This window comes from Elgaria multicarinata, chromosome 8 (genome assembly GCF_023053635.1).
Source record: "Elgaria multicarinata webbii isolate HBS135686 ecotype San Diego chromosome 8, rElgMul1.1.pri, whole genome shotgun sequence".
In the NCBI taxonomy this organism is placed as follows: domain Eukaryota; kingdom Metazoa; phylum Chordata; class Lepidosauria; order Squamata; family Anguidae; genus Elgaria; species Elgaria multicarinata.
In genome coordinates, this window is record NC_086178.1 from 51677341 (window position 1) to 51728126 (window position 50786).

At 43.4% G+C, this 50786-nt stretch overlaps 1 protein-coding gene across 1 annotated transcript; it reads left to right on the forward strand.

Annotated features, from left to right (window-relative positions):
- Window positions 1-9573: 9573 nt before the first annotated feature.
- On the forward strand, window positions 9574-46859 carry C8H3orf70 (chromosome 8 C3orf70 homolog). The gene is made up of 2 exons (XM_063132345.1): window positions 9574-9813; window positions 43370-46859. The coding sequence occupies exons 1-2, from the start codon at window positions 9606-9608 to the stop codon at window positions 43924-43926; spliced, it is 765 nt and encodes a 254-aa protein (XP_062988415.1). The 5' UTR covers window positions 9574-9605; the 3' UTR covers window positions 43927-46859.
- The last annotated feature ends 3927 nt before the right edge of the window (window positions 46860-50786 follow it).

A 50786-nucleotide genomic window follows, 5' to 3' on the forward strand; every position in this document is an offset into this window, starting at 1 on the left:
TGCAGGCTGTTGTGGAAATTTTAGACAGAGTTAAACCAATGCACTCTTCTTCCATTAATGGACTAGCCCACAGGCATCTTTCTAAGCAGCAAAAGAAAAGGAGGAGGGAACCCCACGCATCAGTATGCCAGGGGAGAGAAAAGCCTTGACTTTTATTGCTGTCCCCAGCAGTACCAAACCTCCAGAGGGAACCTAAGTCCTACATTCATAATGGCACACAGAGCAGTTTATACTCTCACGCTACTTGAGAGAACTGGACAAGGCCATTCAAGTTCTGTCAAAAAGAGTTTTTAATAAATTCCTATTATGCCATGTTTATCTCCTGCTTTTTTCTTTTTCAACTGGCAGCCCCACAGCAGTGCTTGCAAAGGAGCAAACAGAGAGCAGCAGTTTCAATGAATCTCTTTCCTCTGCACCCAGCAGGATTATGCTGCACATCTACCTCTGATGATATTGCAAACTGCATGCTATTTTCTTTGGCCTTGAAAAGGAAGGTTAAAATCATGCCAGTATTGCAAAATATTTAATGATGGAACATAAAATGAATTGCTTGTATTTTGACATCTTTGCCCCAGCTGTGACTGTCTGTAACTAATTAATTACATTTATTTCCCCCCATGAAACCTGTCCTTGAAAGCAACTGTCTTAGAATGCCACATGCTTGGAAATGACTGAAGGTTGTTTCTGTTCATGCTGTGATTTACGATTAGCTTGATCTGGCAAAAACCTGAGCTCACATATTGAATCCGTTAACACACATATGCCTCTTTCTAGCTACTCCCAGGGAAGGATGTCCAGCGTACTATCTGCACCATAATCCACAGTCTGGCAGTAGATAATGAGCTCACTTTGAAATGAGGAACCCTTCTTAGCACTCTGCTCTTGAAGAATCTATGGCATATAATCACAGTTGGAATCCTGCTATCTTTTCTAGTTTATTTTCAAAGTATACAGCCTATTCATCTTCTTTCCGAAGGTAGGTAGTATATATTCTCAGAGCAACATAATCTTCACTGTTGCCTCTGGCACATGCTTGCTGTTTCCTTTACTAATACCTATTACCTACATGACTGGTGTGGCTTTAGTAGCAAATACATTTCTGGTGATACTTACTCATTAGTCTTCTTTATCAGTGGTGCTGTCAAGATCACATTCTCCTGCTTCCAAGTTTATCTTGAACTAACAAAACAAATACACATGCAAAACCCAACACCAATGAGGTGAATACTTTTATTATGACCTGAAAGAAGCAGCATCTGCTTTTCTCAAAAGTATGATTATTGACGGAGATCCTCTTCAAAAGCTTACTTTATTGTAGACATTATGCTATTTCACTTATTTAATAAGCAACCCTTACACTTATTATCATAAACAAGAAGGGAGATGTGATCTAAATAAAAATCTGCTTGAAATCTATATTAATGTTGTGATAATTTTTTAAATTACTAAGATTTGTACTATTAACAATGAAAACAAATAGCATCCAAAATGGCCCAAAAAAGGAAAAGGAAAAAAGAGGAGAGGGATTAAAATGATAATAGGCTTCCAAAACGAGCAGCCAAATAAAATAAGAAAAGAAGAACTGCATATAGAAGAAATAAAAAAGGCAAAATGGGGTACAAAAGAGAGGTAAAGGAAAAATATAGTTGTAGAGGAACTCAGGTGACACATGAAGCTATTGCTCAATAAGACAGAGCTAATTTAGCTATATACAAGTGAAGGTGCCAAGAGTGTCCTTAGCACAAAGATCCAACATATCACTAATCCAGCAGCGATGAAGGAAGAGAGCCCTCCCAATATTGCAAGACTATACATTTTGCCAACAAAATGTGATGTTTTGGGAATGCCCAGAGAAAAGGTATATATTCCCAGCAGGCTGATTTGAGGGAGATGAGAGAGAGAGAGCAGGGCAGGATCTACACTACTGCTTTAAAACGGTTTAGAATAGTTTTGACAACTGTTGGGGGCCAGGACACACTCCATATACAGTTTTCAAAACGTTTTCAAAGTGTTTTATCCTGCTTGATGTAGATCTGGCCCTGGTCCACTCCATCAGCCCTACTAAAAGAATTACTCCCCCCACCTTTCCTTCCCCATACCTTTTCCTTGTATGCCCTGGCTTTTTAGATTGTAAGTTTGCAGGCAGGGACTATCTTGTTTAATTGATGATATGTAAACTACTCTGGGAATCTTTTTAGCTGAGGAGTGGCATAAAAATACTTCAAATAAATTCATAAATATCCCAGGATTAAAGTATTAAAATAAGATTCAGTGAAGTAGACAAAAAAAACCAATATTAATCAAAATATTAACCCTAGCTCCCACATCCTGCTCAAATTGTACAACTTTAGGGTACTCCCAAATCATATGAACCAACCTGACATGAGTTCAAAGGAAAAGCCAAAACACCTTGCCACAAACCTCATCTATTAAAATTTGGCAGGGCATCAGTGCACACACTCTTAACAGGGTTTTTTTTTTGGTGAATAAACCAGAGGTGTAAATCTAAGTTAGCTGATTTAAAAGACTCAAGAAACTTTGCCTCTGTGTCTTCTGAATTGGGGTACTGAAATCCAAGTTCCACAGTCTGTGGATAGCATATAAATCAGGCTTAGTTTGATTTCTAGGAAAATTTTACATTAATATTGTGGCCTTGGGAAGTTTTTGAAAAGACAGCAGGGCAGAAAAGCAAAGGTGTGAGCATCTGAATCCCCACAAGTTTTAGGGCCAAATTCAGGACCAAGACATTGCTTCAGCAGTGCAAGGATAACACAAATCTCTTAAGAATCTAATACTGGCTAAATAAATGGAAGGCAATTTTGTTACACAATTAATGACATAAACAAAACTACAGTGTAAATGCAATCCAATCTATTCAAATTATTCAATGGTATTTGGTAGTTGTGCCACACAGTGGTCAAGGTCTCATGTTCAGAGATGGGGAGGTACCACTTTTTAAATTCCAAATGCTGTGGCTGAATATTATGTGCATGCTACAGCAACCAATCATTTTCAGGCTGATGGATGTTGAGTTAAGCTTGCCTACCTCCGCTTCAGATCAGGCAGTCAATTGCAGTGTTCTCTCTACAGCATATTAAAGACACCCAGGTGTGCAGAGCAGTCCTTATAAAGCAAGGGGGGCAACTTGTGTTCCCTACATATGTTTTGGCCTAGAACTCCCATCAGTCCTAGCTGGCATAGCCAATGGTAAAGGACAGTGGGAACTGCAGCCCTCAAGATGTTTTGGCCTACAGGTTGCCCTCCCTTATTTAAAACTAAAGTCATGTAAAACACACAATAAACCTCTCTCTCTCCCTCCTATTGTTAGAAGAGCAATCAAAAGCCTTCTGACATTTAAGAGATTGGGGAAATATTCTACTCATGTCTTTATAATTACACTTCACCACTTGTAGAACATTTCCCAAGCAAGGCCTTTGTGGCTGGTCGCTGCTCAATGACGAATAGACCATCTTCATGAACTTTGAAAGAGACATGTGAACAATATCTGTGCACTCTCTGTGCCACTCATATGCCATGTAAGAAGTTATTTGCATAATGCTGTCAGAACCAACTCCCCATTTTCTTTTCCTCCATCTGTATTATTTCTGAAGTGGGGTGAACAGAACCGAACACAATATTCTAAATGTACATGGAACTTGATGCTTTAGCATCTCTCACTTTCCTACTAATTCCTAACACTGCATTTGCCTTTCTTCTTGCTGCAGCGCAGTGACATGCAGCCGGATCCTATGAAACAAAGGAAGCTGATCCATCTAGCTCTGTACTCTCTACAACAGCCTTCTCCAACCTGGTGCCCTCCGGATGTGTTCTACTACAGCTCCCATAATCCCCAGCCACTAGGGCTATTAGAGCCCAACATAAGCCCCAGATGCTTATAGCCCAACACACCTGGATGGCACCAGATTGGGGAAGGCTGTTCTTCACTAACTGGCAGAGGTGCTCCAGGGTTGTAGGTAGGATTTGAACTGGACAAGAGTCAGATGAAATGCAATGACATGGAAATGTCCTGGCATGAAAAAAATGCAGGTGTCATCAAGAATGCACACAGGTACAGGTAGTAATTTGTCTTATGTTAGTCCTAAAGAGCTGTGCTGTTTGTTTTGCTTTTCGTATTCTGCGCTGTGCCCATCTTAGAATCATAGAATAGCAGAGTTGGAAGGGGCCTACAAGGCCATCGAGTCCAACCCCATGCTCAATGCAGGAATCCACCCTAAAGCATCCCTGACAGATGCTTGTCCAGCTGCCTCTTGAAGGCCTCTAGTGTGGGAGAGCCCACAATCTCCCTAGGTAACTCATTCCATTGTCGCACTGCTCTAACAGTCAGGACGTTTTTCCTGATGTCCAGCTGGAATCTGGCTTCCTTTAACTTGAGCCCGTTATTCCATGTCCTGCACTCTGGGACGATCGAGAAGAGATCCTGGCCCTCCTCTGTGTGACAACCTTTTAAGTATTTGAAGAGTGCTATCATGCCTCCCCTCAATCTTCTCTTCTCCAGGCTAAACATGCCCAGTTTTTTCAGTCTCTCTTCATCGGGCTTTGTTTCCAGACCCCTGATCATCCTGGTTGCCCTCCTCTGAACACGCTCCAGCTTGTCTGCGTCCTTCTTGAATTGTGGAGCCCAGAACTGGACGCAGTACTCTAGATGAGGCCTAACCAGGGCCGAATAGAGAGGAACCAGTACCTCACGTGATTTGGAAGCTATACTTCTATTAATGCAGCCCAAAATAGCATTTGCCTTTCTTGCAGCCATATCGCACTGTTGGCTCATATTCAGCTTGCGATCTACAACAATTCCAAGATCCTTCTCGTTTGTAGTATTGCTGACCCAAGTATCCCCCATCTTGTAACTGTGCCTTTGGTTTCTATTTCCTAAATGTAGAACTTGGCATTTATCCCTATTAAATTTCATTCTGTTGTTTTCAGCCCAGCACTCCAGCCTATCAAGATCACTTTGAAGTTTGTTTCTGTCTTCCAGGGTATTAGCTATCCCATCCAATTTTGTGTCATCTGCAAATTTGATCAGCGTTCCCTGCACCTCCTCATCCAAATCATTAATAAAAATGTTGAAGAGCACTGGGCCCAGGACTGAACCCTGCGGTACCCCACTCGTTGCCTCTCCCCAGTTTGAGAAGGTTCCATTGATAAGTACTTTTTGAGTCCGATTCTGTAGCCAACTGTGAATCCACCTAATAGTTGTTCCATCTAGTCCACTTTTAGCTAGTTTGTTAATCAGAATGTCATGTGGTACTTTGTCAAAAGCTTTGCTGAAGTCAAGATATATGATGTCCACAGCATTCCCACGGTCCACAAGGGAGGTTACCTTATCAAAAAATGAGATCAAATTTGTCTGACAGGACTTGTTCTTGACAAATCCCGCAGATTGACTTCTTTATAATCTGCTCCAGAATTTTCCCAGGGATGGATGTCAGACTGACTGATCTGTAGTTCCCAGGTTCCTCCTTTTTGAAGACAGGGACAACGTTAGCCCTTCTCCAGTCGTCCGGCACCTCACCCGTCTTCCATGATTTTGCAAAGATAATAGACAAAGGTTCTGAGAGTTCTTCCGCTAGCTCCTTCATTACTCTAAGATGCAGTTCATCGGGCCCTGGAGATTTGAACTCATTCAAGGAAATTAGGTGTTCTTTGACCATTTGTTTATCAATCTCAAACTGCAATCCTGCCCCCTCAACTTCTGCTTCACTTTTTCCAGGGGGGTCATAGACCCGCTTTTGGGAGAAGACTGAGGCAAAGTAGGAATTGAGCACTTCAGCCTTTTCTTTGTCATCTGTTATCAGTTTGCCATCCTCATTAAGCAGTTGAACCACCATTTCTTTCCTCTGTCTTTTACTACTCACATATCTGAAGAAAGCCTTCTTATTGCTTTTAGCATCCCTCGCTAATCTCAGCTCATTCACAGCTTTAGCCTTCCTGACGCCATTTCGGCACTTCTGTACCACTTGTCTGTGCTCTTCTTTTGTAGCCTGGCCTTCCTTTCACTTCCTATATGTATCCCTTTTTGTTTTCAGGTCATCTCTAAGCTTTTTGTGGAGCCACATTGGTTTCCTCTGTTGTCTTCTATCTTTTCTCCTTGTTGGAATTGTTTGTAACTGTGCCTTTAAAATTTCCTTTTTTAAATACTCCCACCCATCCTGCACTCCTTTTCTCATTAGGCTCATTTGCCATGGGACCTTACTTATCATAGTTCTGAGTTTATTAAAATCAGCTTTGCTAAAATCCAGAGTACGTGTATGGCTACACTCAGCTTTTGTCTCCTTCATAATCAAGAATTCAAGTATGATGTGGTCACTTTCCCCCAGAGTTCTCATAACTGCCACTTTATCCACTAAGTCATCCCTATTGGTCAATATCAAGTCAAGGATTGCCGATCCTCTAGTTCCTTCCTCCACTTTCTGTAGGAGAAAGTTATCACCCACACATGTCAGGAATTTCTTGGAAGGGCCACTTTTGGCAGTATTGGTCTCCCAACAGATATCAGGGTAACTGAAGTCCCCCATCACTACTACATCACACTTGTCAGAAGTCAAGATCAAAATAGCCCACCATGGCTTATTTTGCGGCACTACAACAGGCCATGGGTTAGGGTTGTTTAACCCTTGCACAATCCCCACATCCTGGGTTCACACAACACTACAAATTGTGGCAGGTGGTGAATATTCAAAATGGCCACACACACACACACATATTGGCACGCATTGAAGTCCACAGTTTTTTGATCATGTAAACCAGCCCAATGTATAGGTTATGCATGCCATTTTTAAGAATGGAAATTAGAAAACAGAAATGCACTTTCTACTCTCTCTGTTCAGTTGCTGTTCCACTTTATTTCAATAGGACCTTAATAGGTCTCTTCTACATGAGGCATTTATTGTGTGCTTGTCATTCCCTACTCGAAGTTTATGGGCCCTTTAGACAAGGTTGTTATCCTCCAGTTTCACTTCTGTGTCTAACCAACACTTTTTGGTGAGTTTTTTTTAGAGCAGGGAAAATGCAGCATTTAATTGTACATTAAATGGCACATAAACAGCCAAGTCAAAGTGCATAATATTCTGGTTATTTTGGCACCTGTGATGAATCCAACCTTCCTTCCCTCCTCCTCTTCTGGAAGGCTCTTTTAACAAGTAACATATCCAGGCAGCTGTGGACACCAATCTGCATTTGTATAACCCTCCAAGGCTAACTCAAGTTATATAAAAGAGATACTGTAGAAATCACCTGGACTACACAAAGCCTGTTCCTCCCAGGCTATTGACTAGTCAGTTTGAATTTCCTTCCTGGGAGCTGCCCACCACCCCCAGAGGAATACCTGCTGTTTGTGATAGAAACTTCATTTGTCTTTACATGGAAAGGCAACATCAGCCTAGCTATGCCCAGAAGTCCCAGGTGTGGGCCTCATCCTCTCCCACCCCTTGTAAGCTGTTCTGGTGAGTTACTCTTAGGGTCCTGGTAAATATGGTTTAGTGAGCTAGATTGATATGTCACCTTATTTTAAAAGCAGCATTATTTCTCAACTTCTCCCTCTCCTTGGTTCCTTAATAATATGTTGAATTGGAAACTTGCCTAGCCTGGAGTGGGCCTTACTCAAGCGCTGGCCTTGGGGAACACACTAACCTGGGGGATAAAGAAAGTTCTCAAAAAAAGGCCCATCCTTCTCCATATATAAAAGCCAGGATATGAATGATTAAATATTAATATTCCATAAGCAATATTAATACATATTATGTGGGTGGGGACAGGCGGCTCCTGAAGGAATATAGACAAAGCGTGTCTTACAGCCTGTCTTACCTCTCAAGGTTGGAGGTGCAACATACCAATTTATCGCAGCACTTAAGGCATAAAACCTTACAAGCATTTCTTTCTCTTCCTGGCAATAAAAATTCAATAATAAATTATATAATTAATAATATACTGCCATTTCATGACACCCAAAATCAACTACCTGAGGAGACTGCTACCCCTGTGGAGATAAGGGAAGATGAGTGTTGTCAAGAGAGAAATGGTTGCCTCCCTTAGGAGACTGCCCGATCATTAAAATCTGCTGGAGAGACACCCACATTGCACCTACCTCAGAATTGTGATTGGCTGGGATGCAGGAGAGGGACTCCTTGGTGGCTGCTCCCAGGTTTTTGAATTCCCTATCTCCGGGGCATAGTTTTCTTCTATCTTCATAAAGACCTTTTTATTCCTACAGGCATTTGACCTGATTTTTGTTTCAATTTGATTTTATATTCTTGGGAATGTGAACACTGTTAATCCTTTATCTGTGTTGTCTGTTCTTCATTACTTTTTTTAAAAAACTGTTCATTTTTATTGTCTTTGCTTGTAAACTGTCTTGAGCATTTTTAAATAAAAGAGCAGGGCAAAATAAATAAAAATGGAATTAACTATTAAAATAAACCTAAAGAATGTCTGAGTGAAGAGATGCTTAGATTAGAGATGTTTTGGGTGTGGCTATTTTTGCACTAGTGAGGTTTGGCAGCAAACTACTTGTGAATTAGTCAGTGAAGAATAATGTACTAAAGGAGCAGAAGGTTTTAGGTTTTTTTAAAATGCATTATGTTCCCCAAAACACCTGGTTTTCCTTCTCTTGGCTCTCCTATCTACTGATCTAAAGAGGAATTTATTTCAACCACAGTCAAATAAAGAACGGCTTCACTCATAACGGGTTATAACGTATTTATGAAAGGAGTGTGCCTTAAGCCACGCGCGTATAGTATTTTATCTTTATTTCTTGCAGAGCTGACATACTCCTGCCACACTGGGCATTTCACTTGCATCTAAATATAACCGATGTCCGGTACGGCCACGTTGCGGATTTGTTGTAGCCTGCGGGGTCCAGATAGAGGGGTGGGGCGATCGGGGCGGGATGAGAACGTTACAGAGGGAAGCCGGACGGCTGCGACTCTTTGCCAGATGGAGGCTGCGCGTCGTCAAGAGAGACATGGTTGCCTCTAACTAGAAATAACCCGCCCACCAAAAGGATTCAGTCTCCGGTTTTGCAAACGGCTGCGTCCGACATGGCTCCCAGCAAGGTGGGGGTGGGGTCTGCTGGAACCGGGGTGGGTGGGTGGGTTGTCTTTAGCCTCCCTCCCTTTTATTAGGTGAGACGCCTTGGCAACCGGTCCTTCTCTAGAGAAGAGTCCCCCGGCCTTCCTTACCGGCTGCGCGGGGTGGGCCTCGCCTGAAGGGGCTGCCGGCGAATCGGCGAGGGCTGGCCGGTCTCTCCCCCGTGGTGGGGTGACTTCCGCAGCTCTGATACGTCCCCTCCCCCTCCCGAGGTGTCTGGCGGAGTCCCCACGGCAGACTTCCCCTCAATCGCCGCCGCCCACTCACTCGCGCGCTGGAAGGGGCGGGCTGTGGCTGAGGCGGAGCCGGGCAGCGGGCCAGTGTGGCTCCAGGCGGGGCCGGGCTAGCCCGTGGCGTTGTCCCCTCCTGGCAAGAAGCGCCGCTTTCCGCCCCGCTGCGCCTTGTGTGCGCGCAAGCGGGAGTGACTCGGCGGAGGTGCGGGCTCAGAGCGGGCTGCAGGTGGCGGGGAGAGCGGCCGCAGCAGCAGCAGCAGCAGCAGCATGAGCGGGGTTGGGGCGGCGGCCACCGTCGCTGTCGCTTCTCTTCTGGCCGGGAAGAGCGAGAAACTGGACGAAGCTCAAGCGCTGGCCCGCAGCTGCGCCGGGAGACCCGACTTCCAGCCTTGCGACGGGCTGTCGCTGTGCACCACGCACAGCCACGGGCGCTGCTTCCGCCTGCACTGGTGTTGCCACCTGGGCTGGTGCCACTGTGAGTATTGGGGCACTCGGGGGCTGGGGCTGGGGCGGGACGGGCCAGCAGGGCCACAGGGGCAGCTTGGCGGGCCGCTGCAAGCTGCTGGCTGCCGTAGGGTTCCGCGCCGACTGCAAGCGCCGGGAGCCCCCTGGCTGAGCGCTGCAGATTTCTAGCGAGCAGGCGGAGACTGGTTGTTTGCGCCGGATTTTTTGGGGTTGGGTTGCTGGCGACGAGGACGGCGGAGCAAGCGAGCATCCCAGAAGGGGAACACCCTGTTCGCATCCCTGGGATTCGGCTCCTGGCTCTTCCTCTTTCGGTAGAGGGCAGCCTCTTACCCGCCTTCCTTTCCCCTCGCCTCGGTAGCTCTGGTATCCAGAGCAAGGATTTGACGGCGGGATCGATAGTGACCGATCGCACGGCACCCGGAACGCTAGATGGATTTATCCATTCTCTCGGGGAAGAGGGATCGCCTGCGCGTTTCTGACGAGGACAAGCCAAGAACTGGGCTGGGCTGGCTGTTAGATCCAGTGGGAGCAGCGGGTAAAATTTGGAAAGAAAGCAGAGGCGCAAACCTCCTCCTCTGTGAAAACGCTGGCAGAACAACCCTCCCTCGATTTCCCTAGAACTTGCGGGGCGGCGGGTGAAAGGCAGCAAACCTCCCATATAATTCCACCCTCCTTCGTTGCTACAAAAAGGAGCTCCCTCTCCTGTTTTAGTCTACTATAAACACTGGAGTTGTAGATTCCTTGTACAGATGTTCCTTCAGGAAACGGACCCAGCATTCATTGGCATGGGGTGTGTGTGTAAAACCTCTAGGTTTTTCTCATTGGATTCTTTATACCAAGACTATATGTCGGGATTTGTATTATTATTATTTACATTTATATACCACCCCATAGCCAAAGCTATGTAAATAATAGTAATTAATTCAATCTGTCGGGTTATAATCAGAAATGGCCCTACAAAATACCATCTGTGGTTTATGTATCAGCTGATTCATTGTTGTTTTAAAAACCAGAGGTCTTTTATTCTCATAGAATGGAACCATGATTAATAAAGCTAGTAATTTCTCTATGTTGCTATGTTTCCAAGCTGTTCAAGGATCTTCCCTGGCAACCTGAAATGTAATCTGTGCCAAAAGAAAGCTCTCAAAATGTGTGGAAGAATAGCTTTGTTTAAATGTATTCTCTTTCTATAAAGGTTTACATTCGTTCATTTTTTTCTTCCCTTTCATGTTAAAAACTCCCAACTGATTGATACTCCCTTAATAAATTAAGGTGACCCAGAGTAGAGTATAGGCCATGCAAAAGAAAATACAGCTTATAACATTTAAATGACAGTCTTTTTCTTCCCACTTCTACTGTTTTAGTTGCAATGAAACTCAATAACACCATCTACAAAACAAATGTCAACTGCTTGCTATGGCGATTTCATTATCTAGATCAGAGATGCAAAACTGCATGAGGCTTGTTACAGCAGAAAAATTGCATTTCATTTTAATGTTTCAGCCACTGTAGTTCTCATCCAAGTCTCCATGGGTTTTTCCCCACTCACAGGGTATCATGTGCTAAGCTCATGTCCCAGTTCTTGTGACTTGAGGAAATTAATGTATTAGGGAAAGAATTTGTTATAATTTTCTTTTACTGTTTTTAAACTACATCTCATTTGTAAATTCAAAGGTCCTTGTATTTCCTTTTGAAAATTGCTTGCCTCAAAAGAAATGGCTAAGTTATTACTTTATTGTTTCTATTTCTTGCTCAAATCTATATTTTTACTACTTGGGTGATCTCACATTTTCATGTCTTGTCAGTTTTTCCCCCTTTTTGTCTTTATATTTAGCAGTGCATCAACATGCTAGCAAATGGCACTAAAATTCAAATTCTCCAGGGACTATGGACATGATTAAGATGAACTACAACACACACACACCCCTGCATACACTATTGGCTGGCATTCTTAAATTGTACTTCCTTTTTTTCTGTTTCCATCTACAAAATTAGGCTGTTGCTGAGTGGAACAATGTTCCATTAAAGCCCTAATGATGTCATACATATCAGTGTTCACTAAGTGCTCTCTGATAATGTTCTTGGTTTCCTGTTCATAAAACACAGTTAAGCCTATTTGAAGCCGCTGCCTTAGTGCTCCTAATCAAATGGCTGAGTTTATTCTCCCACCTCTACAGCATCATGTTCACAGCATGATCAGTTGCTTCCTCAGAAATGACCACTGTGGTCCTGTAAAACCAAGATTTTGGGAAGACATTCAGTATAAATTCTATGTATGACTGTGCTTAGAGCTCCTATCCAGTTAACAACTTCTGAGGGTTCTTTTTTTAAAAATAAATAAATAAATCATGGGTAGCCTTTTTGATGTACAATATTTCTCATGAATTGCGATGAGGGAAATGCACCAGAAGTTGTATCAGAATTGGATTGGAGTTTTGCTTTTGGAAATACAGCACTCTAATGAGGGCCAAATTGAACATTATGTTAAAAGCATCTATGCATGTATGAGTGTGTGCATGTGTATGCACACAAATGTGTGCAAAAATCAACAGTGGAGGCACTAAGTAGGGATATCGGAGAAATCTGCAATGGATCAAAATGACATTGGATTTCTATGAATCTGACCCACGGAATCTGCAGCAAACCACCTTTTCCAAGTCATGCAGATTCTGCACACTTGTGAACAATTTTTTTTAACTTTCGACAATTGTGTGCAAATTTGGTCATGCAAAATTATGAGTTGGTGTAAAATATACTAATGCATGCAGCATTTTTAAAAATAAAATCCACAACATTTTATACATCTCCAATCTATTTTCAGCTTCTACTGGGTAGCAATAGTTTTTTGTACGTTCCACTCATTGATTTTATGATAAGCTAAGAAAAATATGCAAAATGTTACGTACCAGTGAAAGTTCTTTGGTGGGTTTTTCTGAAGGGGGGGAGGGAGATCCAAATCCATCAATGGGCAGATGACAGAATGGACAACACCTGATAATCCAAAAACACAGACAGACCATATTAAAAACAATGCATACATTGCTAAACCTGATCCAGATTGGGACCATGGCATTAGTGGAATAGGGGACTATTTCCCCCTGCACCCATGTTCTCAATGAACCCCTCCCTGAAGCTGCTGTTTGCCCCAGGCTGAAGCTGCTATTGGCAGCAAGACATGACAGCCTGTCTGTGGTTGGTGGTTTTGAGCTTGTGGCCACATGGAATCTGCACTGATCCCAGACATAGGGAATTATGGAGATGGTACAGGTTGCAGAGGACATACGGAGATGTTACTCATAACTCCACACAAAGGAAGGAGTTATGAGTAGAACACAGGCTTTGCATATGGACACTCCCAGGTTCAATCTCTGCATTCAAAAGGTAGGGCAAGGAAAAACACCTGTCTGAAACCATGGAGAGCCATCACATGTCAATGTAAACAAGACTGAGCTACATGGACAAATATCTGACTCAATTTAAGGCAACTTCTTATGTTCCAAATGAGACATCTCCCATTTATGGAACATGCCTCATTTATGAATGTTAAATCAGTGACTTCTGTGTTACCATACCCTGAGTCTAATAGATAATTTTTGGTAGTGGAGAAATAGAAGAGTGTGAGTGAAGTGGGAAACAAAGAAGAAAAGGAAAAGGTAGTATTGAGGATATAAATATCATGGATATTAATAGTGTCACAAAGTCTGGCTAGACAAATCAGGTGGTTGAGTGCCCTTTTCCAGGGGTAGAAACAATCCAGCTATTGATTGTGTATTACATCAAATCCCATCTTCAGAGTTCCAGACTTAGGGCATGGCTAGACGAGGGGGTTGGAGGGGTATGATCTCGCAATTTTATGATCATGAGGTCGTCCCCCTCGTCTACACCTGGCACGCGACATCACTGGAGGAAGAGGACGTCACGGCCACCATTTTTTAAAAAAGCAACAGAAGCTGGAGTGCTCTGGCACAAAGGTTAGCTGTATTTTTTTTAAAAAAAAAGCCTCAACCCGCCCCACCCCCACCCCCGATGGGCATGGAGCGCTTGCAGAGCTCCGTGCCCAGCTCTCGGCTCCTTGCGTTTACTCACAAGGGGCCAGGACAAAATCGCGACGGCAGGCCACTCATCCCGAGACCATGGGGAAAATGGGGTGGAAGGGTAGGGCCATATCCCCGGGAAAGGAAGGAATCATCCCTCCCTGCTCCCAGGATCCCCTGTGCATCATGTGGATGCACAGAGACAATCCCGGGCGATCCCTGGGATACCGCCCCATCTAGACATGCCCATAGATGGCATGTTTTACATCAGTCCATGGTGAAGGAACCAGGGTTGTGGCATAGTAGTAAGCATAAGGCAAAATGAAAGCAATGAGAAGGGATGTGAGTGTGGTGGCCTGCAGACTTTTGTGCACTCAACTCTTCTGGGACCTGCTTGCCCAGTTAATTGGTTCTTCAGTTAAAATTGGCAGTTCACGATTACAGTATTTAGAGAAGGTTCCACTCATAGTAGCTGGCCTTTTTTTAAAAAATCCACTTTTATGTGAATATTTTTTGAGTTTAAGTTTGCCCCTGATTTCTGTATCTTTTTCATCTCCATGAAAAACAAATACAAACAACTATAAAGTGCTTCTTATTAATTTAGCATGTAAACACAGTCCCCAGAGTTGCTCCCCCTCAGGAATATTACATAATTAAATATATTTTTAGCTAAGAAGTGACTTGCAACTTCAAGGTGTGAGAAGTAGATTTCAGTATATATGTGCACTATTTCTGGATTACAAAATTAACTGGCAATCTCACGTCTCTGATTCATGTGATTGATGCATGACCGTGTTTTGGAGAATAAGAGCAATTTTCAGTATACAGCTATTATTATTATTATTATTATTGCAGTTTTTGCAGCTTAATGGACTCCAATTTTTAGGATGCAATAAATTGTTTCCCTGTATTTTTCATAGCAAGCAGCATGCCTGTTCCAGCTTAACCTATGGCCTCTATGTGTATGCAACCTAGGCAATATTATTCATGTCATCCAACCATAATTATGCCTGAGCAAGGTAATGCATATATAGCCAACTACATTTGTCCTCTTTGACTTCCAAGTGACTGTTGCCTTGAGCAATTTCATACATATTACTGCAACATATTACTGCCTCTCAATTTTATTTTATTTTTGTATTTAAGATCATTGTGACCAATCTGGAACTATTTCCATAGTTAGAATTATTAAAACTGTATGTCATTGAGTACTGGGAAAGGGCTTGGTGGGTGATCCAGAATAACAGGGCCATTCTATACATGTCTATTCAGAAGCAGGCCCATTAAAATCAAGGGGATTTACACTAGTGTTTTGTCACTACTGTGTGTACTAGGAATCATAAAGAGAACTGTGCCATGACAAAAGAAATGTGAATACTTGAGCTGTGCTTCTTAAAGTCATGATGCAGCTATACATGTTTAGGCAGAAACATGCTGACTGAGTCATGCTGAGAGTTGTATGGCTTATTTCTGTCTAAACATGCTTAGGATTGGACCCTAAAATACCCTTAATTTCAGGGCTTGCTCTGACACAGAACTTAAGAATTTCAGTTAGCTTCTTACAGTCTTTTGGTCATAAGTTCAATGTAGGAGTTATGACTTAGCCATGTAGGCTGGGCATGTTGAGATGAGAGTTGTAGCCTAACACCTCTGAAGTGCACCTGGTTCAGGAAGGCTGTCTTGCACAGAATCCTCTGCTATGCTCCATTCTGTCCCTCAGATCCTTCCTGCTCTCTGTTATGGCATCCTAGCTAATATTTTTAGAAGCATCTGCATATGATGATCTTTTTCTTTCGTTCAGACTTGAGGTCGAATCTGGATTTCCAATTATGCAGCTTACTCTGGAATGTTGCTTTTCCTGTTTATGATCTCTTTTCTTCCCTCATTACTAAAAGATAGCAAATCTTTCTCCAGGAGTACCTTCTGAGCAATAGTTTCTGTGTAACAGTTTTGAAGAAGGCACTTAGAGAGGTATTCTCAAATGTTGTTATCCCAGCTCTAGACACCTCTGCCTCTTGAGGGTCTCCAACACCCAAGTCAAAGACACAGTTCACATATAGTGACCATGCATGGGTTGATTAATCCATTTGTTGTCAGGAGCAAGCAACTGAATGCCCTGCCCAGTCGCTGCTTCCACTTCATTTAAGATTCTTTAAACAGCCCAGGAACGCTTGTTCCTCGGTTGTTCATCTTGTTGTGTGAACCTGGAATTCTGGGTTTTTCAGAGAGAAACAACTCAGAGCTTTAACCCATGGTTTGGGTCAAAGCATCTTCCATAGGTAATGTAAGCTGTCTCTAGCTAAGCAAATACTTAGTTTCTGGAGATTTAAAAAGGCTTATTTAGAAGTATGTTTTTGTTAAGAAGCTGAAAATTCAATTAATTGCATCCAGCCATAAACATGCCAGTTTTGTAATGCTAAATGTTCTTGGTAATATTCTTGATTTGCTTCTCCTAATCACTTGAGTGCCAATTCACACAGATTTCTCATATAATAATGGAAACATTTATTGTAATAATTTCAAACCACTAAACTATGTCAACCAACTTATCGACAGAGTCCTGACATATGAACATAGTTCTTAATGGGAGACAAGCTGGATGTGATAACTATCATGTGTTTCAATTGGTCCTGAGAATATGAGAATATCTGTTTCACAGCTGACACCTGCTTCTTTTGTGTTTGTGATGAGGAAAAAGGAGGTCTGGGTTGATCAAGTGGCAAGCATATGAACAGACGGGAAACAATATCAAGGATTAAAATCAAACCTTCACTTCATGTCTCCAACAGAAGGATTAATTTTGCTCAGTGCATTGATTTTTGCTTCCGAGCTCAGTAATAGGGTGGGTTGTTTTTTTTCAATTAAGGGACTTTTTTTGTTAATGCAAAGCAGCGGGATGCAACATCATACACATGATACATCTCTTGAAATAGCTTTTTGAAATATTATCTGATAATGACCTGGTACTGGATGACCTTGGGAAAGTCAACTAAAGAGCATACTTCTAATTATTCAAATGTGACTGGATTTATACAACTCAAATTGGGAGTTTTCTTTCAGAAATGAACATATATTCATCCAGCCATTCATTGCCCAGCTCGTGCCCTCTGCTCGAATAACACCATGTCTCTTACTTGCCCAAGAGTTTCCACATCTCTCGCTCGTCTTCGCCCATTCTCGCTCGCTGCCCCCAATGCCTGGAATTCTCTTACAGTGCATTTGCGGACCACGACGTCAATTTCTGTTTTTAAATCTCGCTTGAAAACATTTCTTTTCTCGAAAGCTTTTTAACTGTAGCGTGGTCATACTAGTCTATATTTAGTTTTAATGTTCCTACCCCTATTAGTTTTTCCTCTCTTCCCCTGTCTATTATGGTGATTTTAGATTGTAAACCATATGGCAGATTGTCTTGTTTTGTTTTATTCTGTACAGCACCATGAAAATTGATGGTGCTATATAAATAACTATTAATAATAACATTATGTTTTTGGATTTTGTGGTTTTACGTGTTTTGTGAACCCCCCATAGAGCTTCAGCTATTGGGCAGTATAGAAATTAAATTTATAATAAAAAATGTAAGGAAAATAAAATAAGGTAGAATCTAGTCATTTCAGACATCTGCCACTTTTCTCAAATCTTCAATGATATACACGTAAGTTTCAAGGACTTCAGAAAACTTGATTTTCTAACAGTGATATGAAGATATCACCTTGGTAGGGTTGTATTGAGGAATGAATAGTTTGTGATTCCAAGCAAGTGTTCTGCATTCATGACGTTGCTTGAATTGATGATGTCCTTGAGTTTCCTGGACCATTCCAGAGTGAATTAATTTTAAGGTCAGCAGGGACCACTCTGACTACACAGTCCAGTTCAGTGGGCATCAGCTGGTAATTTATTCACTTGAGGAAATTTATTTAGCCAGTCTGAATTACTTGTAGATGAATTACAGTGATGCTTCATTCAGCCTGTAGTATAATGTGCCACCTGCATTTATTCTTAATGCTTTCCACTGATTAATTAACCTCACTGTTAAAAAATGTTATTTTATTTGTATCTTGGTTTTCCCCTCCCCTAATTTCACACCCCACTCCTTGAATGTGTTTTCAGATTTTCTCTTTGTAGAGGGCCCTTTTAACTTATCAGTCAGATAGTATCTCCTGGGATAGGTGCTCAGAGTTTTTTAATCACGTTGCCTCTTGTGATTAATCTAAACAGACTGAGGTCATACTCAACCCTGTTAAAATTGTTAACAGAATCAGTCATGGAATGAGAGTTGACAGCTTGATTCTAGAATATGAAACTGGGAAAAATATGGATTAATAGAAAATTATGGATTATTCTCAGACAGTTTCACACCTCATCTTTTCTAAAATCTAAACTTGGATGAGTTTTTATGCTTTCTTGAGTGAATAAGGATGACTGCAAGGATTATGTGGTCTCTCCACATATAATGTCTTTCTCAAAAGCAGACAAATGTACAAGTTCTATGACTGAGAAGTGCTATCTGGATAGATGCCCTTTCTCTTACCCTCCTCTAAACGCTTGGAATTGCTCTTGAAGTCTTGGCTTTCAGAAAGCTTTCCTTGCTGTTGACAAATATGCAGAAATGAGAATATCACTGACTGTGTTGCATGATCACCACAGCTCACTGTGGCTTATTAGCCATGGTGGGTTGTGGTGCCTGTGGGTGCTAGGTTGTCAATCCAGTCCCCTGCCACCATAGCTTCTCATGTTTTCCGAAAATGGAAACAGTGGCTTGATGAGGTGGTTAATAAACCACCCTACAATAGGCCATCAGTTCTGGGTGAATTGTTAAACACTCCAACAAGCCACCATTGCTGGGTTCAGACTACACAAGAAGCTGAGCCTGGTGTGGGTAATTATGCAAATCAGCCAGCATGCAACTGGAACATGCAGGTTGGTTAACCAGCCACCATGGCTTTTTAACCACCCAGTGATCATGCAAACTGGGCCACTGACTATAAAATGTTGTTGGTTTAATGGTTTTCATTAAACTGCAATAAGCTATCATGATATTAAATATTATAAACCACTTCCAGATAAGAGAGGCTGAATGATGGAGTACATAACTGAGGTTTCCAAAGAAAGGTTAATCAGGACTATATTATTGTCTTAGACCATCAGCTGCCTAGCTGCTTCAAGATTCTCCTTAGCTACCCCAACCTGGTTGCTCTGCAACTGAGCTTTTGGGTCAGCCCAGACCCCTTGCAATAACTGATCAAGCAATACTCAAGCAAGGCTCTCATAGTGTTAAGACTCCACAGTCTGTATCAGCTGCATGTGGGAGGTTTCCATTTTTGTTTTGAGACTATCTTGAAACTGCTGGAACATCAACTTTATTTGTTCTAGGACTGTTACTGTTCTAGCTCAGTCAGACAGGCTCACATTTCCTCTCCAAGGAAATACAATGCCAGCTTTGCTCCACCCAGTTTGAATGGTGAAAGGTTCCACGGACAAAGGGCTTATGCATGTTTGGTTTCTTTCAGAAGGAGGTCAATGGAAGCTTATTGTAATATATGCATTTACAAATATATTAGTTGAGCATATCTTAATTGATAACTTGATTGATAGCTTGATTGATAACTGGCAAATAGAGGGAGAAAACGTGGAGGCAGTGACAGACTTTGTATTTCTGGGCGCAAAGATTACTGCAGACGCTGACTGCAGCCAGGAAATCAGAAGACATTTACTTCTTGGGAGGAGAGCAATGACAAATCTTGATAAAATAGTTAAGAGCAGAGACCACACTGACCACAAAGGTCCGCATAGTTAAAGCAATGGTATTCCCCATAGTAACCTATGGCTGCGAGAGCTGGACCATAAGGAAAGCTGAGTGAAGGATGATAGATGCATTTGAACTGTGGTGTTGGAGGAAAATTCTGAGAGTGCCTTGGACTGCAAGAAGATCAAACCAGTCCATACTCCAGGAAATAAAGCCAGACTGCTCACTTGAGGGAATGGTATTAAGGCAAAACTGAAGTACTTTGGCCACATAATGAGAAGATAGGATACCCTGGAGAAGAGGCTGATGCTAGGGAAAGTGGAAGGCAAAAGGAAGAGGGGCCGACCAAGGGCAAGATGGATGGATGATATTCTGGAGGTAACAGACTTGACCTTGGGGGAGCTAGGGGTGGCGACAGCCGACAGAAAGCTCTGGCGTGGACTGGTCCATGAAGTCACGAAGAGTCGGAAGCGACTGAACGAATAAACAACAACATATCTTAAACATCCCCAACAGACAGTGGAAGCCCACTGTTCCTACCATCAGATCGCCAGAAAGATAGCCAGCAAAAGGGCATTGCTAGGCACTTAAAAAATGTCAGGGTCCACACCCATCAGATAAAATAAATATTTTATATCTATATATGCAGATTTTGAGATAATTACTAGGATATGTTTAAATTTGATGGGAGACAAAACCAGCTAATTCACTTCTCATTCAAATCATTTCAAATAAAATAAATTTTTCAAATTAATTTGCAGATCATCCCAAACCAATGGAAAACAGGAGTTTCCCCCTAAGCTTAATTGCTATGCAGGAAAACTTTGGGAGTTGATGGTTGTAGAATGTGGGAAGGTATTGCCTAGCTGCCAGTCAGTAGGCCAGCTATTAAGAGCACTCAGCTAATCTCTGTAACTAAAGGAAGATGCTTGGCAATTTTGCCAGGAATCTTAATGCAGACTCCAGCAGTGCTCCTGGATCTATTAACCTCCTGTCATTATAACCCTCAATCCTGCTGGGAATATTGCAACCTCATCTGCAAGTTACAGGAAGGGGCACTTTGGCAGTTAGCTAGTTAATGCTTAAGAATTTAGCAATACCTAGCTTTAGGATGTCTGTAGCCTTGGTGTGGCTTCCCATGCTCCTCCCCTTCCTTTTCTCTTTCTCTCTCTGCCTTCCACCATTGCTAGAAGCACACAGCTTGCTCTCGCTCGCTCTTGCCCATGTAACAGAACATAAAATGGACAGAACAAACTGTTCTTGAAACCCTACACTGTACCTGCATCTTACGTGCAAGAAAACTTGTTAGTAGAGCTGTTTTTCTTTTTCACTAAAGAAAAGTGTGGTCTCTCTTCTTCTTTTTTACCTTTTGTGTCCATGTGAGACTGATAAAAACTCATCTGTTTTTCCTTTTCCTCCCCCCCCCCCCCCGCCCAAACTGTCTTTCTAACAAGAGGCAGCAATACCAAGTCATTCCCATTAAAACTTACAACACTATTCTGACTACAGGTATGGGGTTCTGACTAGATGATGTTCCAAACTCTTAATAGGTCATTATTGTTTCATGACTTCCTTTCCATGCTGCAACTAATTGATGTAAAATATAATGAATCATGAATGTTTGTGTGAGTAGACTCTGATAACATGAACTGAAGAGCTGTTAACACAGCTCAATGAGGCTCAATGACTTTTATTGTTGGCAAGACATTAATATTTTTTGTGGGGTGGGGCGGACTCAGCATGATCAGAAAAGCGATACTGTATGGGAAAATGTGTTCTGTGTATGAGAGGAGACCCAGGGGCTTCCTGATCTTTCAGTGAGGCACATGTGTTATAAGAATTCCCTTGCTGGATCAGACCAAAGTCCACTTAATGCAACGTTCTTTTATTATGGCCTGTCAGATGCTCTGAAAGCACATATGTGCATGAAGGTGATAGTCATCTTCTGATATTTGTCTCCAGCATCGTTGTAATCTGAAGTACACTGCCGTTAAACATGGAGGTTTTATTACCTAAGAGTTACAGATAAACCTATGATGCCAGTATTCTATAGTAACAAATTCCATATTTTAATTATGCATCATGTGCGCAAATGCGTCCTTTTGCCTGTATCACTATTTTCATTATTTCCCCCTTCTGGACCCAAAGAGGCATCCATGCCCAATCATATAAATGCTAAATCAAAATCATTAAATATTGCCATAACTTTTATTGCAAGGAAGGGAGGGGGAAAATATCAAGGGAGAAGCGGGGAGAAAGACCAAGGCTAGAAGTGGAGGAGAAAGAGTGAGGTATTATTTATTACATTATTTATTTATTACATTTTGATACCACCCAATAGCCGAAGCTCTCTGGGCGGTTCACAAAGGTAAAGAGACAAAGGGGCGTGGAAGAGTAAGGCTGGGGGCTGGGAAAGAGGAAGAGAGCAAAGGGGAAAGATCTCTGTGAACAGAAGATTGGACAGGACTAGTAAGCAACTTTTCTCTTCCTGGCAGGTTCAGGAACAGGAAGGAAGACCTGGTGCCATAATGTTTTTCAAGTTTTATTTTAATTTTTTAAAAAAACTTTTTTGTAAGGGGCAGGGATTGGAGAGCTTTGTGAGTGCTGTTGGAGGACCCCGCAGGTGCCCTGGTACCATATTGGGGACAGCTGCTACACAGTATTGGCTAGAAGCCATACCTAGTATGGGAGAAGAAGCCACGTACCCTGCCATTTGACCCTTGTGCATCTGAAGGTTCTACTTCATGGGGTAATCCTGTCTTCGAGCTTCAATGTACATAATGTGGAGGGGAAAAGGATGGCAAAAATACCTGCATTTTACAGCTTGCACTCATTCAAAACTTCACTTAGTGCCTATAAGAGGCAAATGGAACACAATCAAACAATACATAGACAAAAACAGTCCAGTACATCGTTAGACTTTAGCTTGACTTGCTCTGCAAATGATTACATTTGTATCTAATGTTGTCTAACCCTCAAACAACTCCAGCCACCTAGGTTCATACAACATGACAATCCATGGCAGCCCAGGTGTCCACAGCTGCCATGCAAAAATGGTGGCTGTGGACACCTGACACAACATGACAGCCCCCATAGGTAAATTAACCCAGGGTGGACTTCGTGTGGTGAGAACCAGCTCACAGTGGCTCACATTACCAAACATCCTCCGATTGGGTCAGTTGGACGCTGATTATGCAAAGCAGCAGCTGCACTCACTGGGCACCGTTGAGAAACATGTTGTCTGAACTGAGCCTGTGCCATTTTGTTAGCTCTTTGTTGGAGTCTTCCCTGTAAGCATTTTTCTAAATTGGAACATAACTTGTATTGCTTTGTAGTTGTTTTCTTTATTAAATATCCCTTTTGGAAAGCAAGAACCTCAAAGGTAATAAGTTGTTAATTTAGAAAAACCCATAAGTCAGAAGAGAGAGCTTTTCATATGTGAACAGCACTGAGCAGGTTCAAAGGTAAATGAATGCTGGGACCAATGCAAGCAGAAAAAAAGAATGTTTAAGCAAATCCTTTACTTATTTCATGGTTAGATACCTCCAAATTAGAATGGAATTTGATGCTGTGAGGAAGGGATGCATACAGACTGCTCAATTAGCAAATAACTCTCTATGAGCGACCCCCTTGGGCGGGTTCACACGTCACTTTAAGCCATGGTGGCTTATAAGCTATGCACAGGAGCTTATTTTAAAAATAGACCATTGTGTCACATTGCACGATTGGGCAAATAAGCTAGTGTGCATAGCTTATTCCCCACCACCACCTGCCTCTCTCTCCTCCTGCCAACGTCCTAGGGGACCTGGCGGCAGACCTGTCAAAAGCGATGCTGGAGCAGGGGGTAGTGGACCATGTGGGAGTCCCCCAAGAGTCCCACCCCACCCTGCATGCATGGGAAACACATGGGGAAGTGGGTAACTGTAACCCCTTCCCCCCACCCCCTTTAAAATCACCCACTTTCCTAGGGTTTCCCATTCATGCAGGGGTGGCCCTGGGGGTGGTTCCTGCACATGTCTACAACTCTGCACCCTGGCACCTCCTCACCACCATAAAAAAGAGCTTTGTGCTTTCAGGGACAGGATGCTTTGAATCCCCATGTGTGCCAATGGAAATCACCTCCATACACTTGCATTGTGGATTTAAAGTGGGGCTCTTTATCCCCCCCCCCCCCCGCCTAGAGCTCAGCACAGGTAAACTGAAGGATACCGGCTTGCCCCTGTATGTTGCCCAAACATGCAGGGGTACAGGCGGGAAGAGCCAGGATCCATGCCCTGCTACAATCACTGTCTCCCCACCCCGGCAGGAAGGGGGATCCCGCTGTGAAGCAGGTGTTTCAGAGAAGCATGGTGGAAAGCAGAGGTCTTCACCACCCCACTCAAAAATAAACCTCACTGCAGACGGTGGATTAACAGGGTGTCTTATTTTGGCAAAATATTTTGGCATTTCAGCATTGGTGGAGAGGGAATCGCTCTGGCAAGGGAGGCTGGAGTCACGTTGGCAAGATTGGGAAGAGTGGCATGAGCTTTTATGCTGCTCTTTCCAGGCAGCTTTGCAACCACTTGGGACAAGCCACACTGCCAGATTCAGACATACGCCAAGTTACCCTCAACAACCCTAATACAATCATGGCTTCTCAGGGTGGCTTGTTAATAATAACAATAATAATGCTGAATCATCCACACTGGGTTCGCACAACACAATAAGCGATGCTGACACTAACAAGGCTCACAACCCACCATGGCTTATGTTGGGTGAACCTAGTCAGCCCTAAAACAGCCCATGCGTTCTGGGTGATTTGCTAACAACAACAACCCAACCTCGCTGGATTCGCACGACCCAACAAGCTATGAGTGAAGTTTTGGAACAGGCACCCATTGGCACCCCTTATTTAAGCCACCATGGGTGATTTTGACCATGTGAATCTGGCCTCTGTGGGCAAGAGCTCTTAAGTGTGGGAAAGAAGTCCTCCATTCCAATTTCCCAGAATGATCTGTCGATAGGAAGCCACATTGAGATAGTCCTCTGCTTCCTGCTCAGCATGGCCCTTTAGCAAAAATTGATGCTGATTCCGGGTATATTTTCCACAATAAGCACATTGTTATTTTTAGAAGATAAATAATAAAAGTTTTCAAAATGTCTCCACACTGCTAGCCCATTTAGCCCTGCTGTTTAGAATCCACCACCCCATCTACTGTATATTTACTGCTAACTATGGTTCTCGCCCACAAAGTCTTACGCCAAAATACAATTGCTAGTTTGTAACGTTTGTAATTGCTAGTTTATATATATTTATATAAATAAATATATAAAATATATTTATATTTGTTACAACGAACTAGCACTGCTATCTCTCTGGAACCTAAAAGTTAAGCATATCTTCAGAGCCATAAAATAATTTATAGTGCATCTGGCCACTTGTGGTAGTGTTAGAAATTAGGAGAATAGTCTGCAATGTGATTCATTTTTATTCTCATTGCAAACAGTTACTCCCACTTTCCCTAGCACTTGAGTATGAGTTCTCACAAAATGTATGTAACTACTTAGGAGTGGTCTACGGTAGTGATATTGAATTGCCTGTTCCTAATAGGAAAAGAGCAAATCTATTTTCTTGAAAGAAAGCTGAGCTGAGCTCTGCTGATGGTGTTTGTGTTGGAAAGAAGCACTCTATTACTTTCCTTAGAAATAAATGTGTTCTTCTAGTGAAGCCATTAATGCTTACAGCTCCTTGTAAGTATCAGTCAATCTTTTAGGGTTTTCATCTGGTGAAAAACATCCAGGTACAATTTATTTTTTGATGTCAAATTACATTAGGCTTTGGAAGGTAAATGTGTTTCAAACAAAAGACGCAAAGTTTAGAAAATCTTCTGTATACTTTTTCACCTACAGAATTATCCATGGTCCCCTCCCCCCCCCCCCCGTTATAATCAAATACTAATAATTAACTTCTGATCATCTGTTTATTGTGGGGTTCATAAGCAAAATGAGTTTATAAAGGTGGTATTTCCATAGTGCCACAATCTGCTACCATATGACTACTGTTTCTAGAGTTACTTCTGTACCAGTATTCTGTACCAGTATTCTGTACCAGCTCTACGATTTCGCTCATTATCTTCCTCTTATGATCTTAAGCTTTGGTCTGATGCACCCACACATTCCCTTGGACACTGTCTGGATCTTGTTCTCACTCGGAATTGCTCTGTGTTGGACTTTTCTACTGCTCACTTTCCGCTGTCAGATCATCACCTAGTTTCTTTCAATATTACTCATAATCCTCCTCCTTCACGTCCCGCTTCTCGCTCTTGTCGTGACTTGCAATCTATCAATTACGAGGCTTTTTCCCAGTCCCTAGCCTCCTCCCTTCCTTCTGTCTGTTCGGCTGTCTCCTTGGACTCAGCTGTCTCCTTCTTTAATTCCTCCTTATCTTCAACTCTTGATAATCTTGCTCCATCTACAACTCGGATAGTTCGCCCTTCTCAACCCCAACCGTGGCTCACCTCTTCCCTCCGCTACCTTCGCTCTTGTTCCCGGGCAGCTGAACGCCTTTGGCGTAAGACCAGGGACCGGGCAGACTTTGTCCATTACAAATTTGTACTTTCCTCTTTCTCTTCTGCCATCTCACTGGCCAAACAGCAGTACTACTCAACGCTGATCCAGTCAAATGCTAGGCATCCTCAGCGGCTCTTTGCGTCCTTCAATTCTCTTCTGAAGCCTAATCCGCCATCTCTCCCCGCCTCTCTGTCTGCTAACAACTTTGCCTCTTTTTTCAATGCTAAAATCCAAACTATCCGCTCTGATCTGGCCAGCTCTGCTCCTCTTCCAGTTCCTGTTCCTCATCTGTCAGCTCCTCCTGCAAATTTCTCTGCGTTTCCTTCGGTCTCTGCGGATGAACTGTCTACAATACTGCGCTCTTCGAAGCCTTTCACTTGTTCTCGTGATCCGATTCCTTCTCGCGTCTTTATTAATCTTATTCCTGCTATCCTCCCTTCCTTGCTACATATTATTAATCTTTCTCTGTCCTCTGGTTCATTTCCTTCTGCTTTTAAACATGCTACAGTCTCTCCCATTCTCAAGAAACCTACTCTTGATAGGCTATCTCTGTCTAACTACCGACCTGTCTCTTTGTTGCCGTTTGTTTCAAAGATCCTGGAGCGTGCGGTCTACTCTCGCTGTCTTGACTTTCTTTCTAGTAAGTCTGCTTTGGATCCATTTCAATCTGGATTCCGTCCTCTGCATTCCACCGAAACAGCCCTTACTAAGATCACCAATGATCTCCTTACTGCCAAGTCTAAAGGCCATTATTCCGTTCTTATTCTCCTTGATCTAACTGCAGCCTTTGACACGGTTGATCATGATCTTCTCTTAGATTCCCTTCATGACCTTGGATTTTGTGGCTCTGTCTATAACTGGTTTGCCTCCTATCTAGCGGGTCGCTCTTTCAGCGTGTTGACTAATGGCAGCTCGTCTTCCTCCTTTCCCCTTTCAGTAGGGGTTCCGCAAGGCTCGGTGCTTGGCCCGTTGTTGTTTTCCTTATACATGTTGCCCTTGGGCAAGCTTATTCAATCTCATGGTCTCCAATATCATCTGTACGCCGATGATACACAACTATATCTGTCATCTCCGGAACTTTCTCCTGATGTTCACGATCGTATCTCGGCATGTCTTTCAGATATCTCAGCTTGGCTGCTTCATCGTCGCTTGAAGCTTAACATGGCAAAGACTGAATTGCTTGTTTTTCCTCCTAAACCTTCTCCTCATCTCTCATTCTCTCTTACTGTCAATGATGTTACGCTTACTCCGGTCAAGGAAGCTCGTAGCCTTGGCTTTATCTTCGACTCCTCGCTCTCCTTTATTCCTCATATTGAGGCAGTAGCTAAATCTTGTCGATTTTTCCTGTATAATATTGCCAGGATTCGATCATTTTTGTCTGTCTCTTCTGCCAAGACGCTTGTTCATGCACTGGTTATTTCACGGTTGGACTACTGCAACCTTCTTCTCTCTGGCCTTCCTTCTTCTCACATCAGCCCGTTGGTTTCTGTTCACCACTCTGCCGCAAAGATCATCTTCTTAGCACGCCGCTCCGACCATGTTACTCCGCTTCTGAAATCTCTTCATTGGCTTCCAATTCACTTCAGAATCCAATATAAACTTCTCCTGTTAACCTTCAAAGCTTTTCACGGTCTAGCTCCTTCCTATCTCTCCTCTCTCATCTCACACTATTGCCCCGCTCGTGCTCTTCGCTCCTCTGATGCCATGTTTCTCGCCTGCCCAAGGGCCTCTACTTCCCTTGCTCGGCTTCGTCCATTTTCGTCTGCTGCCCCTTACGCCTGGAACGCTCTTCCAGAACATTTGAGAACTACAAGTTCAACCACAGCTTTTAAAGCTCAACTAAAAACTTTTCTTTTTCCTAAAGCTTTTAAAACTTGATGTTGTGCAGACTTCTACTGTTACTTTCTACTGTTAGTTTTTCCCTACCCTGTGCCTGCTTACCCTTCCCTGTACCTGTTGGCATTCTCTTCCCCTCCTTATTGTTTTACTATGATTTTATTAGATTGTAAGCCTATGCGGCAGAGTCTTGCTATTTACTGTTTTACTCTGTACAGCACCATGTACATTGATGGTGCTATATAAATAAATAATAATAATAATAATAATAATAATAGTATTGTGATCTTTCATCACCTTACCACAAAGCTTGTGCTAGGAGACCCTGGCCTTCTTTATATATTTTTTCTGAAATACCTGAAGCAACACCTTCTTTCACAGCAACTAGCTCCTGTGTTTAGGTCATTGTCAAAGGTCTTCCTCCAAGCACACTTGCCATCAGAATTTTAGTTAGCAAACATGCTGCTGTGTTCTGAACTGAAACTTGCAGACCAAAGACAGTCCCAAGTACAATGCGTTACAATAGTGCAAATGGGAGATTGTCATGGCATGGATAACTGAAACCAGGCTATGCCTCTTCAGGTAGGATCATAGCTGCCATATCAGCTTAAGCTGGGAAAAGGTGCACCCCCCAAAACTACATATCTGGCCCTTTAGAGCAGCCTTTCCCAACCTGGTACCCTCCAGATATTTTGGACTACAATTCCCATCAGCCCCTGCCAATATGAGCAAGAGCAACAGCTTGAGGAAGGCTGCTTTAAGGAGAATGTAGCCCCATCCTGAACTGGCTACATTCCCCTTAAAACATCACTCACCTGTGCAGATGAGCCATCCACTAACATTGTATTTGCCGTCATTCAGTCCATTACTGTGCTCAGGCATTGATTTTCATCATTGATTTTCATCCCACCACCTCACCTAAGTATGATGACGAAAAGGAGAAATAGAGTTGGGTGCCATCCGTATATTGATGATGCCTCATCATAAACTCCTAGATAACCCCACTCAGCAGTTTGATGTTAAAGAGAATAGAGGCCAGAATAGAAATATGTGGGACCCCAAAGTGCAAGTGCAAAGGAGTTGAGCAATATTCTTCAGCAATCTCTTATGGAATTGCCTGTCCAAGTTGCGACACAGCCACTGAAGAGCAGTATTCCCAATCTCCAGTTCAGACAGCCTATCTAGAATGATACCATGTTCGTGGTCTGCTAAAATGTCCAAGAGAATTTCTTATCTTTGCTGGCAAAGGTCATCCCACAGGGTAGCCAAGCAGTTTCTGTGGCAAAACCAGGTTTGAAACTGATTGAAACAAATCTAAAAAAATCACTCACATCCAAGAATGCCTAAAGCTGACAAGCAACCACCCACTTGAGCGCCTTGCCCAGAAAGCAAGTGGTAGCCACCAGCCTTTAGTTGTTTAAATCTTCTCAGTTGAGGAAGACTTCCTTTAGGAGCTATTGTACCACAACTGTCTTTAAAGCAGCTGGGATCATAACGCCAAATACAAATCTGGCGATTTTTTCTGTTTAGGTTAGAGTGAGAGTATGCGGTATTGCTAATGTCACTTCTTTTTAGATTCCAGTTTTCCAAATTTTGAACAAATGCAAACAGTTTCTCAACTACTTTCCTGCAAATCTATATGATGAACCTTGGAAGTTTCCCCATCTTTTCCAGAACGTTACTGAGAGTTTCGAACAATTCAAGTAACTTTGCTAAAAAGCATTTGACTTCATTGTGTATCTTCTCTGTTGTGTATAACTATTACTTTTAAAGAATGGTTCTATATATTTCCCCTTTAATCAGTACACAGGATCTGTGGTATACACAGTCACCAATTTGCCTGTACTATGTTAGTGGATTCTAACCTAACAAGAGCTCAATAAGTGGTTTTGCTTTTAACTACTGTGTGAAAGCTATGACTCTAAACATCATTATAGTTATTTCTTAATGGGTGAGGATATTGGGCAAAGAACACATACAGTAAGACACAGTACGGTGCCAATTAATTTATCCATTTTATATGTGGTTGTATTAAAGCTCAGCGCAGTGTCATTTCGGTCACATTATCTGTAGTATAAAGACAGCAGGCTTTGCAGAGGGAGAGTTTCTATTTCAAGTTGTTTTGTTCTTCACAAAAGGTTAGGTATTATTGGGTTTCTGTAGTGAGTTTGGTGGTAAGTTTGGTTTCCTTCAGTAGTGAACATGAGCCAGCAATAGTGTCAAGAATGTAACTTGTGTCTCTTGTCTGCAGTCTCTGATCAAAACATCTTGATCCATAGTGCTATAAATTTTAAGATGGCAGGAGCCAGCCATTACTTTGGAGTATTTTGCTACATTTTCTAAACCTCAGGTCTAAATCCACTTACTTGAAAGTAAGCCCCATTGTTTTCGATGAAACTTCTAATAAAGTGTGCTTAAATGTTATTCGGAAAGGTCCACAAAATATGAAATGTAAGTTCATAGTATCATTCTATTGTGCTCTGTAGTATAGCACAGGTAGGCATGTTGTGTTTAACCCGTATTTCAGTTGCCTTGGTGTTACCAACACAGTCAAGTATTTTCCTTGTCCATTTGGTATCTTTGTCATGGTTTCAGTATTAAGTATTTTGAGTTGAAGGTTTCAAAATGTTTTCTGTTGCCCCTGTATCCTTAGCTGCAAGGCTTCATGCTTCTCCCACCTCCATCATACCAAATGTCACCTGGCTTCACCTCCTGACCCATCCCAGGGAGGGAGTCTACTTAACAGCCTAATATTTGTAAAATCACAGTTGTGACTTTTAGACAATGGGCTGGTTTGCATGGCCAAACAGCCCATTGTGGTGCATGCTGGAGACCATTTTGCATATTCAGCTCCTGACAGAAGCCTGTCACGTCATGAGAACCCAGGGATCCAGGGACAACCCAGAACCACTTTGTTAGATAAGCCATGGTAGGCTGTTTGATTGTGCAAACCAGGTCAGGCTGGATTCACACAATATGACAACCCATATTCAAGGCTTGAGTATAGGTAGTCGTTAAACCTTGGGTTATTGTTGAAACATGGGTTATTGCTAACAAACCATGGTTTGTTAACCATAAACAATTCATAGTTCATAACCCAATAGCAAACTATGAGTTTTCTTCATGGGTTGTTCGTGGTTAACAAACAATGGTTTGTTAGTGTGGCTGGGTTCACAACACAACAACCCATACTCCTTTCCTCTAATGAGTTCATGGTGGAAACTGTTTACATAAAAAAAAATAGTATAACCAAATGCTTATTATACCAAAAGATTTTTTTGATGTAAACAGTTTCCCATACACGTGCCTACAAATCTAAGTGGACAAAAGTTTCTGGAACTATTACTTCTCTAAAACGTTGCTGAGCTTCTCAAATTCAATTTAAGTAAGGTATATAGTAGGCATTTGGGTCAGTGGCATCCCTCTGCTTTGAAATTTGTTTATTTATTTAAAACATTTATATCCCGCCCTATATCATTAAGATCTCAGAGTGGCATACAGATAAAAACATACAGTATAAAACAATAAATATGCACAGTAAAAAACAAATTAAACCATGATCCAAGTTAAAACAATATATAATTTAAAAGCAGTAAAAGCAGTTAAAACAATGTGCCAGTGAGTTTAACCATCAAAGGCTTTGTTAAAAAGCCATGTTTTTATTCTCCCAGCATTTTAACAGTCTATAAATTAATTTTAACTTGGTGTTTTAAATTTGTAATTTTGCATTGCTGTTGTTTTTATCTGGTTGAGCTTTTATATTGTATTTTATAGTATGTTGTTTTATATTTTGAATGTTTTAAATTTTTGTGAACCGCCCAGAGAGCTCTGGCTATTGGGCGGTATAGAAATGTAATAAATAAATAAATAAATAAATACATGTTTTTACTTGGCATCGAAATGCAGTCAATGTTGGCGCCAATTGGGCCTCCGAGGGGAGGGCATTCCACAGTCAGGGTGCCACAACAGAGAAAGCCCTCTCTCTTGTCCCAACATAGTGTATATGTTGCATTGGTGGGATGCAGAGAAGGGCTCCTCCAACAGATCTAAGGTCTCGGGCAGGCATATATAAGGAGAGGCGCTCTCTCAAGTATCAAGGTCCCAAGCCATTTAGGGCTTTAAACGTCATTCCGACGTTGAATTTTGACCAGAAGCGTATAGGCAGCCAGTGCAGCTCCTTTAAGACCAGTGTTATGTGGTCTCTGTATGATGTACCCGCCAGCAGTCTAGCTGCTGCATTTCGCACTAGCTGCAACTTCTGCATTGTCTTCAAGGTCAGACCCACATAGAGTGTATTGCAGTAGTCTAAGCAGGAAGTTACCAGTGCATGCACTACTGTGGCTAGGTTGTCCCCATCCAGGAGAGGCCGTAGCTGGTTGATCAGCCGAAATGACAGCTTAACTGAAGGAAAACAACATTTAGAGTATGGCTGTGCTCCACTCCGATTCGGATCACGAATCTGGAGCGAACTGACTCAATCCGCCTCCGCCAAAGGCGGATCCGGATCGGGGAAGCTGCGGATCAAGGCAAAGCGGTTTGCCTCCATCTGGAGCTCCGAACACATGTAAGGGGGAAGGGGAGCTCACCTGACGCCGGCGCCGCAGTCCGTAAGGCAACAGCATCAGAGCCAGGTAAGGGGGCAGGGAGTCTTACCTGTGTCCGTCGCAGTCCAGCACAGGCTTCAACTGAGGCCCAGGCTTCAAAGTGGAAGCAGACCGCGGCCTGCTTCCACTTTGAGGCCTGGGCCTCAGTTGAAGCCTGCACCGGACTGCAATGGAGGCAGGTAAGTGTGGGGGGGAGACTTACGTCGCACTGCCGCAGTCCATGCAGCGACGGCGGTGAAGCCAGATAAGGGAGCCAGGGGGATGGGGGGTTACCTGCCTCTGTCGCGGTCTGGCGACGGCTTCAACTGAGGGCCAAGCCTCAAGCCGAAAGAGCAGGCCGCGGCCATCAGTTGAAGCCGGCGCTGGACTGCGCCAGAGGCAAGTAAGTGGTGGTGGGGAAGGAGGGATTACCTGGCTCCACCGCCGCGGTCTGTGCAGCGACAGCGGTGGAGCCAGGTAATGGGGCATGGGGAGGGGGGATTACCTGCCTCCATTGAGGTCCACCGCCGGCTTCAACTGAGGGCCAGGCTTGTAGCCGGAAGAGCAGGCCGCGGCCCTCAGTTGAAGCTGGCGCTGGACCATGACAGAGGCAGGTAAGGGGGCGGGGCTTACCTGGCAGCGGCGCAGTCCATGCTGCGATGGTGGTGGAGTCTGGTAAGGGGGGAGGGGGGCTTGTTCGACCCCCATTTTGTCCCCCCCCTTCCCCACTTACCTGCCTCCACCGCCTGCCGCGGGGGAGGGGTGGATCGACCCGAAGCGGATTGTCCCGATCCAAAAGTTGTGGTTTGGGGGGTCCATGCATAGCCCTAATTTAGAGAGGGAAGGGCAAACCCCACTTCCAGATACAGTCCAGAAATAATCTGAAGTAAATGAACTGGTTCTTCTTCGTGGTCTCTATGCATCACACATATGGGCTTTGCGCCTGCGCAGAGACCAGACCGGAACCTTCTCTAGCTGAGTGGAACGTTTTTGGCGGGAACCCCTCCCCCACGCTACCGCGCATGTCCATGGGGTTCCCGCCCTTACCTCAGTTCTTCGTCGTCCGCCGTTGTGCCTAGACCGAAAAACTTTATCTCTAGCGTTTTCTCTGTTGATCTATTTAAAATACTTTTCTAGCTTACCTTTTCTTCAGCTTTCTTCTTTTTCGTCCTTTTTCTCTCTTTATCTATATAAAAAAAAAAAAAAAAAAGATTTTTGTAGTTAGATTTCTCCTCAGCGACTTCGGTCGTGTGAGGCCTTTATGGCAATCAAAGCACCATTTAGAAAGTGCGTCAAGTGCGGAGCTAAGCTCCCTCCGTCTGACGGCCATTCTTTGTGCATTATCTGTTTGGGAGAGGGACATGTGGTAGAGACCTGCCACCATTGTATGTCTTTTACCAAACAAACCAGAAAACACCGAGCAGACCGACTCCGCTCCGTACTTTGGGAGAAGGCTCTCAAGGCCACAGAGGCCCCTTCGATGGAAAGAACGGCGGTTCATAAGTCTGTTGCCCGTAAAACGGCAGTTACAAAGACTGTTGCGGAGAAACCGTCAGACCATAGCACTGAAGTGCAGACCAGAGCAAATAGGGCTGAGATACCCCTCACGCCTGGTCGGTCTTTATCGAGTTCTATGGCTAAGACAATCCCTAAAACAGCCAGAACTCTGATATCTTCTTCTGAGCCGGAGAAGAAAAAGAAGAAGAAGAAAAAGAGGGATGTGGAGAAATCCACCGTACCGTCACCTCGACATCGGGAATCGGCCAAGAGCCATTCCACGCCTCCTGCCGTACCGACCACTTCGATACCGAGGTCACCTTCGGTACCAAGATCTATGTCAGTACCGACGGCCACGGTACCGACATGTCCTCCAAGTTTATCAGAGGGTGAAATTCGGGATTCAGTGTCGGTAACGTCCGCTCGGCAACCTATGAGGCCGCAAGAACTCGTACAGCCTTCCCCAAGACGGACCTCAAGAACAGATTGGGACAGAGCATCGCAGTACTCTGATTCCCAGCCTAGATATTATGACTGGGAAAGATACCGTCCTCAACAATATTTTCAAGGGGATCAAGGTTACTACCAGCAGGAAGGTTATTATGCACACCCTCCTCCAACAACAAGAGTCTGCCAGTTGCCTCTGCCTTCTCCATCCGCTCAATTAATGTCGACGGTATCGACGCCTCGACACCGTGCACAGCAAGCAATACCATCTGCTGCATCCGCTACTGTGCTACCGCAAGATGATCAACATGGTCTGCAAGTGGTGACGTTATCCTCGCCAGAGGATAACTATCCTTCCGATTCTGAATCTGAACATTCAGTTGCTCCAGCTGCCCCTTCACCTGACGATGCAATCGATGATACAGACCCGTCCTCTCCTTCGGACGATATGGTTCGTTTTTCGGACCATATGCTTAGGATGTCCAGAGCATTGGGACTTGACATACAGGAAACAGATGAATCGGTAGTCGACCCAATTTATGATGTCTTTCAGTCGACAACGAACCAACGTTTGGCCATTCCTGTTCCTCAAGCCTTGAAACAAACGGCTCAACTGTCATGGAAAACCCCTGCAGTGACACAGGCAACATCAAAGAGATTGGAGACACTCTATAAAGTTAAGGAAGAGGATGCACAATTTTTGCTTCAACATCCTAAGCCGAATTCCATTGTAGTGGAATCGGCACAGGGACAGTCACAAAAGACTCATTCTGCACCTGTCGATAGAGAGGGGAGGAAATTGGACCAAACTGGCAGGAGAGTTTACTCGTCCTCATCTTTGGGCATCAGAGCATCGGTGTACGAGGCAACGATGGCGAGATATCAGATTTTCCTTTGGGAAAAGATGGGTTCTCTATGCGAACATCTTCCGGAGGATAAGAAGGAGCTCGCAAGAGTATTCCAGAATGAAGCGACAGCCATAGCAAGGCAGCAATTGTCTACCGCTCGACATCAGGTGGATTGCCACTCAAAGTCGATGATGGGGGCCATTTCTTTGAGGAGGCACGCTTGGCTCAGATCAGCCAATCTTACTCAAGAAACGAAAGGGAGGATAGAGAGCATGCCATTCGATGGCGAAGGTCTATTTAATACAAAGACCGACGAGACGCTGGACTCTATCTACAAGGCGAGAACAACAGCCAAAAAGATGGGGTTTACTGCTCCTCCTCCACAGACTCAATACCGACAGAAGAGATGGATAAGACCTCCTCCACAACAACGGCCCCAATACCAGCAACCAAGGCAGCAGCAGCAACAACTTCAAAGGAAGCGGCCTTATCAGAGCCGTTTCCAACAGGAAAAGCGTCAGCCCGACTTCTCTAAGAAGCAGCGGGTTTGACTCCTCGGCTCCAGATCCACCCCCTTTTGCGAACCGCCTAGCACCCCATTACCATCAATGGGAGTTAATAACAACAGACTCCTGGGTGCTCACTATCATCAACTCGGGCTATGCCATCGAGCTCGATGCCCTCCCTCCTTTTTCCGGCGTGAAAGTAACGACTCCATCCCCTCCTCTGCTACTCGAAGTACAGACTTTGCTATCGAAAGGAGCCATCTCTCCCGTGCCCGCAGAGGAACTCAATCAGGGATTTTTCTCTCGTTACTTCACGGTCCCGAAGAAAGATGGAGGTCTTCGACCGATCATGGACTTAAGACAGCTGAACAAGTTCATCACCCCGAGGAAGTTCCGTATGACAACGGTTACTTCAATTCTGCAGCTTCTACAGAAAGGAGTTTGGTTTGCAGTGGTGGATCTGAAGGATGCGTACTTCCACATTTCCATCAGGAAGTCGCATCAAGCTTACCTTCGGTTTTCGATCGGTGCATCCCAGTACCAGTTCACCGTTCTTCCGTTCGGATTGGCCACGGCGCCGAGGGTCTTCACGAAGGTCATGGCGGTGGTATGCGCCCACCTAAGGCAAAGAGGCATCTATGTTTATCCATACCTGGACGATTGGCTCCTCGTAGCGGACAGCAGCGAGGCGCTCCAGTCGGATATACTAACCACCCTCAACCTGTTGGACTCGTTGGGGCTGTGGGTCAACCACGAAAAGTCCATTTTGACTCCACAGCAGAGATTGGACTTCATAGGGGTAACCCTATCCTCTCGAGACGGGAGAGCATACTTACCTTTAACCAGGGCAAACACCTTGCAGCAGTTAGCCATCGACATCGAGAGCCGGCGGAAAGTATCGGCTTGGACAGTCCAGAGACTATTAGGCCTGATGGCAGCCACTACGGCAGTCATCAGGTTTGCAAGACTCAGAATGAGGGTATTGCAGGCCTGGTTTTTAAGAACTTTCGATCTCAGGCTCAATGCTCGACGAACTTACCTTTCGTTACCGAAGCAAGTCAGGGCATCGCTGAAATGGTGGTTCTCGATGTCGACTCTTCTCGAAGGCGTTCCATTCCAACAACAGGCGCCTTCGGTAACGATCACCACGGATGCATCCTTAGAAGGATGGGGAGCCCATTGCAGCTCCTTAACCTCTCAGGGTCGTTGGCCTCGATCACAGAGGGAGCATCACATCAACCATCTCGAACTCCTGGCAGTAGAAAATGCAGTAAAAGCATTCGCACAGATGATCGAGGGCAAGAATGTCTTGATCGCGACAGACAATACTACTGTAGTGGCATACATCAACAGGCAGGGTGGAACAAGATCACACCCCCTGAACCGTTCTGCACTCAGGATATGGAACTGGTGCATAAAAAGAAGGACTTACCTGACTGCGATCCATGTAGCCGGCAAGGAGAACGTCTTTGCGGACTCTCTCAGCAGATCCTTCCATGTCGACCACGAGTGGGAGCTCGACGTAGAAGTGCGGGAAAGCCTTTTTCGGTACTGGGGCCGCCCTGTTGTCGATGTCTTCGCTACCGAGGACAACGCAGTCTGCGCCAAGTTTTGCAGCAGGGCAGGAAAAGGAAAGCGCTCTCTAGGAGACGCTTTCACCAGGACTTGGAGAGGAAATCTCCTGTACATGTTTCCTCCCTTTCCACTTTTGACAAGAGTGATAGCCAAGATCCAGATGGACAACTCCGATTGCATCCTGATCACGCCGTGGTGGCCTCGACAGACGTGGTTCTCCCACGCTCTTCGGTTATCGAGAGGGGATTACATCAGGCTCCCGTCGACACCGAAGTTACTGTCTCGACACCAGGGCAGGGTTCGACACGCAGATCTGTCGACCCTCAAGATGACTGCATGGAGGATAACAGCAACTCCTCCTCTGCAACTAGAACTTTGACTGTGGATCACATTATATTGGCAGCGCTAAAGCCTTCCACTAGGAAAACTTATGCAGCAAAGTGGCAAAGATTTCGGAACTTTGCTTCAGTACAAGATCAAACACCAGAATCTTGCCACTTGCCCTTCATCCTTAATTATTTATTGACACTTTTCCAGCAGGGACTTAAGCTCGCATCCATCAGGGTTCACCTTGCTGCGATTACATCTTTTCACCGGGGTGTGGATGGTTTTACACCTTTTACCCATCCAACAACCAAGAAATTTCTGAAAGGTCTGAAGAACACGATACCGACTGTGAAGACTATCGTGCCGCCTTGGAGCCTGTCAGTTGTGCTGCAAGCATTGACACGCAAGCCCTTCGAGCCCATGGCTTCGACAGACCTTAGGCTGCTTACTTTAAAGACTGTCTTTTTAGTAGCCATCACATCAGCAAGACGTGCAAGTGAGCTTAAAGCTCTTAGGATAGATGTTCCATACACTATCTTTCATAAGGACAAGGTTGTGCTACGCACAGACCCAGCCTTCTTGCCAAAGGTAGTGTCTACTTTTCATCTGTCCCAGCATATTTCTTTACCTGCTTTCTTTCCTAATCCAACTACACCTCTTGAGTCTTCTTTGCATACTCTGGATGTAAGAAGGGCTCTTGCTTTTTACAAAGACAGGACAGAGACATTTAGAAAGACAAAGCAACTGTTTATTTGTTATGGTGAGCCTTCTAAGGGACTCCCTGTCTCCTGCCAACGACTGTCACGCTGGATAGTGGAGACAATAGAATTGGCCTACTCTATTGCTAAATTAGAGTTAGTGAAACCTGTAACAGCTCATTCCACCAGAGCTGTTTCAACGTCGGTGGCTTTCACCAGAGGTGTTCCACTGACTGAAGTCTGTAGAGCCGCAACGTGGTCCACTCCATCCACGTTTGTCAAGCACTACAGTTTGGACACCCGTGCGAGGCAGGACTGCTCATTTGGGAGGACAGTGCTTTCAGAGATCTTCAGATGATGCACCAACCCACCTCCAAAGGTATGTCAGCTCGCTATTCGCCCATATGTGTGATGCATAGAGACCACGAAGAAGAAATGCAGGTTGCTTACCTGTAACTGTAGTTCTTCGAGTGGTCATCTATGCATTCACACAACCCACCCACCATCCCCACTTGGTGGTGTGAGACTTACAAATGACACTGTTTTATTGTGGAATGTACTTTACTTTATTTACACTCATGTTTATGGGGGCACAACGTCGGACTCCTGTAAACTGAGGTAAGGGCGGGAACCCCATGGACATGCGCGGTAGCGTGGGGGAGGGGTTCCCGCCAAAAACGTTCCACTCAGCTAGAGAAGGTTCCGGTCTGGTCTCTGCGCAGGCGCAAAGCCCATATGTGTGAATGCATAGATGACCACTCGAAGAACTACAGTTACAGGTAAGCAACCTGCATTTTCCTCAATGGTCATAGGGTATCCAGAAATGTAATTGAAATTTCTGACTGGAAGCTGTAGCTCCTGCTTATGTGGCCTTCTTGCCATTCATCTCCACCCACCCCACTTTCTTTTACTTACCAGAGGCAGTGGGGATAGCTGGGAGGGCTCAAGTTGCAATGAAAGAGTGGCCTGTAGTGATGCTGTTGCTTCTAAAACAGGTGTAAATGCCCAATTTGAACCTATTCTTTGACTGTGATTTCTCAGATTCCGAGTTGTATTGTGCAGATATAATAGATTCCAGGCCTTCACGGTTACCCACTAGCCCCTGTAGTAAATCCAAACTAGGATAGGGGGTTGGGGTGGGGGACTCATTCTGTTGTGTGAAGGCTCCAGCTGGATCTGAGGCCTGCATAACCTGTGATGATACTCTAGCCTCACATCAGGTTCTAGAGGCATTTGGGTTGTACCAGCACTGCCTGGATTAATTTCAGAATGCAGATGGGCTCTGGGTTGTCTGGATCGTAGTCTGAAGTGATGCCTTCCAGATGCAACGGTGGCTGAGGGATGCTGAGAGTGTAATCCAACATATCTGGAGAGCACCAGGTTGGGAGAGACTGGACTAACCTATGTACACTTACATAAGTTAACACTGAAAATAGTACTTTGTCATCATATTCATGCAAATGAAAAGACTGGGTTTCTAACTGGAGGGATATATTAATGCCTAGATCCACTAGTTATAGTTATGTGCCCCTGGCTAAAAAGTGAGAATCTTGGTAGAAGAAACTAGCCTGAAGTGTGGGTACAGGAGAGGAAGAAGGACAAAGATGCTAAAGAAGGCTTAGCTGCTTTGTTTGTCAACCCAAGAACTCTGCTTTTTCTCCAGTTCATTACTAAAGAACTTGGAGAGGTCAGAGAACAGAAAGTGTTCTCTCAAAATTATTATTATTATTATTATTATTATTATTATTATTATTATTTATATAGCACCATCAGTGTGCATGGTGCTGTACAGAGTAAAACAATAAAATAGCAAAACCCTGCCGCATAGGCTTACATTCTAATAAAACCACAATAAGAAGGGGAAGAGAATGCACCAAACAGGCACAGGGTAGAGTAAAACTAGCAGTATAAAAGTCAGATCAAAATCAAGTTTTAAAAGCTTTAGAAAAAAGAATTTTTTTTAGCTGAGCTTTAAAAATAGATCCAATTAGTTGTGGGCAAGGACAATAGAAAGTTCTCTTGGGTGTTTTATCACAGTGGCAGAAAACACAGTAGTAGTCCTCCATGTTTGTAACATTTCTGTCACACAGCTGCTCATGAACTGCAAGTAAGAAGCATTTTAGAAGGCTTTTATCTAAATTCTTTTCTTTTCAGTTTTTGAATGGGCTGTAGATTTCTCATTCTTTGCAACAAAGTTCTGATTTTCTGCTTTTTTCCTTCCATACGCCTTCCTTCACAGTGCTTTCAGTTCCCAGTTCAATATGGCATAAGAGTTCATTTTACAGCCTGCGTAATCCTATTTAGCTGAATTATCAGAGCGCCAGTGGCATTCACAGCTTTGGAGTCTTTTCGTCTCCTGCTTTAAAATTTCCTCCGTTACCAGCTGCAACCACAATAGCGTTATCCAGTACTAGCAAACAGAAAATTCCAACATCCTCCCCAAAGACTTGGTTATGTAGTAGGTAAAATGCAATAAATCTATTCAGGAATTTTTTTCCGGGGTGGTGGGAGGAATCAGCACATTGCTTTTTTAAAAGAGAAAAGATCCTCGAAAATATTATTTATAGGGTATTTGCTTTCAGTTGACCGAGAATGAGGGTGGGGTTGAGTGATAAATAAGAACACAGGAGGGGCCATCTTGATCAGTATCCTGTTTTCTATACAAGCAAACCAGATGCTTCCAGGAAGCCCACAGGCAGAAAAGCAAGGCAGTAGCCTTCCTGTGCTGTGGCTCCTGAGGACCGGGCATTCAGTAGCATAATGCCTCTGAACATGAAAGTTCTGTTCATAGCCGAATTAGTTTCTGTGCAGTAATATCCCTGTTAGTTCTCCTAAACCTCTCAACGTCTTTCAATACTATCAACCATGGTATCCTCATGGATCACTTGACTGAACTGCGCTGAGCTTGGGTGATATGATATGATAATAATAATAATTAATAAATTTATTTCTTACCCGCCTCTCCCTCTGGATCGAGGCGGGGAACAACATAGAATACAAAAATACTATAAAATATATAAAACTAATTAAAATATATAAAATGAATACATTATTAAAATAAAAGCCAGACATCTTAAAATTCGACAGAGTAGGCCTGCTGGAAGAGATCAGCCTTTATTGTTTTTTTTTATATTCAGAAAGACTATTGAGTTGGCGGATCTCTCCCAGCAGGCCGTTCCACAGTCTGGGAGTGGCAAAAGAGAAGGTCCTCTGGGTAACAGTGGTTAATCTAGTTTTTGCTGGCTGAAGTAAATTCTCCCCCGAGGACCTGAGTGTGTGGGGCAGATTGTACGGGAGAAGGCGATCCCGCAGGTAGCCTGGACCCAAACCATGTAGGGCTTTAAAGGTAATAACCAACACTTTATACTTTGCCTGGAAACTAATTGGCAGGCAGTGTAGTGATTTTAAAGCTGGTGTAATATGATCACCCCTAGATGTACCAGTGACCAACCTGGCTGCCATATTTTGCACTAGTTTAAGTTTCCAGACTAGGCACAAAGGTAGCCATTTGTACAGCGCATTGCAGAAGTCGAGCCTCGAAGTTACCAGCATGTGCACTACCGTCCTTATGTCTTCCAACTCTAGGAAGGGGTGAGCTGGTGTAACAGCCGAAGCTGATAGTAGGCACTCCTGGCCGTCACGTCTATCTGAGGTGTCATTTGGAGCACCCCCAAGCTGCAAACGCAGTCTTTCAGGGGGAGTGTAACCCCATCCAGAACTGGTTGACATACCTCCAGTTGGGGCCTTTGACAGTAATCACTTCAATCTTGTCCGGATTCAGCTTCAATTTGTTTTTCCTCATCCAGCCCATTACCATCTTCAAGCATTTGTTCAGAAGAGACACACTATCCTTAGCTGACACTGTTGTCGAAAGCATAGAGAAGTATATTTGGGTGTGTTAGATATCCTATCTAGCCAGTCAGTTTCAAATGATGGTGTTGGGGAATTTGTCCCATGGCCTTTGGGATACTGCAAGGTTCAATTATATCCTCCACGCTATTTAACATCTACCTGAAACCAGTGGAGGAAGTCATCTGGAGGTTTGGGCTTTCCTCTGTTTTTCATCTTTGAAACCCAGAGAGGCTGTAAAATTGAATAGGGTGGAGGAGAGTGACCAGGCTGAAACTTAATCTAGACTAGGAGAAATAATTTTGGGTGGGGAAATCTGTTGATCTGGATGGAGGGATTGGATGGGGTTGTATTCCCCCTGAAGAGCCATATTCATAACATGGGAGTCCTTCTGAACTTGTCACTGTCTGTGGAAGCACAGGAGTCTCTTTCATCTACTTTGGTTAGTATGTTAGCTACAAACCTAACTAGGAAAAGTGGAACTGGTCTTATTACATCCATACTGAACTGTTGTAATGCATGCTATGTGAGGTTGCCTTTCAAGATGACTCGGAAACTTCTGCTGGTACAGAACATGGCTGCTCGAGTACTCACTAGAACTAGACGGTCAGATAATATTACAGCAATCCTGTACCAGCTGTAGTTGTTACCAGTGTGTTTCCAGAGAAATTCAAAGAGTTGTTTTTTACCTTTAAAGCCTTGGATGGGTTGGGCTGTGGTTATTTGGACTGCCTACACTCATATGGTGAATTTGCCCTTGTTTTAAGATCAGTTTATTGGCCTGCCACCAAGATCAGAAGATTGTTGGAAAATAAGATAGGGCCTTTTCAGTAGTAGCCCCTAATCAATGGAATTATCTTCCAAGAGACATACAGTTTGTCCCATCTGTTTTCCCTGGCTTATAATTGAACATTTTAATGCTATTTGCTTCCGATGGGTATTTCATTTTCATAATTTTATTTTATATTGTTTCTATTCTATAAGCCACCTTGTGAAGACTATGATCTTGAAAGCAGCTAATAAACAAAGTAAATAAAATGTAGCTTCTAATTCATCTTTTCATTTCCTCCACAGGTAAATATGTTTATCAGCCTATGACTCCAGTAGAACAGCTTCCAAGCACTGAAATACCTATTCGGCCTCGGGGAACTACAAACACCATTCAAATATCTGTCTCGCTCACGGAACACTTTTTGAAGTTTGCACCTGTCTTCCAGCCACCATTACCCCCAGACTCCCCACGATTCTGCACAATCTCGGACCTCTTTATTGACAATTACCGTGTGAAATGCATCAATGGGAAGATGTGTTATGTGCAGAGGCAACCTCCTGCTCTCCCCCATAAAGTGAAGCCTCAGGAGGTCCCCACACGCAACGCCTTAATTTTGAGAGAGAATAATACACCAAAAATAGATCACTGCTCTTCCCCTTCCAGCTCTGAGGACTCTGGGATCAATGCTGTTGGGGCTCACTATATGGAGTCATGTGATGAGGACACAGAGGAAGGGGCAGAGCTAAGTTCAGAAGAAGATTATAGTCCAGACAGTAGCTGGGAACCGGATGAGTGTCCCCTCTTATCACCTTCTCAATGCGAACTAGAAGTGATTGAGACCATAGAAACCACAGTGTGAAATGCTGAGCTGGGAGCTAGCTAGGCATACTTAAAACAGTACTGGTTTTCTAGCATTTATACTGGCTTTTTCTGAAAGGTCCTGTCCCCTGTGCACTTGATACACCACAAGAACTAGAGTTGACAGTATTTAGCCACCTATGAATTAGTTGCTTGATTAAAATGTGTCACTGATTTACATCTTTAGTTACAGACTATCCTTGACTTCAGTAAGGGACAGATAATTTGCAAAGATCAGGCAAACTTGGAAGCTACTCCTACTAATTCAAAATAAAAATTGGTTTTAGATTACTCCTTTGGAACAAGGATTCAGCCTTTCATGCTCTTGCAAAACACCAATAGCAGGTTAGCCATATGCTTGGTGAGCAGAGCTGAATTCACAAACAGGCCTTCTTTAATTCATTTTTATTGTTTTATATAGGAGATTGGAGGCCATTCCTCTCATTACAAGCTCTGCTGTCAGTGTACTCCTTTCCAAATAACCTGTACACATCATCCTTTTTTGCCAGCTGCAGAGAAACTCAGGGGGTTCCCAAAATAAGCACAACACACCCTTGATAACTGGAACCCTGTTTCCAGAACAAGAGAATGACAAAGAGGCTTGATTTGAAATCCTTCATAGCAAGGGTTGTTACACTGCCAACTGACCTGGTTCCATTGGTCTTCAATCTGACCTATAATACTTTAATTGGTTCATATGTTAAAACAGAGGGCAAACTGGATTTATCTGTAAAGGCATGGCATATATAAAAGAGCTGCTAACCTGAAATGGATCCATAATTATTGCATATTCACACAATTAAACTTTGGTTTATTTTTGAACCATTCATGTTTTTGAACCACACCCCTGATAAAACAGTGTGTGCCCTTGCCTTCTGCTCATAGCAAACAGCTGCCATGAACCTGTGATGTGCTTTTTAGCAACGCCACCATAGCTAATCGGTGGCATGCTAGCAACTTCTATGACAAATACATCCACACAACCCTTTCTGCTGTGGATATGTTCAATCCATGTACACCAAAACTCAAAACTATGTCAAATAGTGATGCATGAATTGACCATAAAGTGATTGAACATTAGAAACCAGCTCAGTACTGAAATAAGGCAACTGGGTGTAATAGTTCTGTTCTATTTATTGCTCCATGAATTTCTACTTACTCTGATTTGGTGATAGTTCAAGATTTAAGTTTAGTATTGGGTTCAAATTAACTGTTTAAATGGACCATTCCCATGCCCATTAGGTATAAATGTAGATAGCTAAAAGAGAGGTTGCCATTGTCATTGTAGCTGCTGGAGCATTTGGATTCAATTAAAGACCACTTGAAAAAGAAGTACCTAATTGGTCTAACCTTTTCCTTCTCCTGCTGTGTCCCTCCAACTCTCTTTATTAATAGTAGCTCATTAATAGATATAGAACAGATAAAAGATGTATAGCAATCAGGCAGGCATTTAAACCCCCTAATGTATTTGTGTTTTGACTTCAGTTGTCCAGAAACAGGTTGTCCTATGGGGAAAAATGCCCTGCTAATCAATTCAAGGATGGTGGGCATTTGAGCTTTAAGGCTAGATGGTGGACTGGGGAAGGGTGGTTGTTTTATTTTTGATACTTCACAGTCAGAAAATTATAGAACACTTCAGAAGTCATGTACCAATGGATATGACAAGACCGTCCCAAACTACAAGTTGTGACCACAAGTTTTTTTGTGAGCTTTTTGCTTTGACTCCATATGGTACATCTTAACTGAACAATTCTCCTGTTACATTAGGGTACCTCTGACTAAATATAGTCTTATTTTATAATACTTTGGTTAATTCACTATCCATAAGTCTTGGTAAGAATGAAAACATATAAATATGTACAGTTGTAGCTCTCGGTACTAGATTATCTTATGCTGTGTTGTCGAATGCTGCTCTTTAAACACTATTCTGACACATTACTAATTTTTATACATACACTTTGACATAGGCACCTTTTAGAAAGCATTTAGATTACAATGTGTGTTATGAATTACTATATAAACTAATATTGTACTTTAAATTATAAAAATAATACCCTAAGAAAAAAAATGAAATATTTATTCTGGTGAGTTATATGAAAATGCATCTCTTGACAAAGAGCTAAGGAACTCCGTTCTGGGCATCGCAACTGGTAAATCCTTTCTTAGCATTTCTGAAGATTTAGGATACTCTGCTATTCTTTAAAGAGAAACACTAATTCATTATAGAATTTAATTGTTATTTTGGGATTATTGAAGTTTTTCTTCTCAGGTGCTGTTCTGTTAAGCATTGTTGTTACGGCTTTTATAGTGGGAAGACAAAGCATAAAATAAGATTGTATTACTCTCAACTATTTTAAATAGTGGGGGCGGGTATTACATTTACCTTGTCTGGCTGTATTAGTTTGCAATTGGCTCTCTTGTGGGTGAAAGGAGTCAGGTTTTCCGGTTCTGGCAATAGCAGAGGAACCATAGAAGAAATTGCAAATTACATTTGGGGGCAGAAACAGGGCAGCTTCTGAAGGTACACTTTAGTTTCTTTCATTACACTGAAAAATTGTGACACACTCTCCTCTCAGCAGGCTAGCAGCCACGATCTAACCAGGTGTAAGATTAGACAAAATATATTCTGAACTGAGGAATGATCTAGGAATAATTCAGTACAGACTTATATGGGACACACTTTATCAAACTGTTAATTAGCAATAGCTGCATACAATGTTAATCTCTTAAATTTGTTGTTTGAAAGTCTTAAGCACAACGGGCAAAATCCTACGGTGCCTGGCTTCCTAGGAGATTGCCTGGGTATAGGCCATGGCAGGATTTGGTTAGATGATTTAGCACATAATGCTGTGTCTCAAAGTACTCTCAAGGGTACCCAACTGTTTCATGTAAACTTCTCACAAAATAATAAATGTGAAGACTGATTTTGCACAAGCACAGAGTAAGACAGATTTCTTTTACACAATTCCGTGCCACTACAAAATGTTGAATTCTAACTGGGGAGTGGTGTGGTTTGATGCTGTCTTTCAGATGTACTGTGCTTTAGCATGAAGCTGTTGAACTGCAGTTGAATTGGACATGGCAGCAATCACCTGAGAACTAAGGCTCACACAACAGCATGGGTGCAGGGCTTGTTTCTGTCTGAGAGCCAAGTTCCATTTTGCAGAAGTTCCCATGAGCTGCATTCCAGTAGTGGGTGGGGCTGAAAGCAAAATGGGTGGGGCCAAAATACCAGCTTATTTTAGTTTAATGCCCCTACTCCCAGGAACTAAGCCTTTGGAGAAACATTTCAACTTTTAAGAATGGGGAAAATGCACAAAAAGCCAGGAAACCACCAGATTATTTAGAGGTTGGGAGAAAGGGACACGGCTATCCAGAGCAAACCAGAGGGCGAGATCAGGACCACAGGCCTGAGGTTCTGCAACTCTGAACAACAGGCTCTGTTACCTCTTTGCTCCACTAACATCCCATTCCCTAGTTCAAATGTGTATAAGAACATCAGAAGTGCCATGCTGGATAAGACTAAGGGTCCATCTAGTTCACACAGTGGCTAACCAGCCCTCGGCCAGGGATGAACAAGCAGGACATGATGCATAGCACCTTCCCGCCCATATTCCCCAGCAACTGGCGCACACAGGCTTGTTTTCGTAAATTACTGTGCTAGATAAATCTTATTTCCCACCAAAAAAAATTACATAAAAATTGCTTATTTAAAACTACTTGAAAAGGGCAGCAACTTCTCATTAGCAATCAGTTACAAATCTTGCAACTTCTTTGGTAGATGGAAATAAAAGATTTCCATTTTCCTCTTTTACCAACTATCTTTTCAGGAGGCTAGTCAGTGAATGTCCACTTGAATATACTCCCCTCTACTACATACTGTTTTCTGTTGCTTCTGCAAGTTTCGATTAGAAGAAGAAGAAGAAGAAGAAGAAGAAGAAGAAGAAGAAGAAGAAGAAGAAGGGGAAAAGACAGATTTGAGCAAGAGGTGGCCAGAAAGCTCATCCCATATGTGAAGGCTGAGCCATCAGAAGAAATTATACAATAACAGTATTTGCCAGTGCTTCTTCAGCCAGTCTGATGGATTTTGTTGGCTTCATTGACTGATGTTGGTTGATTAACCTTTTGTCACTAGGATTTTTTTTTTTTTGTAAACTAACAACCAATTGAGTAACAAGGCTATGTTCCCTGAAGTATCTAGGCATACACAAGAAATGCACCTTTCCTTGTACTGCTTATTCCACTACCTGCTGTTCAGTAGCTGAACAGCTGCCTATCTTGAGTTTGAATGCTGTTGGCAGCAGTTTCTATAAAATGGATAAGAGTTTGATCTCATCTTAGAGGAGGAGTTTTAAATACAATGAAAAACAAGTGAAATAAATACAATCCCTGGGTTGGGTCCATAGTGCATGCACGAGCACTTAAAGTAAATCCATGGCCTTACTGGATAGTGAATAAAGTTCATTGGATAGCTTATGCACAGCTCTTGGCTTAGCTGAGTTAGCCCATACTGTTTTCCAAATTTCGTCAAAGGTTTCTGTCAGAGGAATAGCATTGGGCTTGGCAGGCTCCTAGGGGAAAGCTGCCTTCTGTCTTTTTTGACCGAAACCACCTCTGGAACCTTGTGGATTGGGGACCTCCCTTGATAGCTGGAGTCCGTGGGACGCTTTAGCCGAAAAGCAACCCCTCTTCATCTCTAGGATCTGAATGGGAATCCAGGCCTAATGAAATCCCTTTGACTCTCTTTCCCTTTGTCTTGCCAAAGGCATTGGAAAGGCTCCAGGGTCTCCCCCAACCCCATCAGAGTTGGAATTGGTTGATGGGAAAAAGCTCAAATTTCCATGCAGATGGATCCCTTTGGGGTCATGGAGCATGAAGGGGATGTAAAGGAAGATCTGGGTTTATGAACTTTCTTATGCTTATGAGTAGTCCTGTCTCTTGATCTATGTGCTCTCCTTCTTCACCCCTTCTTTTTCTTTGGAGTTGGGTCTCCACCTTCCCCCTGTTGGATATTGCTATGGCTATCCTCTGGGTCACCAGATCCTGAACCCATGAGGTAAACAGCAAAATTGCCCCCTCACCTGGCAAATGTGGCATGAGGGTGGCAGCTCAGAGCCCATGGGGCAGTCTCCCTGTGGCATTATGGTTGTACCCTGATCTGTGGCTGCTTCTCTTGTTGAAAAGCCCACCTCTGAGGCTTCTGAGTCCGTCAGGCCTCCCTGTGTCTGTCCAGCATTTTCTTCCCTTGCAGTTTTGCCAGGAATTTGCTGGCAGCCAAGATCAGTAGTTTTGCGTCCACTCTCTCTACGCTATGGTAAGGGGGAAGAGATCAGAGCAGAGGCGCAACGTGGCTAGCTCTTCCTGGTGTCAGGAAAAGGTTGAGTGCGGAAGAGCCTTTCTAGCTGCACAAAGCATGGTCTGGCAGCTGCAGTCAACCTGCCTGCCCACAGGGTGCAGAAGGGGACGCTTGACATTGAACCCCTGTCATGGGACTCTAGGTGAAATAATCCCTGGGCCCTGCCTAGATTCAGAGAAGAAGGGAGGAGTATAGAAGAAAAACAGAGGGGGGAAAGGAAGAAGAAAGAAAGAAAAGGAAGCTAACTAGCAACAGGAGCTGGGCTTCTTAGGAGCATCAGCTCACCTAGTGGCTCACTGTGCAGAGCCGGTCTGGGAGATCTGGGTGGCTCCTCCATCAGAAGCAGCAACGGTTTGGCCCTGCCTATGTGCTTCCAGGAGGAGGTGCCATCCCAAAGTGAAGGAATGCCCTCCGTCAGCCCCTGGAAAACATGAGTTTTTATTACAGAATATGTAAAGGTTGTGTTTAAATCCAAAAATTGCTGGAATTAATAATTCTTTGCTGGATTTATCAATCTGAATATGATACAGCTCTGCTTCAGCATGGCAATTAGCGAAGACCTTGGTCACCTTAGTCAAGTTATTTATATCAGGAGAAGCAACTTCTTTTTTGCAAGTCATTTACAATGAAACAAGACAGATGAGTTCCTTCCTTATTATCCTGCCTTTTAAATAGAATGCTACACATTAAACAAACACGAACATTTGGCTTTTCCTTTCAACAAAGACAAATTCAACACAGCCTGTCCTACACAATCAAGATTGCTTGGTCATATAAGGCTGTCTTTCTTATGGATGTTTTGTTTTTGTCGGAATAAGTTGAACAGTACTTGTCACCCTATCTCAAAAAGAATATTTGAAGAACGGTAAGACAATGGACTGCTAGAAGAGGCTGGGAGGCTTTACTTTCTTAAGGGATGAAATAGGAGGGGACATAAGACGCATGCATTACATATCAAATGGAGCATTCAGATGACTCTTCCTCCTATACCATCAAAACCAATCAAGTATTTTCAACACATGCAAGTCTTCCATTCCTTTCGGCCAGTCAGTTTACGTCCCAGATGCTACCCTGGCTCTTCTCCTAGCACCTCAGTCCTTTCCTCCTTTGCTGCTAGAGACTACTGTTCTCTCACAACCTTGTGTGCCCCTTTGTGTGGCTCAAAAGCTTACATTTTGTCTGGAAAGAATGCAGCAAACTAGGGCAAGCCAAAGTTTCCTTCCCAAACCCTCTATTGGAAAGACTAAGGGAGTGTCCACACTGTTGTGGGCCTCCTAAAAAAGTTAATGCCCAACCTTCCCCAGTGGCTAATCTAATCGAGGCAACACTGTATCACCCGTCAATAGGCAACACAGCACCCACACGTTGAGCATCCTTTCCTAGAAGTACTTCTAACTCCACCTCAAGCCTAGATCTCCTTTCAAGCTGGAACAAAACAATCCTTATTTTGTACACCTGGAAAGGATGGCCTTACTTCTTCCTGAGTCTTTGTAGTCAGAGACGGT

Bases quoted from the DNA above. Each gene is read 5' to 3' on its own strand.
- C8H3orf70 (XM_063132345.1), top strand. From the start codon at position 9,606: ATGAGCGGGGTTGGGGCGGCGGCCACCGTCGCTGTCGCTTCTCTTCTG. The intron at 9,814-43,369 runs GTGAGTATTGGG...TTTCCTCCACAG, and splicing joins CCACCTGGGCTGGTGCCACT to GTAAATATGTTTATCAGCCT.